Raw genomic sequence first — 72,089 nt, 5'->3', positions numbered from 1 at the left:
TATATATATATATATATATATACGTTGAAATAAAGAAAGAAACGTCTTCCGTTCCTCTAACGCGGTCATAAGAAGTGTAATGGCAAAACGCATTTAGATCACTTGAGTTTGTTATGTTGGGACCAGTCTAATGAAAAAAATAAATTATGGTTAAAATCTTTCAGCTAGCTAATTTTTTTAAAAAAATAGTATATTCAGCCTTACCTCACTTCATTAAAAGTAAAACTATCATTTTTTTGAATTGTTAAATAAATTAAAGAAAATAAGAAAGAAAGAAAGAAAGAAGAAGAAAGAAAGAAAGAAAGAAAGAAAGAAAGAAAGAAAGAAAGAAAGAAAGAAAGAAAGAAAGAAAGAAAGAAAGAAAGAAAGAAAGAAAGAAAGAAAGAAAGCAAAATTTCGCAATTACGTATTCTTTTATTCCTTTGAGAATGAAATAGGCTTCGTTTTGAAATGAATTGTCCTTTAAAATGTTATCTACCTAAAACAAAACCAAAAAAAATTATAATTAATAAAAATGGCATTTAAACATGAAGAGAAATCAATAAAGATCTAAGGGATGTTACCGATATTTTTTATCGGATCGAACCGGGTTTTCACCCATTATAAAATATCGGTTATCGGCCAATATTATAAAAATTTTCCGATCCTATCCGATGTTAAATGTCGTCTTTAACAAAAATAAAATGTTATAAAATCATTTATTTTTATAAATAAAATCGAAATTCATTTTTATGTATATTTTTTTTAAAATAATTAATTAATAAACATTCTGCCATATTGTTTATTTTTTTTTTGCGCCATCTGTTTATAAAAGTATGCGATAGCGAAGCTGGTGATATTGACAGTTACCATCGCCTCAGGCTGACCTCTGATAAATTGAAAATTTCGATACTTTCTTAAAAAGAAATCTTCGATATATTAATGTTAAAAAATACTATTTTAGATACTTATTTCAAATTTCATAATTTATTTGTTTATTACCTATTAGGTATATAGATTAATGTTATTACTTATTATATAAAAGTTTTAGAATTGCAAATTGAATTGAATATAAACCATAACTAATCAATATAATAAATTTTAAATGACATAAGTTATGGTATAGTTAAATTATAGATGTTATACTAATCAAAAGTATATTACAAAATTAAAACCATTGATATCTTTACAGAATACAAAATTCGATATGATATCGGATTGGTAATCGGTTGATATCAATTAAATATCGGGAATATCGGATCGGATCTGCCTCCAAAAAGTGGTATCGGTACACCCCTATCTAAAACCTATCCCAATCAAAATACTATTTTTGGCATTTTGACCCCTATATATTTCTCCTGCGTTATGCTAGATTCTTTTTTTTCAGATATAGTCATGAGAATAGCCAAAATTTTGCTAATGGGACGGCACTATTAGTTGGGGTTTTCCCACAAATATTTTATTGGAAGTCCTTTAAGGTTTAAATTATATTGTAGGGCTTTCTTATAGAAAATAATTTAATAATCTTAACCATTTTTTATATTTATAAAATGCATTTTTTTTTCAAGAAATTTTATAGTAATTCTTGTTCAGTTCGTCTATGGATATAGTGTATTTATTAGAATACGCGTTATCAGACAATATGAGTACATGTAATATCGTACATAATTTCATAAAAATTTTCTCAAATTTACGAGGTTAAAAATTTTATACATGTTGGCATATTTTCCAGGCAAAAATCATTCCTCTAAAATTTAAAAAAAAATTGGGATCAAAAAAAAATGATTTAAAATATGTAAAATAGAAAAAAATAATTTAATTGAGCCTTATTTCCTAAACTTTGACGATGTGATTTTGTTGAGAATGTATTCCATTATTATAAGTAATAATATTGGTGTTGTTAAAAGTTGCTTTTGAAGGGTAATTAGTTTTACAGTAAGAATACAGTTATTAGGTACTAGTTGTATTATTTCAAAATATCTAATACTAATTATACAGTTACATTTTAAAACCACTAGTTTTACATAGTTTAAATATTACGATAACTCATCATAAAATTCGTCAGATTTTTTTTTAATTATATGCAAAATTTTTTTTACAAATTTTTATTTAAAGGATAAATAATTATGATAAAATTAAAGAAATACACGTTATTATTTAGGGTTGAAAAAAAAAATCTTATAATATATATTTGCACTGAAATAAATAAATAACATTTCTAATATATACATAATTTTCCACCTTTATTTCTCATAAAAATTATATTTGACCCTTTCGACGGTAAAAATTTATTTTAAATTTGTTTTTAAAAGTTTGTAATATTTTTTTTATCTTCTCTAAAGGACAAAAATTGATTGAGTTCATGTATCGTTCAAAACTTTATGATTAATTTTATTTTTCTTTAATTTAATTTTAATATAAATAAAATATCACATATATATTTTTTTACAGAATATATATATATTAGATGAACGAGGATTATGCTAATTTGATGCTGTACTTACATTACGCTTATCTCAATGATATTAAATTCAAAAACGCGTTCGCGTTCAAAGTTCGTTTCAAAAAAAAAGGACTAACTACGTTCACCGCTTAGTTAGGAAATAGTCCACGCATTACACTTATTGCCCTGATAAAGCACTTTGCCGATAAACAATAAATTATGTATACATGAATTGAATTCATGAGAAGCAATCATATTTAATTCGTACTTGAGCCGCCGCGGCAATCAACTCGTTGTCCGTCATCGAAAGATTGACGGGATCTTTGTGGAACATAGCTTCCACGTAATATGGACCAGTGTTAAATGAATCGAGAATTTTGGCCTTCTTAAATGATTCGTGTGCTAATGCGTTATATTTTAAAAAATACAAGATTCAGGGGGTGTCATAAAAATATTAAAAGCTGAACATGACCTTAGACAAACTGTGGCTGGGATCTAGAATCGATCGGGAAGTTCTGATGTACCCAAACCCATTTGTATATTCTTTGTTATAACCAGAACAGTGAACCCCTAGGAAAAATATTTACTGATTTTTAAACCTTGGAGTTATACATTAAATACCTATCGAGTTATTTAATAGGATTACGTATAGTAGATTAACAATGTTAGTCTATAAAGAATTTAGATGCGTATTCGAACCTGATCTCGTAATTATTGTATGTTAAAAGCTTTTGGAGTTGTATGACGCGACGTAGGGAAATATTACTAAAGAACTATACAACGAATTTAACGTTGCCTCATTTAAAATGTTTTATATTGATTTGCTGGTAATTAAAATTTTTTAACACCATTTATAACCTTTAATTTATATAAAAAAAAGAAGTTATTATTACTTGATGCTTTTGATTCAATATAATCCACAACATCGTTCGGCAGTGCATCTCTCCCGTTAACTTTGGATAGAAATTTTAAGCGGTATAAATTCTTTCGCCCTTTATCGTCCGATCTTCGTCTTATGGAATATCTTTCATTGTCTACGTTAAGGATGCCATGCTTTCAAAAAAAAAATTTTTTTAAATGGACACTTGATTTTAAACATTTATTTTAAATTTTCATATTCATTTTTAGTGAACTACTTTCGAGCCCGGGGCCTAATTTTGTAGATCTCTAATTTATTTATACTGATTATCCTAAAAAATTGAAAAAAAACGATAATAATTGGGAAACTTATGATAGAAATTAAACGTTATTTTTATATAATATTTCTCTCCCTCTCTGATTCATTATTTTAAATATATATTACTAATTTTTAAACATTTTTTATTTTACACTATAAAATTTGTTGAGATGGAGAATCGTTCCAATGATTCAGAAGAGTATTATATTGTATAATAAGGTATATTATTACCATAGCATTATCTTTTTTATCCAAAACTATTATGCCTACAGATTCGTTCATGTAAAGTCCTCTATAAAATTCAAAATTTTGGCTTGGGTCCGGGTAAGTTATTCGGTTTCCATCTTTCTCTTCGATGAAAAAGTTAGCACTAAGCACGTTGCTTGTCATGAGAAATAACTTTAAGTCTAAATAGCTTCTGTCTCCTTCTTCCGTCAAATTTAGCTGTTGCCGTATGGCATCATCATTTACTAGCAAAAATTTTGAGTCTTGAACATTTAGATATGCCAGGGACCACTGACGACAGTTTGCTATTTTTAGAAAACAAATTTATTTCGTATAAACAGTGGCGTAGCTAGAGATTTTCCTTAGAGGGGGTCAATACATATAAAAGCCTGGGGCCGGGTTTATCTTAAAAATCATAACCATATTATCGATAATATATAATAAATATATTTTTTTAAATGCATCAATAATATGTTATTATAATTGAGTAGATTATTCTCAATGACTTTATAATAATACTACCCAGAATAATTTCAGTAGTAATATAATATCCTTTCACAAACATCATAACCAAAAAATATAAATATTAATGGTATTTATTTGATATAAAGTCACTTTTAAGTCTTTTGAACGTTTAATCTAAAAATAAAATTTTGTTCTGGGAGGGATCCAAACCTGAGAACCACCCCCGTAGCTACGCCACTGCATATAAATATTATCTACACCATTAAAATTCATGATTAATATATCTGAAGGCTAATTGAACATAATTCTTTAATGCTGAGAGCTGAATAAGAGATCACGTATTTTTTTTAGTATTGGTATCCTTCGTATAATTAATAGAATCTTTAACCTCAAATGCTCCATTAACAAGAATATATAGGAAAAACAAATCCTAGCTCGCATCTGGCAATAGGGAGATCCAATAAAAAGTTAAGGAAGAAATAACAATCACGTGAATAAGTTTACCAGAACAGATGTCTCCACTCTTAGAAAAAAAATTAAGAGTACCCCCCTAGCCTTAAAGGGTCGAAGATATGCCCTAATATTAGTAATAAGTTTGATATGTCGTATAAAATAATAATATTGCAATTTGCGGAAAATAATGTTTTAAAAAAAAATTTTATCATAAATTATATTATTTTAAAATGGGAAATAATATTTAAGGGAAATCTTAATTTAAAAAAAAATTTAAACGCAGTCGGGTTGGGTAATTTGTGCATAAAGAATTTAAATCATCCTTTTGGATTAGTTTTGATCTTTTGAGTGCAAACAATGCTGAAATTGAATCTTAATATAACATAAATAATTAAGTTTGATTCATTTATCGAATCTCATACTTCTGCATTATGTACCTGACAATTGGGCCGATATATTAATTTTGTGTCATATTGCTAGGAGGCAAAAGTAAAATAAATTTTAAAAAAAACAAACAAGAAACGTGACATTTTTAAGATTATATTCTTCTATAAACTAATATTTAAGAAAGAAAGAAAGAAAGAAAGAAAGAAAGAAAGAAAGAAAGAAAGAAAGAAAGAAAGAAAGAAAGAAAGAAAGAAAGAAAGAAAGAAAGAAAGAAAGAAAGAAAGAAAGAAAGAAAGAAAGAAAGAAAGAAAGAAAGAAAGAAAGAAAGAAAGAAAGAAAGAAAGAAAGAAAGAAAGAAAGAAAGAAAGAAAGAAAGAAAGAAAGAAAGAAAGAAATTAAGAAAGAAAGAAAGAAAGAAAGAAAGAAAGAAAGAAAGAAAGAAAGAAAGAAAGAAAGAAAGAAAGAAAGAATATTTAATTAAATTTTAGATTGGAAACAGGGTGATAAATTTTTTTAATTTTAAATTTTTTTTTACCCCCTTTCCTTCTTGAAATTTTTGAAACGATTGCGGTAAAATTTTTTTTATAGAATTAGATTATCCCTTATTTCCCTTCTCCTGAGTTTGGAACGTAGAAACTGCTTCATATTCTCCTCCGGTAAGAGTGTCCCCGCATCTGTTTATTTAATACGAAACTTAGCAATTGCCCAACTAAATAAAGAATTTTAAAAATATTACCCTCTCAAATTGTCACTATTTTATTAATAATAAATATATTTTTCATTTATATGCATAAATGTTAATTTTAAAATCCTTATCATTCGATTTTTTTTCTTAAATGCGGAAGATGTGATTATTATACTAGAAATTTTTGTAAATATAGAGAAAGAAATAAAAAATTTATTAAAAATTTGTAATATTTTTTTTTAAAAAAATTAAAATTAACAATTATAAATACCCATCTCCATGGTTAGAAACAGAGAGAAGATAATGATCTGAAGGTTGTTCATTTGAATATTTTTTAAAAATAGTATTTAAAATTATTATCTTTCAAAAATAATTTATTTTAATTTATATATAAATTTTTAGAAAATATTTTCATAATCCTTAAAGTTATTGAAATTATTTAAAAAAAAAAAAATTTATTAGGTTATAACACCTGAAAAAATATTAAGCTATTTTTATATAAGACATTTATTTTTACGATATTTTAAAATCCATGGTTTATTAAAATTATTTTTTTTTTGAAAAAAAATTTGGATATTAACCATCTGACTGAAACAATATTAAAAGTTATTTTTATATAGGAAATTATTTTTAACAGCTTTTTATCAACCTTGCCCTCATATAAAAGGTTTAAAAATATTAAATTTTTTCCGGTCATAGCTGATATAATATGTTATATCAAAATGTAATATAGCATACAATTATTTATTTTTTTAAAAAATATAGAAATAAGAGTTAAAGGAAGGGGGAATGAGAAGGGAAGAGAGAAGGCATAGGACGTGGAAGGTTATTCAATGGAAGAGATAAAACTTAGATAGTTAGAGTGAATAATGGCGGTAGCAAGTCTTTGAGGTAAAGAAGAGGGATTCCTAAGACTCTTCGGTTTTTTCACAAATCCGTTTAAATATCAGGTCTTATTTTGTTGATTTAATTCAATTCTTTGATAATGGTTTTATTGACCCTTTACTAAAATTATTACCCGAACTTTGTAATTATATCCTCGTACGCGAAGTTCCTATTTGGATCATACGCCTATTAATTTTTGGTGCACGTCTTGTTTCTTTTACCAAACTTGACGAGGGTATTAGACCCATAGCCATAGGGTCATTTTTTGGTCGATTAATTACCACCTTCTATTTCCCTCACAGTTAGGTTTTTTGTAGTTTGAGGTGATTGTGAAATGGCCTCACACGTAGCGCGTATTTTGATAAACAATGAGGTGGATAAGGTTTTCTGCAGACTTCAGAAATGCCTTGATCAGCATTCCTAGGAGTTCATTCATACCCAATTTCTTGCAACATTTCCGGAAATATTGAAATTTCCTAAGAATTTCCCACTCAGAAGAGAGGATTCAGCGAGGACGATCCCGTAGGCGTCTTGCTCCTTACTATAGGTATTCAAGATTTGATCAAAAATTTAAAAGATCTAAATTTATGGTATCTCGACGATGGCTCTCATGACCGATCTTTACCCAATGTGATGTCGGCCATCGAGTACGTCAAAATGGAAGCGTCATAAATTGGTGTTTCCTTAAATAGAAAAAAAAATGTAAGATAGCTTCCATCGACAATAAGGATATTATCCCTCCCCGAGACCTTAAAATCCTTCCGCACGATGAACTCCATCTTTTAGGTTCTCCTGTCGGCTTTTCAACTTCCTTTTGTCAAAGTTTTTTTTTGACAATTTGATTTAATCTCTTTAATTCGCTAAAGAATCTTCCTCATCTTCCTGAGCATCAGTTATTTTTTCCTCACCAAAAAAAATGTTTTTTCTTAGTTGAATTCTTGCACATCTTTAAATCTTCCTCGGCTTTCCAATATATCTCCCTCCTTAAATCCTTGGCATTTAAATTCAAACATTTCATCGAATCCCTTTAAGGTCTTAAGGCTTTCTGATTTATTTTGACTTGGATTTTCACTTCCCCCTCCCTCCAGATTTATTGGCTGCTTGTTTTCTTTCTCCACGGATTTAACTACTCTATTTCCTCGCTTATCCGAGATGAACGATCCACTTTTAGCTTCGACCAAACAATCTTGGCTTACTCTAGTTCTCCAAGAGTCCGATCACCCCGTTTCCAGCCATTTGAAAAGCTTCCTAGTTCCCATGCTTCAATGTGCATTTGAAAAATTTTGTTTTATGCTCCGATCAAACTAACCTTCAACTTAATAAGAAACGCGCAAAAAAAAATCCTAACGACCAATGGCTAGACGCGATCCGAAGTAGTAATAAAAGGAAATGTTACTCATGAACGATGAGTTTCAAATTGCCAATGGCCATAGGCTAGGTTGCCTCATCCCGTTTGTTGATATTTGCGTTGCCTGAAATAAGCAAAGTTCCATTTCCTAGGGCATTGTTTTCCTTGCCTTTAAGGGGAGCGGCCATTTTTTGCCACATGACAATCTTAATAGATTGATCGACAGATCTTTAATTCCTGGCCGGCATGACAAAGTTTGGGTAAATTAAAGTTTTGAGTAACGGTAACGCAAAACGTTACTCGTTACTTTAAATTTTTTTCATTAAAAAATTATTATGTTATTTTTTTTAAAAAAAATTTTATTAATAATTTAAGCCGGAATTTTATTTCAAATCGAATCATTTTTTATTTTAATTTTTATTTTATAAAATTTTTTGTTTTTGAAATTAGGCAGAAAGAAAGTAAGAAAGTAAGAAAGAAAGAAAGAAAAAAGAAAGAAAGAAAGAAAGAAAGAAAGAAAGAAAGAAAGAAAGAAAGAAAGAAAGAAAGAAAGAAAGAAAGAAAGAAAGAAAGAAAGAAAGAAAGAAAGAAAGAAAGAAAGAAAGAAAGAAAGAAAGAAAGAAAGAAAGAAAGAAAGAAAGAAAGAAAGAAAGAAAGAAAGAAAGAAAGAAAGAAAGAAAGAAAGAAAGAAAGAAAGAAAGAAAGAAAGAAAGAAAGAAAGAAAGAAAGAAAGAAAGAAAGAAAGAAAGAAAGAAAGAAAGAAAGAAAGAAAGAAAGAAAGAAAGAAAGAAAGAAAGAAAGAAAGAAAGAAAGAAAGAAAGAAAGAAAGAAAGAAAGAAAGAAAGATCTTGTTATTCTAATTATAATTGAACCCGAAATATAGTCGGTCTAGAATTAAAGTGCTCCATTTGACATATTTAAGATTTTATTTCTATTAATTTTAGTTTTTCCGCTAAATACATTTAAATAAAAAAAAATTGCATTTAAAAATATTAAAATCTTATCAATTTTGGGTCATTTTATTTGCAAATTTTGCAATATATATATGCATTATCTTTGAAATTATCCGATTTTTACAATCACTACCGTTGTTCACATTATTTAAATTTTATATTTAAAAAAATATTATTATAAAATATGCATGAAAAAAAAATTACCAGTTAAATATTAGAATTTTTTTTTATTTCAGCTTAAATTATTTTTTTTGAAGATTGAGTCTAAATTATATAATTTTCTGATTTTATAGTTGTGGTAACCCTGTTCATTTTGCTTTTATTTAATAAAATTTTCATGAAATAAAATTGAAAAATATTTCGTAAAAATGTTTATTTTGCTCCCTCCATTTGCATTTTAGATTTTATCTAAAAAAAAAAATTCGCAAATATTTTGAGTTAAAATTATTTTTTTTAAGACCAATCATTTTGGAAATAGTGTTATCAATTATAAAATATATTATAAATCAATGGTACAAATTTGAAGGCACTGATGTGTTAGTATGGTGATCTTATTTTTTCCAGTTGTTTTTCCTTTCATTCGATCCAGCGTCTACATGACAGTATATTAACTGGTTGCAAACTCCCCTCAAAAATGTATATCTACCCCCCCCCCCTATATACCAAAATGTTATCCATAGATAATTTAAAAATGTAATGGAAAATTTTCTAGATTATTATAGCCTACCCCCCAAAATGCCTACCCCATACCCCCTACCCCTTACCCCTTTATAGATATTAGGATGCAAACTGTTCCTACCCCCCCCGATCATGTAGACGCTAATTCGATCAGAGATAACGGAGGCTTCGTCCATGTATCCATTCTTGAGCACAATGATTCAAAATGTATCCCAAGCATGGAATGTTCATTTATGGGGTCCGGTTTATTGAAAATATTAAAATGAGATAATTATTTTTTTTTTTACTATACTTGGAGCCATCCTCCGACGTAGGTAATTATCTTCATTGGTATCCTCAATCCTAGCTGAAATCTGGGGTTTCAACATTTTAAAAATAGGGCTAGGGCGCGAAAGCCGAATGATATTAAAATGGTGGCTATGATAGGTAGATGTTTCATATTTAGCGAGTTTATTCGACTCAGTGTCTAGGAGAGTATTTACTTTTATATTGAAAGGATCAAGAGAATCAATACCCGAGGAATTCCAGGTTAGGAATTCTCCCTTTTTCCAAGGGATCATGGTAGAACCATCTGGCAGTTTGCATTGGAACTGTATAGTCCAGTGGGTTCTAGAGTCGATGAGACTTTTGGATTTTTAGGCCCTGGCTAAAGTATAATTACACTTTGAATGTCTAATGAGTTGCGAAGAGTGATAGGGTATAAGTATTTCGCAATTGAGTCTAAGACCAATGGCATGGCGTAGCTCATGATCAAGATTTGTCGATGAAAAAGCTTCGATAAATTCTTAACCGCTACCTTCAGATTTGGAGAAGAGTAGAGAATGGTCCCTGGGAAGGTAAGGGGGTATGAATGCACCATGGAATGTATGAGGCAACCTTATATCAATGCCACCAGATTTGTTTAGTAAGGTAGCCTGTAAATACCCCCAATTTGGATGACATATTAAAAATCTAGCATGGATAGGAGTTTATACAAAATCCTCAGAATTATGGGAAAGCTTGGTTGGCTAAGAGAGGCGTTAGTGTACGCATGAGAGATATCTCCCCTGAAATATCGGCAAAGATGAGACTCGTCTTTACCTATTGGAGTTTCCAAATTTGTCAAAGAGGTTTATTGTGTATGATTAAATATAAGATCTTGGTTAAGGTCCATGAATCCCAAGGGGAATATATTTACACTATTCTGGTATAATACTAAGTTCCAATCGTATCAATTTTTTTACTTTTATTATTTTATAAGTTTTTTTTTATATCTAACCCTTAAAATCATTTACCCATTTAAAATGCAATTCGAGACTCCAATTATTATATTATTATTCTCTAATATTATAATTTATTTTATAAAAAATATATATGAATAATACTTATTTCTACAGGTGTAATATTAATATTGATGAGCTTGAAAATATTTTCATGCTTATCACCTAATAATTTTTTAATTTTAATGATGATGAATCAGGTAAAAATTTTTTTGCAAATTTAACAATTATATATCAGCATCAGGGCAATTCACCGAAAATTTTATCAAGTGTCACTTTTTTGCTAAACTTTTATGACGAAACCAATTCCTCAATTTTTTTTCCACGAGACATACAAATCAAAGAAAATAATATCCAACATTTCAAATTTATGTCCGTGATTATTTTAAGAGCGAATACATTTAGACAAATCTTTATTGAGAATAAATTATTGCGAAACTTTTATTGGCTATTTTTTTACCGCGAATGTTTTTGCGCTAAAAATATCTCAAGCCCATTACCACAAAGTGATGAGTATATTGCCAAATATCTAATATAATATTCCTTCATATTGTCTTTAATTTTCATAAATAAACATTGAATAAGAATATTTTTAAATTTTTTATAACTAATGATTGACATTTTTTATAATTAATAATAAAAAAAATGATAATAAATATAAAAATGTAGTATACCGACCTTTAGTAAGCCACGAGCATGTACATCAAAATCTAAAAAGTCTCAGTTCCACAGAAACTGTTTATACACTAAATATTATCCAAATGTTCCCAAACAAAAAAAAGACTCATGTAAACTTCAAAATGCTAAACATAGCTTTATATAACAATATTCTATCCCAAAAGGAACCTATAAAATACTTGTGTAAATATAAAAATGCTGATAAAATATGTCATAAAAATTATTTTATCGCAAAAGGGACCTATAAACCTTTATGTAATTGCAGGGGCGTCGCTAGCCTTTACAATCTCAGGGGGCTCAACTAAAATTTTTATGGGGGCCTTCGCCCCCATACCACCTAATATGCGGACCTTCGGCTCGCATACCCGGCCTTCGGCCGGGTTTTATATTAGTACATTATACTTTTTTAAAATTTGCTAACTCTAAACAATTATTCTGAAATTCATATTTTGTCATTTATTATATTTTGCATACAAAATAAACTAGCATATAAATAATTAAACATATCTAAAAATAATAATTTTTTAATACAAAATCTATTTATTACAGTAGACACTGTTTTATAGAATAAACTAATAAGAAAAGAAGAAATTTATAAGTCTTACCAAATCAACAATTCTCGAAGAGAATATGAACGACCAAAAATCATAAAACAATATGGGGGTTAGAGCTACCTCTTACATGATGTAAGCTAGATAAGTAATCGAGAAAATTATAGTGACATATTAAATTTATAAAAGATTATCATCCATTTTTAATGATATAAAAACGACTACACAGTTGACCATTATTGCTTATCTAAAATATGCAATCATATGCTCTCAGTAGCTGTAATAATAATCTTAAATTACATAGCCACACAAATAATAGATGCTGGTTAATTTACAGTCATAGCCATGACACCCATGATGGTAACCCATATCAGAATTTATTATGTTAGATAAATTGATGAAACAAAAACACTATAAATCTTTAAAAGAAATTATGCAAATATATTGAAACCTTGAGTTATTTACACTGCAAGGATGCCATATTAGAAATGAAACATTTTGTAACTATAAAATAAGAACTAGAGTGATAACATTATAGAAATTAAAATTTTATATATTATTGTCGCACCATCTCTACTTGGTATACTATATCTTAAAATAATAGTAGTTTATAAATATCAAAAATATATTCGTATTAAAAATTTAACTCAAAACTGTTTTTCGAAAAAGAAAAAATTAGCTTTCCTAAATTCACGTAAAAAGAATGGAAATGATATAATTATTACAATTATTGCAGAATGATTAATAAAATGTTTAATTTTTAAAATTATTTATAAATAAATAAATGGCATTAAATAGTTGAATGCAAATTGTTACTTATATTTATTATATATAACTGTCAAATACGTCTACAAAAGTGGCATTTTACCTAATATTTTATAAATAATTATATATAATAGAGGATTATAAAATATATGTCTACTTACTTTTTATAAATAAATATCTTATACTTATTTGGATTTGGACCTTGAAAATAATTTTAGAAAGAGACATGATAATTAAATTTAAAAATCAATAATATAGTTGATTAGTGATGTTAAACTCGGCTAATTACAAAATTAAATTTGTTAATTTTCAATTAATAAATGATTATATTTATTTAATTAGGGTTATATAAAAATTTAAATAATAAAAGTCAATTAAGCTTCTACTGTTAATGCCAAATTAATATTTAGTGAGTGATATTGATATTCTATTTTTAACACAGAATTTGATCGCAAGTTGGCATAGTATAAAATATAATTTATATTATTAATCTAATCTAATAATTAAAATAGTATATTTAATAAAAATTTAGATAGCCTTATTGTTTTTAAATAATAAAATTAAATCTATATATTACTTAATAGAATTATAAAAGAAATCGTTCAGGGAGCAATTAAAAAAATTTTTTTTTAGTTCAAGGGGGTATTAAGGAATCATTAAAAAAAAAAATTTCTTCAGAGGGCTATTCAAATTTTTCAGGGGGCTCGAGTCCTTGCGCGCCCTTAGCGACGCCACTGTGTAAATGTAAAAAAATATTCTTTTTAAAAAGTCACCCCAATTCCTTTGGTAAATAATTTTCCAACGCTTTTATAAATATTGTCTATCGTAATTGGAGAATATCATTTGGCATACCCATTTATGGACGTGGTTGCTATTTGAAATTATAGATGGGATTGATGATTTCGAGCATGCCCATTTACTGACATGGTTTCATTTCAAAGGATAATTGCGCTTGTTTATCAAATCAATTCTCTTGTGTATGTCCATACAATTTATCTCTTGTAGAACTTGCTGACAACTTTATTGGGAAAGCGTTTGTCTCATCCCTCACCAATGGTTTGGATGGAATTATTTCAATTGTAAACAACTTTCCTCTCGAATTAGATAATACAAAATTTTTATCAATTATTTGAGGATTTATTTAACAACTTAGAAGTAGGTGCGGTATCAATCTCCTACAAGATGATGACGTAAGACATCGAAAGCACTTCCTTATTCTATTATTTTATCTTCGCGCTTTTTCAAACTTAAGGATAATTTTTGTGAAGACCTTACATCTTTTGAATTATTTTCATGTTAAATTGACCGTATTCTATTAATGGCAATTTTATATTTTTTTTTAAAATTAAGAATAATGGCAAGAATAATGATAATAATAGCCATAAACCGATTATATAATAATAAGAGGTCTTCAGTAATCACTGAAATTAGTACAAACAATATTAACATACAAGAGTTTCTCTTATAGGACGCAAGATAAGGATATACCATCAACATTTAAGATTAAAAAAAATTATTTAAGCAAACTAATCATATTATTTAAATATAAATTACTGGAGCGTCAGATACATTATTATTATTATATTATATCATTATATTATATTTCAACATTTATCACTATTCTGCAGGCAACGGAACTAATAAATAATTAATTACTCCATTTAAATTACTATTCTAGTTGAATCCATTACCATCCATTCTAATAAAATTTGCAGACATCATGTATGGGATCTATATATTAGTTAAAACACGATAAGCCTCGATTCCTAATGGGTGATAAAATTGCACCTGGTGGTATAGTGAATAAATGGATTTATTTATTTTTAGGCTGTGCTTATTTTGACCCTATCAGCCCACAGACGTTTAAGTAATAGTCTTAGGACTATTACGCGTACAAGTACGTGCGGCTTGCCCACAAACGTGTTAAGGACTCCTCATTTTTATCCCCTTTTTTAATTTGTCCAGTTAGATGGATTGTGAGAAAAACTTAATGTAGTTCTGTTGTATCCACAACTAGAGGGCAAAAACGTTCTTTATCACGTATCATGTATTACATTTTCAATATAAATTTTGAAATTTATATGTGACCATTTTAGATAATAATAAAACTATTTAAGAGCACATGACAATATATTTATGGTTTCAAAATATCAATATGTTTTATTTTCTATACTGGTGCTGGTTTTCTTCCTTTATTACATAGGGCTTAACCAAGTATCCATATTATCATCATATAGTATTAACAATCTGTCAAGTAACCTAGTTTATAAATATTATGATATTATCAACTACAAAACTATATGGATCAATTGCAAAAAATCACTCAATTTAAAAAAGGAAATGAATCAAGAGATTTTTAATTATAGCTATAGAACTTTACTTCCTTGTGTAAATGAATGTTTAGAAAGCTATTTACATAATATAAGAATTCAAACTTATCCAGTCAATTCTTGGAATCAAATACCTCTTTCTAATACAGAAATTTATGTTTATTCTGCATTTTGGGATCCCTATTTTATAATAATTGATAATCAAAATCAAGCAAAAAAATTTAAAGGTGTCAAGATAGTTACACTCACTAGGACTGAGCCAGCTTCCGCTATATGGGAAAGTCAGCATTTAATGCTTTATAAATTTTTATATTTGGCTTTAATAAAAATTCAAGAATTTTGTATTAAATGTTTTGCTATATTTTCTCGTCACTTTGCCTCCTATATTCCCAATATATATTGTCATGTGGTATTTAATACTGAATTTTTTGGAATCCAACAAGCATTTGTAAAGGCTATCAAAAAAGAATTACCAGAGCATCACTCAAAAATATATGCCTCTACTATTTATTACTGTCCATTGAAAGATGGCATATCAAATTTATTTTCTAAAAATTCAAATCTCATTTCCAAAATCCTACAAAATCAATCCTCAAATACTTTAAAGTACAAATCTTATGATAATGGTTGGTTACTTAGCTCTTTCCCTCTTGGTGTCACTTTAATTGAAGGTTAACATTTGTTTTAAAAACATTGAATCATAAGGATTATAATAAATAACTTAAATCTAAGTAATATAACTAGTGTTGTTAGAAGTCCATTTTTGGATAATTTTTAAAATTTTAATCAAATTAGTATTATGAAAACCTCTAGATTTGGCAAATAATGATTCAAAACTTTCTGCCAACTAGTTACAATATCACCAGGCTTACATCAGGGCTTGACTTAAATAAGAATCCTTGTGAACTAGGAAGCCCCTATTAAACATGCACATATCATATAAAGAATAATATAACTCTTCAATATGATTTAGAAAATGGTTCTGTAATTTATCTTTTCAACGTGATTCAGAATATGTAAAAATTAATTCAAAAAAATTATTTTTTTAAAATAGTATTGAAAAACCAACATTTTGTTTTTGAGGAAACTAAGAGATCCCCTATTTAAAAAGCCTCAAATTTTAAAAAATAAAATATAGAATCATGAATAACTTTCCAGGAGGATTAAGAAGATTTTATATTAATTACAAAAAAAATAGTTGAACTATTAAAAAATATAAAAAATCCTATTTTTTTTTAAATGACTAAACTAAGAATACCCTATAATAAAGGCTCAGAATTCAAAAAGTAAATATATAATCATGTGTATATTTTTTAAAAATAATATATATAAAATAAATATATTATATAATATAATATAAAATATACCTTATTGTCAACATTGCGAAAATCAAATTTGTCTGATGTTTGTTTTTACGATAAAATAGATTCGGACATATTATTAAATGAAATTTAATTCAATAATTATTATTTTTAATATAATAAAAATCTAAATGAATCTTAAAATGAATAAAGATACTTTTATTAACGTGTATCCAGATACTTTAAGAACTCTGAAAAATTTGCATGAACTTTTAAATGTTGAGTAAGGAGATAATTTTTAATTAAATGCTATCTGAGGAGACTTGTAAATTTACATAAACGGGATTTTATTTTCATGCCCCTGGCTACAGCTGTGGTAAGCATGGTTTCTGAGCACCACTTTAAACTAACTCCATATAATTGGGGAGGGGGGGGGTGGTTAGGCTTAAAGATTTAGCCTTACCAACGTTTTTCTATGTAACATTTTAGTATTTTAAGTAGACTGAATATGTCCATAGAATATAATGTTTCGGCCAACAATTATAGTGGTTGAAAGAATTTAGAGAATAAAATAAATAGTATAAATAAATTAACTACTAATACTTTATTAATTAATATAAATACTAATTACATAAATAAATAAGAAATTAAACTAAAAAATTAAAATAATATAAAAAAATTAAAAATTAAGTTCGTAAAATCATAATTTAATCATCATTTTTCGCATCATAATTTCTCCATTATATATCCTTTTTCTTTAATCAACATTTGCATAGTCTCAATTTGTACCGAGATTTAATTCTTTTTCTTGAGTAGATTTGAATATCTTTCGGCTTCGTAATTTTGTTTTAAAGTAATTTGCCTGTCTGGCGTTTTTCTTAATCTAGTAAATTTGAATATTTCCACAATTACAACACCTTTCCACTTAGATTAGTCCCACCATTCTGCGAGTGATCTCCTTTCTTCCGATTTTGACTTTACTGATCTTGTTTCTCCGCCGAATCTATTCGTCTTAATCTTTAATGTCTTCTAGTTTCTAACGACAGCGGTCTATTGTCTAATATTCTTCACTTCTAAGGACTGTTTGTATTTGATTACACTCTGAAATTCTTGATTCCTTCTGTTTCTTGTCAACCCCTTGTAAACGATTATCTCTTGATCTCTATAGGCCATTGACGAACTCGATACTTCTGTTATCATGATTCCCGATGCACTCTTCTAGCTCTTTAAATTATATTTCGTTTTAATCCCAAATTATCCTAGTCCTTGCTTGTTTCTAACGGTTTCTAGTAACTAATGACGGTAAACGACTGACGATAATTGTTTGCGAGTAACGATTGTTTCCACGACTTCTTGTTTCTAAGATCATCGATTTTTTATCCTATACTAAAGTTTTGATAAGCAATTGGCGATAATTTGTCAACGATTAACGATAGCATCCTGGTCTTGACCACTTGTTCTACCTAGTCGCTTGTTAAGATATCCACGTTGCCTTAAGATCTCTTATACGATAATGATTTCTTGTAGGGCTGTGCCGATATTAAATATCGGATCGGTCCCGATATTCGGCGTTTTCAAAAATATCGGATCGGCCCGATACCTGTAAAAAACCCGATCCGATCCTTTTACTAAAAATGCAATTCTTATAAAACTTTTGAGTAATGAAACTTTGAATTATTATTTTTTAATAAAAAAAATTTTTTTTAAATATTTAAAAAAAAAATAAATTTTTTCCAGTTTCTATTTTACATTAATAATATTTTATAAATAATTTTTTTTTTAAACAATGCAAATGTTATTTATTTTTTTAAATAGATTTTACAAGTTTTTTTCTAAAAATAGAAAGGAACACCCAAAGTTTTATTTATTTTTAATTTTTTAAAAAAATAACACCAATTTTATTATTTATACTTTAAATAAAAATTATTTTAAATATGGTTGGTTTCTGAATTATGGAAATATTTTGATAAAGATGAAGGTAATTTTGCAAAATGCGTCATCTGCGGAATTCTAATTTCACGGGGAGGAATACTGAAAAATTCGTTCAATACAACTAACATTAGGAAACATCTGAAGCGTTGCCATCAAAAGGAATTCGAAGAGCTAACACAAAAAGAACGAGAAATATTAGAAAAAACAAATCAAATTTTTTAAAAAAAGAGCCCTGAAAGTCAGCCAACAATATCAGCCATTCTTAATAAAACTAATATTTGGAAACATTCTGATCCTAAATCAATAATAATTTCTAAATTTATAGGAGAAATGATAGCGTGTGACTACCAGCCCATTTCTATCTTGGAGGATATAGGCTTTAAAAGGCTTTTACATCATTTATGTCCAAATTACAAAATTCCCAATAGAAAGTATTTTTCGCAAGGAGTTATTCCGGATATATATGAAAAACTCTCCGAAAAAATTCGTAAAGAAATTTTGGTTGACGATTCTTTTTTATCCTTTACGGTAGATATATGGACTAGAAATTCAGGTGGCGATTCTCACATCTCATTAACATGCCACTATATAAACCAAAATTTTCAAAAAATTAATAGAGTTCTAAATGTTAAAACATTTAATGAGTCGCACACAGCAATAAATATTGCTCAAATTTTAGATGAAATTATTAATTATTGGGGTATAAAGAAAAATAAAATACACCTAATCATTAGAGATAATGCACCCAATATAACTTTGGCCATGATAAATGGGAAATTTCAAAGCGTTTCGTGTTTTGCACATAGTTTGCAATTGGTTGCACAGGCAGCAATTTTATCACAGAGATCTATTATTGACATGCTTGCCCGGGTTAGAAAAATAGTAGGACACTTTAAACATTCTTCTATTGCACAAAATTGTCTAAAAGAAATCCAAATTCGATTAAGTCTAGCCCAGCACAAATTAATCCAGGATGTGCCCACCCGTTGGGATTCTACCTATTATATGCTCGAAAGATTGATAGAACAAAAAAGGGCGGTACAGCTGTTCATTATCGATAATCCTAATTTGGGAAATCTCTCATTATATGAGTGGGAATTAGCAGAAAGGGTAATTGATGTTCTTGAACCAATTCAGAGAGTAACGAAAGAAATAAGTACGGAATCATGTTCAATTAGCAATGTTATACCCTTTGTTGAAATTCTGAAAAGTGAATTAACAATTAATGGGGACACAGATAGAGGTGTGCAGACTATGAAGAATACCACTAATAATCAATTAAAAACTCGGTTTTTTGATATTTATGATGATGACAATTATGTTGTCGCAACATTACTTGATCCTCGATATAAGGATTTATTTTTTCCAAAAAACATATCATACATAGAAAAGCTCAGGACTGCATGTGAGTCTTTTTTTAAAGGTGATGATAATGTTCAACTTCCAATTTCTAATAAAGATTCGCCAGGTTTTATATTTTTTAAAATAAATTTAGATTTTATTGTTAACTTAGGTAATGACAATGAGAAAAATGTTCCACATAACATTAAAAAATGCAAATTTAATTTAAGGGATGCTTATAAATTGAAAATCATAGAAAAACTAGTAATAAATGAAATCGATAGTAATGTAAATGATGACCTGCCATACCTAATAGAAATCAAGGAATATTTAAAAGAATCTTTATATATAGAAAGTATAACAACATATTTTTCATATTAATTTAAATATTGCTTGGTTGGGCTATGATTGACCCATTTGTTTGGGTGATTTTTCAAAATCAACAAAAGATTGGGTTTGTATGAAACCCACTATTTTATAAATGCTAATTTTATATTTGTGTTATTTATTTAGAAAACTCGAATAACATTGATGATATTGATATTATATCCCCAGTGAATCCACTTGAATATTGGAGAGTTAATGCTGTAAAATATCCAACTTTATCAACACTTGCACGTAAATTTTTGGCTCCTCCAGCAACAAGTGTCCCATCTGAGTCTGCCTTCAGTACGGCAGGGGATATTGATAGTCCTCATCGTAGAAGCCTATTGCCTGAAAATCTAGAGGCTCTTATATTTATTAAAAAAAATCTAATATATTATAATTTTATATATTAAATATTACAATTTTATAAACCAACATAAAATGGATATATTATTATATATTTTTTTTAAAATTATTGTTGAAATAAAAAAATTAAATTATGCATAATTCTTTTATGCATAAATAATATTGATTTATTAATTACATTTGGTTCAAAGAGGGGTGGTGAAAAATTAATATAAATATCGGATAGGTATCGGATCGGTTTTGAACCAATATCGGAAAATATCGGATCGGATGGGTGAAAAATATGTGGATCGGCACAGCCCTAATTTCTTGTATCTTTTGATCCAAAATAAAAATCCGATCTCTAATTGAGCTCGATTGCGACATATATTTTCTAATGACGAAAAGCCGTTTCTCTTTATGAAGATTTTGGTTAATCAACAACCTGATATTTTGCTAAATATTATCAACTTAAATAACAGTTAAACGTATATCTTTAATAAAAATTGAATTTCGTTTAGCTACATCGATCACTTGTACGTATAACGATCTCTTGTGACGAATTCTTTTTAGCTAAATGACTAATTCTATTCTTTTCCGAAATACGACCATTAATATTGATACCATTGTTTTATTGCTCTTCTTCTTTGTCTTAGTGTCGATACTCTTTTCATACATCCCCTTTCCCCCTTTATTTAGAATTTCTTTTCAGGGTTAATTAGACTGAATTGTTGAATTTGCCCTGTCGCCTCCACTCTCCAACATCATTGTAAAATAATGGAATTTTTAGAACTAAAATTTTACTAAATCTTTATTAAATACTTAAATATAAGGTAAAAACATAATCAAAATAAAAGAAAAATAAAATTAATATAAATTAAAGATTAAAGATTAAAAAAATTATAATTTAATCATCATTTTTCGCATCATAATTTCTCCATTATATATCCTTTTTCTTTAATCAACATTTTAGTCTCAATTTGTACCGAGATTTAATTCTTTTTCTTGAGTAGATATGAATATCTTTCGGCTTCGTAATTTTGTTTAAAAGTAATTTGCCTGTCTGGCGTTTTTCTTAATCTTGTAAATTTGAATATTTCCACAATTACAACATTCTATATATTGATTATTGTTTTAAATGGCTATTATCTAAATTATCATATTAAATATAGGCTTAAGCCATGGTTTTGCAGCCAACCAACTTTACCCTTTCGAGTTTGAGAATATTGTGGTAGGAAACGTTGATCTGAAATTCGTACGAATAACGGTTCCCAATTCCGAATACCTAATCGAAAATAAAACCGGAAGCCAATTCAATGAGAATATATTCTCGTCAAACTCGTCTGCTTTTCCCGATAATCATTTTAAGTGAGTTAAAAAAACAAAAATTTATAATTAAACAGAAGCGAACAATCTTAAAATGTTTTATATAAGAATAAAGGGGGGGGGGCTTACTTTTGGGAATACTTGGGAATGGATCAGAACCCAGAAAAATAATTTACTGATATCCCCTACCAACAGAAATCTGCAGATACATTTAGGTAACCCCCCCCCCTACAAATGCCTATCAAGCAAAAATTATTAATCACGGGCCCTGGGAGGGTATTGTTAAATCTAGCCTTTAACCGTTTATTTCATTTTATTTGTTATTTTTTTTAACGAAGGAATGGATTATCATAATAGGGGAGACCGGGGTTAAACGGCAGGTATTTTGCTTTTAAAATTTTGTTTTAGAAGATAAATCCAATTGTATCATTGGATAGCCACATCATAGACTAAATAAATAAAAAAAAAGCTTAGGCTTTCTACCTATTTAAGCTGTGGACACTATTTAGGGTTAATTAAAAGTTGTGCTTTTACTATTTACCAACGACCCTGGGTAAGATGACAATACCCTCGGGGGTAAGATGGTAAACCTAACATTTAACTATTAATCTTCACAATATAGGCACGCATACATTGCATCATTCTTAGCGCAACTTGAATGTTCCCATTCGGGACATTTGATGCGCCTTATCTAGTCTTAGCGTTTACTATGGTTTTAACTTTTTGCCACACATTACCCAATTTTTTCCTGCGCAATTCAATGCACATTTATTTGCCATTTACCCATGGAACCCTCGCATGGGGGGGGGGGGGGGGGTTAATGAGTTTGCTAAAATGGCTGTAGAAACCTTTCTAGTTTCGAAGTAATATTAGGGATAAGTTTCTCGCTAAAATTTGGGAATCTATCTCCTAGAAATTTTTTAGCATTGAAATTAATACTAATAGATGCTGAGGAAGTAAACGCTTGTATTTAAATTGAGTTTTTGTAAAAAAATCATAATCAAATTAGCAATATCTTTAGCGATATTTAAAAATAAAAACTCAATTTAAAATACAAGTGTTTATTTCCCTAGTATCTATTAATATTTTAAAAAAATTTCTAAGTGATATAAGTGAGAATATGGCATATAAATTTAATATTGTGAAGATATTATTTTTCCTCCAAGCAAAAAAAAATGGGCTAAAGAATCGTTTTTGATCATTATTTTTTTTAATAGGGAGCTCTCTTTAATATAAATAAACATATGGTTGATAGAGTTTGAGCAAATTTGAAACAATTAGCGGTAAAAATGACAAAGTTATAGCTGTTTGCCTTTTTAACCCAACTACCGGATAACTCCAGTCTCCCCTAATTAGTGCGGAATGATATTTTTATAAAATTTCTGGCAAATCTCTCCCTTCGCTAAAAAAAATGATTTAATCTATTTTATATATAGGATTTTAAATTATCTTCATAAAGCTACTCTCCGCTGCATTTGATGTCGTTATCCGCTACGAAATCCGGCGGCGAACTTCCGTCACTTAATTCACCTCTACGTATCAACGTGTGCGTGCCACCATTATTCGACTATTTCGACGACGCTAAGTTTATCATAAATTTTTTGCAAATGATGGAATGGAACAAGCTGAACGGGGTTCAGCAAACGTTTTTATACAGGATTCCTTCGTACGCTAACAACAGTTACTACTCTGGTATTGCTATTCAAAATTTACCATATGATAAAAATTTGCATATGAGTTTTATAACCTAAATTTTCAAATCATATGCATTTTTTTTATACAAATAAAAATGTTATAATTCAAGAAATTAACCCGGCCCATGCTCTCTTTAGCCATTACCAAGATCGAGCCCAGATCAATCTTCGTTCTTGGATCCTACCTACCCACTTACGATCTCCAGAGGCTGTCCATTACAATGCGCAAGTCGCGAACGTTAATGATTGTCTCTTCCGCAATGGCAATGACTTAACGGATGCCATCCTTTTCCAAGATTTCGACGAGCTACTCTTTTATGGCGGAGATTTACCGCCAAAAAATAGTTCCTTCTTTTTCCGATTTAAAAGAGATACCGCTTTGATTGAAGGGTCCGATTGGCCCCGGTCTCATTTAGCGGTCGAAACCGACGAACTTTATTACCATTATAATGATGATAAAGAGACGACAAATGAAGGTATATCAAATATAGCCGAATCACTGACTTCTTCTGACCATGATAATCGTTTAAAATTGACGCGCGCCCATTTTAGGTCAAAAGCTTCGATAAATTCCGAAGAACGGGTAAGCAAGATGAATAGACAGGATCGACTATATCCGCACCTGGCTATTCGGGCTGGTTTTGTTTCATTCGCTCAAGGCTTGACTCATTTATTGAGGCACAATGGGAATCGAGAACTCTGTGGCATCATATTTCGCAGTTTGTATATGGGGAAAGCGGTCAATAAATCGAATATTCGAGAAGAAGGAGCTTCAAAACAGCAATGCGATTGCGGATCCAAGAAAGGCCTTTACACTGACAATAATAAAAATCTATCGAGTTTGTCAGCATTTGGACCACTTGGAGATCTTAGTAACATCGATGAAGATGTTTTCAAACCTAGGGACCCAAATGATAATAAGCTCCTAAACTCTTGTTCAGGAAACCCTTTCAATTTCGAAATCCCGTTAATCTCCCACAAACTCGCCCTTTCCGATTTTTACCCGTCGTCTATTCGTTCTAAATTCCTTATTTTCCCGCTGGCCTCTATAGAAACGGTTGGTATCCACGCCCCTCACCAAACTAGAATCTCTAATGGCAGGACGATATCCAATCACGACATATTAACACCGGACCCTTATTCGTTTCACCTCAGACATTTTTCCGTCCCATCGGTTTCCGCCGATTTATCGGCTCCAACCCACCCTTACATGATCTACGATTTCGATATAAACAACGCCATCAAAGAGGGTACGCTTTGCGGTTGTCGATGTCCTTCCTCTAATCAGACCACCGAAGCAGGTAGTTCTAATCGAGATGATGGCGAATCCGAGAATTATCTTAAGAGTAACATGTCGCTCATCATCGGTATCAGGCAATGCGCATTGGCAAGGGAATATATTCTTAAACGTAATATGCTAGCCACCTTGAACGACGCGTTTTATCGATTGAAGACTTCCGAAAACTCTTCTCGCAAAATTTTACAGGATTTATGCTAATAAGGAGAAGGAAAAAGAAGCGATAAAACGGAAACGCTATTTCAAATCATTAACCACCCAATCCTTATTTATATACTAAATTTTTGGAAGGGGGGGGGTGACTAATTTCTGCTCAACTTATCAATTAATCTTTGTGCTGAGTTTAGATAATGCTCATAGACATTCCTAGCTAACTGTTTTTATTATTATTTTAAACATTAAAAAAAAACATTATGGATGACCCTGTGTTTTTATGCCCCGTATCTTATTAAAACTTCTAGTCATTATTTATCTAATTCCTTATATATTAAAATTTCATTATCCTCCTCAGGTAGTATTTTATATTTGTATTATCATTTTTATACATCATCTCTCTAATTAAAGGTTCCAATAAGTCAGTATTGACCAGAACGCCATGTTTCCCTTGGCTAAAATTAATTACAAGTCCATCGACCCATTTTTTATAAAATTTGTATTTGACCCGACTGCCCAATGTTTTCATATTATTTGATTGATTGATTTATGTCTATTTATATTATTTTTTTTACCGAAATTTATAAAATATGCAATATTATCAAATAAATACTTTATTAATAAATTTAAACCCGTTTTGTTCCATTCAACCGAATAATATTTCAAATTCACCTACATGCTCATATTAATTTAAAAGTATATTTTTAACCGCACATGCGCGCGCATAATGTGTCAATTTCTTTATTCCACCTATAGTGAGATCCGCTTGTTGCATGCCTTTAATCTCGTAAATAAAATTTCAATTTTTAGGCAATATTCTGATGTGTGCAACTTGAGTTGCCAAACGTTCTTTTTAGTTATGTTAATAAATTAATGACTGATTAAAAAATATAAATTTAGTTTTCCAGGCTTTATAAAAATACATTTAAAAAAAATTAGTATTGATTTTAGGGGTGATATCACTTTTTGGAGACCGATCCGATCCGATATTCCCGATATTAAATTTGTATCGGCCGATTTCCGAACCGAAATTATATCTAATTTTGTATTCTGAAAAGATACCAATGGTTTTAATTTTTAATATACTTTTTATTAGTATAACATGTATAATTTAACTGTACCATAACTTATGTCATTTAGTTATAGTTTATATTCACTTCAATTGCAATTCTAAAAGTATATAAAATATTTTTATTGTTAAATCACTTTTATATAATAAGTAATAACATTAATCTATATACATAATAAGTAATTTATTATGAAATTTGAAATAAATATTTAAAATAATATTTAACATTAATATATTGAAAAGATTTCCTTTTAAAAATATCAAAATTTCAAATTTATCAGAGGTCAGTCTGCGGCTGTGGAACAGTCAATATCACTAGCTTCACTAAAACAGATTCTGAAAAGATTATCGCATACTTTTAAAACAGAATGCGCAAAAATAATAACAACATGGCAATATGTTTATTAATTAATTATTATTAAAAAAATAAACATAAAAATGGATTACGATTTTATTTATAAAAATAAATGATTTTAGATATAACTTTTTTAAAAATTTTATTTTTTATTGAAAACGCCATTTTATATCGGATTGGATCGGAAAATTTTAAAAAATTTGCCTATAACCGATATTAAAATGAGTGAAATATCGGCCCGAACCAATAAAAAATATCGGTACATCCCTAATTGATTTGGTAACAAAGCATGTTATTGGCCCTCTCCTGGTCCTGTGTCATATTTTTCATTTAACACGAAGGATCTGGTAACCCTGTGGGGAATTCTAAAATTGTTTTATATTTTAAAATATTTAGTTCTAAAATCTCAATTATTGTAAAAGCAATGACGAGTATGACTACCATTACGCGATATTATATTAATTCGTCCCATTACTTCGCCCAACGCCATTATACCTCTAGGGTTATTTTAAAAATGTTCATAAACGAATAACTCTAATACCTCTAAGCAAACACTAAAGAGGAAAATCTATACCCTCTCATAATAATTTTAATAACGATGTCCGCTTGCCTAATCGAATTACCCTTCCTTTATGACTTGTGCTACTATCTAACACTCAATAATATTGAAAATATATATAAATTTATTTGATACCATGAACTAGGAGTTAGCATAATTAGTCTTCGCAAGATAAATTTGTAGAAAATTCAAACCGCATTAACGTAAGCACTACATGAACCCAAACAAACCTATACAGTTTCCTCATTGATTTTGAATAGTATTAAAGTGCGTCTATTGAGACATTTCACTTTTACTCGGTGAGTTAAGAAATAATTTACATTTTTTTAAAAAAAATAAAAAGCATCAATTACTTTGTTCTATCCTTAATGTACTTTAAAAAAAAACCCCAAACCTAAATATTTAAATCATATTTTCCAAACCATGTCTAAAATGACTCAGGTTGCTTAAAGGTTTTAAATTTCTGAATCCAGTATTTGATGCCATATGTTAGTTCTTCCAAATCATTAATAAACAATTGAAGAGATGAATCACTCATTTTGAAACGCTATCTGTGAATGGTATTAGTTAAAAGAGGAGAGATAAATAAGCTGTGCTACAAGGTTTGCATAGTTTATATTTGCAGTTATGCTGCTTTGAAAATTATTTTTCTTCACATAAACAGTTCGGGTAGAATAGATTTTATTAAATTCAAAATAAAAACATTAATAAGGAATAATCTGCCGAAAACGGCTGTTTTATACGTTATAATACCAGAAATAAAAAATAATTCTTTAAACTACAAATAACATGACTCATCCTGAGTCTTACGATTCTAAGTCGAACCACTGCGCCAATGTTAACAAACTAAATTATTGCGCGTGATAAAAAAAAAATATAATGAATTTACAAACAAAAATAAATAAAAAAATTATATATAAAATAAAACGCCACTCAGGATTTTAGCTTGCTTTTCAGGGATTTTGTTTCTAATTACTCACATTAACCTTCTCATATAAGGTTAGGGTACCTGAAGTCTAATTTTGATGACAAAAAATTTTTGGCTCAGGTTGGTTGGAATAATATAAATTATACTATTAAATGAAACTTGATGATTAATAAGGAGATAAGTTCTCGAATCTATAGAAATATCATATCAGCATGAAATGATGGCCATAAATGCTAAATTACATTCACAAATTTTATGTGTATCCTTTCAAGACTTGCACACCAAATTTGATGAAGAGAATATGATAAGGTTAAGTGTGTTGGCAATCTGCTATGTGTACTAATGAACTCTTTCACTCGTATAATAAACTCAAATTATAAAATATTTTTTTAAAATTTTGCATGGAAAAAAACTATATCAAACTCCAATCTATTATTGACCCAATATTAATAAGTGTTTAAATATTCATTTAATCTAAGTTCCTGAAATTTTAAAGGAGCTCTATTTCCTAGATTTCTCATGTAGGGACCCCAGAGTGAACCATAACGCGTTAAACCATCATATATATCTGAACCGAACCAATATAATTATTTTTTGAAGGAGTAAAAAGAACCTTTATAAAAAAATGTTAAAACAGTTCAGTTTTTATATTTTAGATATCGAAATAATATTAATATCCAGAATTATATAAACTTGCTCTTATAGTACTGGCAGTTCCCGCAACACAAGTTTCTATAGAAAGAGCCTTTTTGGAGCTAAAATTTGTGTTATCTTCACAACTAACAAATAGGAATCCATGTTACGTTCAAATAATATTTAAAAATTAGTTATTTTGAATCTTATACATTTTTTATATATAATTCATAGATACTTATAATAAATTAGACAATGGTGTTGCTTAAATTAAAAAAAAATTCTAACCCTGAAACGTTATAAATAGCAATTCGGGTCTCTGGTTTGGGTTATATTTTCAAACTATTTAATAGGGTTTTAGAAATTATTAACCAACAAAAAATAGAGGTAATAAAGTATGTTAAAATGAAGTTATGAATAGTTTGCACTTTTCAGTATTTATACTTATCATATGAAAACTAAAAGATAGGAAAAGGGGAATAACTTTAAAAAATTTAAGTAGTGCACTTTAGACACTTTGCAATGAGCAGTACATTTGAAAAAGTATGAATACATACTAATTTGTATGTTAACTCCCCCCCCCTCACAAGAGGTAGTATTGAATAGTTAAAATTTTAGGTATTTTTAAAATGGCTCTATAAAGATTTTAGACAAAATAAATGTGAGCCTAAAGATTTGGCATATAGAAATCCACACCTTTCTTCTATGAACAGAATCCCTAGACCTTACATTATATTATTTTGGGCTAAATTATTGGACCATTTTTAGTTTTTAACATCACAAATGAGATTGCTAGATCTTATAAATTGTGCTGTATAGTGAATAGAACCACGTGGGAAAAGGATAGTGGTACTGAATAAAATGAGAAAACATGATTAGGGTAGACAGATAAATGAGGATTGTACAAAAATTTGAAAATATATATTAAGATTAAATATAACAACTAAAAATTGTTTATTATAAAAATGTACTACCAAATAAAGTCTAAGTAAAAAATTAATAAATCTAGGGTTCCCACTTAACATGGCTTACCAAGCAGCTTTATGATATAAAAATAAATTTTATAATTAATTTTACAAATATACACATATAATAAAATTGTGATCAGTATTATTATAAATAAAAATTTATTATATAAAAATTTTCTGAATGAAGATAAATCTTATCACACACAGCTAAAATCTTGTTAATCATATTTACCTCTTCCTCTGCTATAGCTTCTGGACCTATAAGAGATATTACTATTAATTTAATTAGTTGTAAATTGTACCTTCCACGGCTATTCGATCTCGAGTATCTCCGACTATATAAAATAAATTCAAACATTAATGTTATAACCAATTATTTTTATATTAATGTATGTGTATGATAACCTTTTTTTTATATTATAACATATTGGCAGATCTAATCTTAGAGGTGAAATTTGATTAATAATGTGAGAAGGGTGTAGAAAAAGAAGTGGCTGGTTGTAGGGTGATATTATCGGGTTTCAAGAAGACTATGATGAGAAGATTAATTGCCGTTACATTTATATAAAAGTACAAAAAAGAAGTTGTGGGGGTGATGTATTAATGCAGTATGTAGAAATGATGATACTGTAGTAGTAGATATCTATATAACAAAATTGAATTATATTTTATTGTTTTTGATAAAAACTTTTATACTAAGTATCTTAATTAAAACTTTTAAAAATATAAATATACTTTCTCCTTCTATCACGATCATCATCATAACGTGAATTGTTATTATTTCTTCGACCTCCAGAATCTTTGCTTTTACTTTTTCCATGTGACAATTCCACACGAACCCTGACACCACATATCTTACTTAAAATACAAATTCAATATTTTTTAAAAAATATAAAATTTACGTTCCATCAAGAGCTCTAACTGCATCATCTGCATCCCTAGGGTCTTCAAATTCGACAAAAGCAAAGCCAGGTGGATTTCTTGCAACCCATACATTTTTTAATCTGCCATACTTACTAAAGGCAGCTTCTAATTCATGAGACGGTACACCATTGCCCAAATCTCCGACATAAACTTTACAATCTAAAGGACAGTTTTTCATATATGACATACCTAATAATAATAATTTGATAAGTAATAATTAATTATAAATGTTACTATTCAGGACAACAACAAAAATAAGGGTGGCGAAAAATTATTATTATTTACAGATCAGATTATTTATCAAATTATTAAATTTAGATTTAAATATATTTTATTCATCCAATTAAAATGTTATTTTAATTTTAGCTATATGAATTGAAATTGTAAAAACCTATAACAATAATTTAAATTATAAATTTATTTATTTTCTAAAAATAAAAATATATAATAATACTATTAAAAAAAAAGAACGGAGATGGTGTGATGCAGGGAAACAAAAATGAAAAAGAACGTAAGCGTTGTCTATGATAGCTCTTTGGCTAGAAGGCTACCATAGAAACTGATATAATTAGCTTTGTGAATCGCTATGGATAATCGTTGACGAAGAAAAAAACCCTCTCGGGGTTCATCTGAGAGTTTGCTGATTTGTGATCCTAATTTTTTGAAAAATGCTAAGGCGAGTTTGCCGAAGGTGCCAAGAGTGGTTGATATGATTATTATTTCAAACATCTAATTCGACTATATATCATAATTAAACCTTCACAATATTTTTTTTATTAACCTGATAACCTTAAATATGAAAGATAATCTCTTCTTGTAATATGTAGGGTCGCAAATGTCCTTAAAAAAATTTATTATCTATTTGGAGTTTTTTTTGCGCCATGGTATTGGACGATTAACTTTAGTGTATGAAAATTGAATTTTTCCAGTATCTGTTTCTTTTTTGATATATTGATTCAAACCGTAAAAAATAGAGGAATTAAAATATGGAAAATTTGTGAATATATTATGAATATACATAGAGAATTAAATTCTGAGTTGATATAATTATATTCAAAATTAATTTTAAGATGTTAGCCTTTCCTTTTTAAATGTCTTTCGCGACAAAAAATTTATTTTGTGAACCGGAAACATAAAAAAATACATCTAAACGGTTTTGGATAGAAAATTAAATTTTGAGTTCAATGATATATATATATTCTACGTTTAAGATGTTAGCCTTTCCCCTCTTAAATGCTTTCTCAAATTAAAAATACCTTAAAAAATTTATATTTCTCATATACTTCTTTTATCAAGTAATTACAATATATGTATACTTACTTAATTTATAAAATCATAAGCAAATATTAATTTAATTAAAAAAATTAATTTTTAAATTAATATAATAAAATTAATTTTAAAAAACCGCAAATTATTTCAAAGAATTATTAAAAAAATTGAAAAGATCTTAAAATTTCCATATTTTTATAATATTATAATGTAAATGTTATTATAATATTTTTTCTCTAAAAAAAGCAATAAATCAATCAAATATCTCATTAATCATTTTCTTTGTTATTTTTATTTTCAATATTATTTTTTAGCCTTTCATATTACTAAGCCTTTCTACTTATAGACCTTGCGTTAAATTTATAATTATATTTATATCAATTGTTACCAATACTTGCTTTAAAATATCACCTAATTTTTAATGAATCAAATTGGTACATTTAATTTGTATTTATATTGCCAATACTTGCTTTAAAATATCACCTAATTTTTAATCAATCAAATTGGTACATTTAATTTATAATTATATTTATATCAAGCAATAACAATTAAATATCAAACAATTAGAGAATATAAGTAACAGAAAAATATCATTTGCTGCCAATACTTAGTGACAGAAAATATCCTTCCTTTACTGCTTTAATATATCACAATTTTATAATGATCAAATTGGTACATTTAAATTTATAATTATAAGTTTATATCAAGCAGGAACAGATAAATAATGCTTTATTGCTAATACTTATAACAGGAAAATTTTCTAATGCTTTAAAATATCACAAAATTTTTAATTAATCAAATTGGTACATTTAGATTTATAATTATTAATTTATATCTAGCAATAACAGATAAATATCAAACAATAAAAGAGTATCTAGTAACAGGAAAATATCCTTTAATCCTTCAAAATGATCCAGGTAAAAAAGTAATTTTAGATGTACGGCAAACATTTTTATTGTTAAAGAAGATATTCTTTATAGAAAAATAAAGAATAAAGAAGGTAAATGTGATCACAAAATAATAATTTCTATTTATTTATTAGCTTTAGTAATAATGGATGAAGCAGAGAAACAAAGGGTAATATCTATTATTCACCAAGGATCAGATATATCCCTAGAATCTAAAGCTATTGGTGCCCACCTAGGCATTAATAAAACTCAACTTAAACTCTCAAAAGGTATTTATTATGGTGTTAATTTGTTAATTTTGTGTTTATAGATATTGGTTGCCAAAATTATTTCAAGACACTATTGATTTTATAAAATCATGTGATAGATGTCAGAAGGCCAATACAAGATTTTCTAAAATATCTTCTACTTTATATCCAATATATGTACCACCTCTTCCATGGGATCTAATAGGAATTGATCTTTGCAGCCTGCCCACTTCAGAAGATGGCTACACTTGTATTGCAGTTGCCTCTGATTATTTTGCAAAATGGGTTGAGGCAGAATCTATGAAATCAAAGACAGCTAAAGAGACTTGTAAATTTATTTATGGTCTGATGCCGATAAATATATATCGGTTAAAAAATGTGCATTTATAATAATTTATAAACTTTTGATTTTATACAATATAACAAATCAATGATCAAAGCCGAGAGTTTGTCTGTGAAATGGCCACGAGACTACATAAAATGACAGGGACGGTGCAACGCATTTGCAGCGCATATCATCCTCAAGCTATTGGGTTGACAGAAAGGAATAATAATACTATACTTAATGTTAAAGGTTTTGAGTGATGATCAAACACTATGGCCTAGTGTTCTTCCGGGCTGTTTGCAATGCGAACCAGTGTCCACAAATCTACAGGATTCACCCCATTTTATATGATGTATGGTCGGAACGCAAAGCTGGCATCAGAAATTTGAAAATTGAGCCAGATATTGTTAAGGAAATCAATAATAATATTGAGAATGACTTTGAAGAGAGTGAAATATTAAAAAGAATTAAGAATATGGAAAAGGGCAAAAGAAAATATACTTGTTACAAAAAAGGGATTATCAAAAAAGGCAAAAGGATAAAACCCTTATGAAGTCGGGCAACATCCTGATCTGGAACTCACGACGTGCGGATAGAAAGGGTAGAAAAATGTCCGAATCACTGCTTGGGCAAAGAGATCACAGGCAGCGAGGATCACCATGCAATTATAAGGTGATCTATAATCTCTTATATGATGCTGTTGGAAAATAATGATATTTTTACTGATTTTATGGGGAAGGACATAATAAAACATTTGGTTGATACAAAAAAAATATCAACCTGGAACTTGGGCGTATGAATTAGATATCGTAGCAGCTGCTACGTATTTCCAGACGCCAATTATTATTTATTGTAAAAATGGGAATGAAATATATTACATATTCTGCATTATCAAAAATGGACTGTATAAAAAATTTAAATTTTAATATATATTTGATAAATGCATCTTCAGATCATTTTAATCGTATTATAGTGTAATATACACTCAATTTTTTGTGATAATTATGTTTCCTTTTTTGGGATATATTTTCTTTTTATAATATTTTTCTTGTTTTTTTGAAATAAAATTATGTATATCCTTTTTATTTAAATAGTATTAAGAAATCAGCCAGTTTTAATATTATTGCAATAAAATATATATATACAAACAAAAATAGTTGTTTCAGTTTAAAATAATAATTTAAACATTAAGATTTGATTTTAAACTTAATTTTATATCTGTATAAAAATTTTGTATTCCATAAATATAAGTGTTAAATTTTAATCAGCTAAAAATATAATTATATATACATCTAATAAATAAAATGACGATTTTAAGAGGCCAAGAGGAAATGATTAATCAGAGTGATAGATAGTGATTGACATGCTTTGACATAATAGAAAACCTTATTTGTTTGTGATTTGACTTTTGTCTATTAAAATTATAAGGCTTGAGATTCCAATAATACGATGTATGAAGTAAATTTGTATACATTTTATTTATTTAAAATTATCTGCAATAATTATATATACATCTAATAAATAAAATGACGATTTTAAGAAGCCAAGAGAAAATGATTAATCAGAGTGAGTGATTGAGATCCTTTGACGTAATAGAAACCCTTATTTGTTTGTGATTAGCTTACTTTTGTCTATTAAAATTTTAAGGCTTGAGATTTCAATAATATGATGTATGAAGAAAACTTGTATATATTAAACAACTAAAATTTATATAGGATATTAAGAATTGTAAAATAAATAAATTCCCTTAAAAAATTATATAAAAGAATAGAAAATCATTTATATAATCATTTAAATCTATTTTAAATAAATTTTTACAAATCGAAAATGGCCGCCAATATTTTTGAAGCGATGAAAAATATATAATGAATAGATATTTTACAATTTTAATGGCCGCCGATATATTTGAAGCGATGAATAAATATATAATAATATTTATTTTAAAATTTTAATGGCCCTCAATATATTTGAAACGATGAATAAATATTTTAAAATTTTAATGGCCCCCAATATATTTGAAACGATGAAAAATATATAATGAATAGATATTTTACAATTTTAATGGCCGCCGATATATTTGAAGCGATGAAAACATCTCTTAAAAATCAATACGGTATTGATTCTACAATACCAAAATATCACTACGGTATTGAAACTACAATGGGTATTGATTTCACAATCCTACACCGGCCTGAGTTATTTTTTAAAAAAGTTTCAGGTCCGGCCAGAATTTTTTTATTTCTTTTAACATGGGAAGCAATTTTCTATTTATTTAGAATTTAAACGTTTCATATAGAAAAAAAATAAAAGTTAACGCTTGCGTTTACGTTTTTTATTATTTGCGTTTTGAGACGCTACCTTTAAATCGTTCACTTCGTGCGCGTTAATTCCGATTAATACATTTTTTTTTAAAATATATATTCTTCCGCGTTTTACCATTAAATTTTATTATGGTAATAAATAAAAAACAAATAACATTCTTTAAACAAACATATTAACTCTCTACACTTTACTTTCATTTTTGAATTTTCATTCTCTCATTCTTAAAAATCATCAGGACAAATTTATATATATATATATATATAAGATTCTCGTTTCAAATCGTAAGTAAATTTCTTCATTTCATTTTCATTTATTTTTTTTTACCATATATTTATGTTTAAAAAATCATATGATTATAATATAAAATAATTCGAACAAAATATTTAATTCTAAATTTTTTTTTAGCATCTCATTTCTAATTATTTACGATAATAAAATGGCCATTTAAAATAATTGTTTTTTTAAATTATATTCTTCACATATTAAAATAAATAATTAAGGATCTAAACTCCCTTCCCCCCCCCCCGTATTTTTTTTTTGAGTATTTTGATAAAAATACTTCCAAAATTTGCTAATAAATCCCCTTCTCATTCCTGATTCTGGCAAATTCCTCGAGTCCATCGGTCAATCGTTTTATTAAATAAAATTAGGATCGCAATCATGAATCTTCTAGAATTTTCCGATATACCTTTCGTAACAGTTTAACGTTTTGAATCTTACGATACTAATACAATTGAGAGTTTTTGCTTATTGAGAAAAAGTTGGAACCTAATAAAAATAAAAAATATACTAACATCTGATTATTCATCTTTATTGACAAACATAAATCAAAATAAAAGAAAAAGAAAACAAATAACTTAATAATTTTAATAAAACATTATTTTTGTTTACGATTTGCATAATGCATTTTTTTTGTAACGCAAAAATGCAACTACTAATAAAAAGGCCGCCTCAATTTAGGCCAGGGATACTTTTCGTGTTTTTTTTTATATATTAAGATAAGGCAAAAATCAAATTCTCAAATTGTGGCCCCACTTACTTTTATTAAATTTACATTAAATAATTGAAATTTATGATGAATTTTTTATTTTTGATGATTAGCGTTAAATTAGCGTTAAATTAGGTCATCCTGGTCTATTTCTTTGCTTTAAAAAGATAGGAGATAAATTCTCAATTTTATCATTGTGAGTTTTAAACGTAGCAATAAAAAAGTGGAGGCAGGACATGGCCTTAACAGAACATTTGAGAGCTTAATGATAGATTCACAAGCCAAAAAATTGAATCACGTTGCAAAAAAAAATAGAATATTTTGAGCACTTGCAATATTGAAATATTTATCGTCTGCTTATTATAATTTCGAGCTCTTGCATATTAAAAATATGTATCGTCTGCTTATTACAATTTCGAGCGCTTGCATATTAAAATATTTATCGTGCTTATTACAATTTCGAGCGCTTGCATATTAAAATATCTATCGTCTGCTTATTACAATTTCGAGCGCTTGCATATTAAAATATTTATCGTCTGCTTATTATAATTTCGAGCTCTTGCATATTGAAAATATGTTTCGTCTGCTTATTATAATTTCGAGCTCTTGCATACGTCTGCTCATTATAATTTTGAGCGCTTGCATATTAAAATATTTATCGTCTGCTCATTATAATTTCGAGCTCTTGCATATTAAAAATATGTATCGTCTGCTTATTACAATTTCGAGCGCTTGCATATTAAAATATCTATCGTCTGCTTATTACAATTTCGAGCGCTTGCATATTAAAATATTTATCGTCTGCTTATTATAATTTCGAGCTCTTGCATATTATAAATATGTATCGTCTGCTTATTATAATTTCGAGCTCTTGCATACATCTGCTCATTATAATTTTGAGCGCTTGCATATTAAAATATTTATCTGCTCATTATAATTTCGAGCTCTTGCATATTAAAAATATGTATCGTCTGCTTATTACAATTTCGAGCGCTTGCATATTAAAATATCTATCGTCTGCTTATTACAATTTCGAAAGCTTGCATATTAAAATATTTATCGTCTGCTTATTTAAATTTCGAGCTCTTGCATATTAAAAATATGTATCGTCTGCTTATTATAATTTCGAGCTCTTACATACGTCTGCTCATTATAATTTTGAGCGCTTGCATATTAAAATATTTATCGTCTGCTCATTATAATTTCGAGCTCTTGCATATTAAAAATATGTATCGTCTGCTTATTATAATTTTGAGCGCTTGCATATTAAAATATCTATCGTCTGCTTATTACAATTTCGAGCGCTTGCATATTAAAATATTTATCGTCTGCTTATTATAATTTCGAGCTCGTGCATATTAAAAATATTTATCGTCTGCTTATTCTAATTTAAATTAATTCAAATCAAAGTACCAACAAATTGAGCAGTAGAGTATTGGGGTTTTTTAAAGAAACAACATTCGCAATTTATTTTAGTTAAAAAAAAATTTGTTTACTTGCACGCTATTATTCTAAAATAAATTCGTTAATTGGAAAAAAAATTGAAAAAAATGAAACTTTTCAGCTGGTAAGGTTTTCTTACTTTAAAGCAATAGGTATATATTTATATAATATATATATTTAATAGTGGTCTTGTATAATTTCTAAGCGTTATAATTCTTTGTAATGACTACCAAGCGCTCAAATGGTATGGCTTTGGTTTATGGTATGACCTACCCTTTAAAGAAATTTCTATAAAATTTAATATCCTTTGACTGACACTTACATGCAGCCAATGCCAAGATAATAATAAAAAAATCAATATTTTAAATAGTTTATATTTTATTTCAAAAAAAAAATTCGATAGAAAGAAGATAAATTCAAGAATTGGAAGCACAGAAAAACAAATAAATATTTAATTCAATATGCCCATTTTAAAATCTTGCTTATTTTGCCTTTCTCCAAGGACTGGAAGTATGTTGTTTGCAATTCTCAGCATGGTAACACTTATATAATATATCACGTATCCAATGACATTAATGATAACCCTAGAACTGATGATTCCTTCTTTAAATGTATTAAAAAGTAAATTGATGTCCATCAACTAAAGACATTTAAACTAAATATTTTATAAAGTTTATAGAGAGCTGCCCATGACCTCTTTATATATATATATATATCTGAAAAAAAATATCTAAAATAACACGATAATTCTACCCCTCCCACCACCACCCTTATTTTTAGGAGAACAGCTGTGTGTCCACTCCACTCCTCTGCTAGCTAGCTCCAGTTACATTTTTAAATAATAATAAATTAATGAATAATATCAGCGATAATGATGTTTTAAAAAATCGTTATCATTCAAAGGTCGAATCTATGATATAAAATATCAATTTCTATATTGTGTTTATTGAAAAAATTTGCAACTGAATTTTACTTTTGAATAATAAAAATAAAATAAATATAAATTGTGACTACATTATTATTTTAAAAACTAACTTTATAAGATCACTAGTAGTGTTGTTAAACGGATCATTTTGTGCCGATTTTTTAAAAACAGCTGACCCGATATTTTAGCCAGAAGAATTATGCCCAATCCTCGAGGTTTTGTTATTATATGTCTAGACCTTCTATTCCTTCTATGAGCAAAATCTCCAGGCTCGCGTAATATTTTTTCTGGATGGACCATTGAGTTAGCCGTTTCTAAGAATCGGCTCAAGACGAACCCTCTAACAACACTAATTAACTGCGCATGGTGCAGGCTAGATTTGAAACTCCGCTTAGCAAATATATATATATATATATCTAAGACCAAGAGTCAACTAAAAAAAATTTTTTTTTAAATAAAATTTTGATATAATAAATAGATTATTTCCATGATTACAGCCTGTATCGGAATATACGATTTGGCGATCATTTACGCGAAAACCCGATCCTTTATTTTTAAGCGTCCCAAATTTGATTGGGCAATCATAATTTTCTCCATGTTCGGGATTACCGCATCATTATTATTGATAAGTGGCGTTAGACAGGTTATAATATATTTATTTATTTATTATCTCTATTCGACTTTAATGAAATACCCCCCCCCCCCCCGAGTTACAAAAAAATGTATCTTTAGAACTAGTGTTGTTAAATGGCTCAATTTGAGTCTATTTATTTTTTTTTGAAGATCGGATAACTGGATATTTTAGCTTAAAAAACTATATTGCCCAAAGCTTTTAGATTCTTTATTTCATTCATCCAATATTACCAGTGTTGTTAAAAGATACTTTTTAAATGGATATAGATACAGATACATCGTCTTAAATAATATCTAGATACAGATATTTTAATCAAAAATCTATCTAGATACAGATACCACATTTTTATATCTAGATACTTGTATCTAGATCCTTTAACAACTCTGAATATTACTAACAATTTTTCTATGCCAAAATAATTATAAAATACTTCTTTAATTTATAAAAAAAATTTAAAAAAATAATAAAATAATTAATATTAATTTGAGGTTGTCGATCGTAAATATAGGAACATGTACATGTATTAATAAATCAAATTACTCATCACAAATAAATTGAATATGTAAATAAAAACTGCTATACATAAAAATAGTTAAATAATGTTCTAAACAAATGATATTAAAAAATATTAAATTTAGAGACCTGCAGACCCTGCCCAGCCTAGGCCGGGCCGTATTTTAATTTTTTTAAATTTACCAGGGCCGGGTCTCAAAATTTTTTTAAAAAAATACCTCTACAAGTCTCTGATGAAATTCACAAATATTTATTTTTGAAATCGTTCTACAGTAAAAAAAAAAAACATTTACCTGTTCTTATAGTGAGCACAAATTTTTGACTAGTGTTGTTAAACGGCTTATTTTGAGTCGATTTTTAAAAACCGCCAACTCAAATATTTTATCAGGAAAAATATCATGCGAGCCTTAAGATTTTGTTCATAGGCGTCATAACGGTTCGAACATCTATTGACAAAATCTCGAGTAAATATTGAGTTATCCGTTTTTAAAAATATCGGCTCAAATCGAACAGTTTAACAACACAGCCAATTAAAAAAAACCGTAAATTGAACTCTTTTTTTTTAAAAAAATATGAAACGCGAGGAACACTTTTACAAATTGTAAATTATAAATAGAAAATAAACATGTAAAAAAAATATATATCAGCCAATAAACATGTAAACAAGAACAAGTTAACAAAGATGGTAGAGGGGGGGGGGATTTCAGATCAAAAAAGCAGAGGTTCCAATATTCGAACACTAGGCAAAAATGGGTGAACGCAAGTTTTTTTAAAAAAAAATTAATTCCTCTAAAAAAATAAAACGATACAAATTTTTTTTTAAAGATATAAATTTTTACACTTTGTTTAGGGGCTTGTTATCATTGAAACGATTCCCTGTTAAATTTCCAAAAATGAATTCTTCTTCTAGCGATTCCTAGATACGTTCCTGTTCCCTAGAATCCTAGTTTCCTGTTCCAAAAATGTCTGAAAAAATTCATATTTATCCGGTATAAAAAAAATATGCAGAAATGAATTTTAAAAATAATAATAATTTATAACGCCATATTTAATGAAAGAAAAATCGGAACTACTTTTGGCCATGGATGGTGAATAACGTAATCGTAATAATTATAATCTTGATTTCAATATTAATGGTAGCTTCGCTTAGTAAATTTGCTCTTAAAGTAATTTATTATTATTTACGATATATATGTAAATCTTTAATAAATCATCGGTATTCAACTTGAAAAAAGAAAATTGGCAGTGTTGTTAAAATGGCTACTTTCACGAGTAGGGCCTCTAACTAGTGAAAATTCGGCCCTGCCCGTTTTTATTTAAATATATAAACTAATTTTTTATAATTATCCAAAATAAAAGATATGTAACTTATGTGGCGTCTAGTTTTCTCTAAAATAAATTCAAATATTTTTAATTGATAAATTTAGATGTATTTAAAAAAAAATTTCCAAGGCCCCACTCGACCCGGCCGTATTTATTTAAAAAAAATATTAGGCCCGACCCAGCCCGAACCCGTTTTGCGGATCTATTAGGCCCGACCCGGCCCGAACCCGTTTTGCGGATCTATTAGGCCCGACCCGGCCCGAACCCGTTTTGCGGATCTATAGCTCTAAATAAAATTACGCTTCAAGAAATAACAAATTAGTGCTTCCTTTTCTTTTAAACTGCTTTTATATGAAAAGAAATGTATATATAATATATTATGCGAGAAACATTTATTTAATTTCAATATTTATAAAAAATAAGATAAATTTTTGATTATAAATATTTTAAAATAGTATAGTATAAAAAAAAATTAAATTTAAAAAAAAAGCAACATATAATAGTGGGAGGGGGGGGGGTGTGGCAAGAAAATCTTTTACTGAGATTCGAGGAAACTAAGGTTGCTGTCTCAGAACACGACGATAATAGTTATCTTTATAATATTACAGCCTAGGGGAACCTAAGGACCCATTATCAGTAATAAAAATTGAGATAAAGTGAAAATTTAAAAAGATATACCTCTCTAAATTTTGACCTTTTCACCTGTAATGATCGTATCGGTGCCTGGGATTATATGAAAATTGGGAGACGCAAGTAAAATCCCACCCCCCCCCCCCCCCCCCCAAAAAAAAAAAAACAACTTTTTTTTTAAAAAAAAATATTTAGAATACAAACTTTCATCAGAAAAATGTATTAAACTAATTAGATGCAATTATTATTATTTTTTTTTTTACATTTGAACAAAATTTAATTATAACTCTTTCCTTTCAAAAAAAAATATTTTAAAAAAAAATTGCGTATAAAATATATAACCTATTTTATTCCTTTAGAATATTATATAGGTCGTGCGGGGTTTCGGAATCAGCGGGGATTCGAATTCTCTTGACTTTGAATCATAATGGAAACCTCTGCAGGTCTATATCAGAGTTGTTAAAAGATACTTTTAAATGGATCTAGATACAGATACATCGTCTAAAATAATATCTAGATACAGATATTTTAACCAAAAATCTATCTAGATACAGATACCACATTTTTGTATCTAGATACAGGATCTAGATACTTCTATTTAGATCCTTTAACAACTCTGATATATATATATATATCTCATTTTAAATTGATATATCCCTTTTTTGTTGTTGTTAAATAAATAAACATATACTATATTACAATAAACATAGACATACTATATCAAAATATATATATAAACACATGATAATCTTAAATTCTAAATGTTAAAGTCAGCCGGCCCGGATTTTTTTAAAATATATTATATTTATTTTTGATTTTTTTATAGCTTAATAATGGCCATTTCAAAAAGTTGGTTTTAAAATTTAAGGCCCAGCCGGGGTATTTTTTTATTCGGGCCGGGTTTAGGGCCGGACCTGCAGGTCTCTGTTTAAAGTATTGATAAATAAGTAGTCAATAATGTTAATAACTTTTTAATGTTTTTGAAAAATTTAAGAAATTTTTGTCTCTCTTCATTATATATCATATAAATTTTTTTTTTTTAAAAAAAAAACTAACTGATGGAGTATATTGGAGTCTGATAAACCCATGTCACATCCTTCATGAAAATGTTTTCATGTACCTTAAACCAAAATAAATGAAATTAGGAATATATTTGCCAGATCGGGGTGACCTGGCTCAAAATTCTGGCTCATCCGGATAAAAGGATAATCGGACCGGGTAGGATAACTTCTTAGAAATATTCTCATATTACGCAGTGTGGGATAATAACTGCTCTAGTATAAACACTAAGAAAAATCTAATGAAACTGCGAAAGATTTCGGATCATAATAGATACTTTTTTTTACGTAATACCCAATTTTTATGACGCTTAGTCACAAACTTCCACCTAAATATTAAAGGGTAAAAATTCCCATTCTTTTCCCTCATTCCTAATTCACCCTTTACTTATTTAATTATAATTTCTTTCAATTTAGATTTATGGTTTGCTCTGCGTCATATCTCATTACCAAGAGCTAGGGTTAGGGGGTTGAAAAGGATAAAGGAACGATATTTTGGAAAATGATGCAATCAACATCTGTAACAAATATGCAAAATATTATAATTCGTTTTTATAATACTACAAAAAAAAATTATAATGGTGTTTTTTATTATTTGTTTTATATGTTCTTTTTAAAGAAGGATATCAAAGTATTATAATATATCTACTTATATTTTTTCAATTCGAAATTTGTATTCCATTTACTATTTAAAAGCTCAGGATCACAATTTGGTGTTTTATTAGAATAAAATAGTTTTTTATATTAAACTCAATCTGATATTAGAAAAATGTTTAAAAATCATGTGAAGAGACTAGGTTTTTATAGTGGTAGCTAATCACGACGAAGCTTTAGCGATGCTAAGAATATGGATCAATATTATACCCGATTTATTTGGGCAAATTGCCTCATCGCAAACCCTCAACACCGACTATAAATTCTTAATTATTTACACTTAATTTTGTATCTTTAAGCATTGAGATGAAGATCAATGTCATATTTTTTTCCGTGATTGCCAAGGCCTAAATCAAATAACTTCATGGGCCTCAATTTTTTGACTAGAAATTTTTCTAGGCCTAAACCCGGACCGGTACATATTTAATATGAAAATAAAATTCCAAATGGCTTCGAATGGATTAGGGAGATCCGGTTGTTCCAAATTCACTCAATGTTTTCCAAGTTGCATCTTTGCATTCTATTTACTTTGATAATTTCTCTAAGGCTTTTTAATAGTATTCGAAACATCTTGCATTTTTTTGGGCAACTATTGTTTAAAAATGCCAAACAAACAGGCTAAGGATCCTCCCTTTACGATAAAGGGTCTAAGGATCCTATAGATGTTAGATTCAGCTTTTATTATAGCTCTCCAACCTCTCACTTTTCAAAATAACTATTTACAATTTATAATCGGGAACGGGATTATGGATATACTATACAAACTTCAAATTTTAAATGTATCATTTCTTCCTTTAAAAAAATATGACCATATTTATTCGGTTCCCGTTCTAAATCGCTAAAACAAAAATCGCTAAAAATTGGAAACATGGCTTATATCTCCTAGAAAATTTTTAAAGTAAATTTGAAATTAATATTAATAGATACTAGGGGATCAAATACTTGTATTTAAACTGAAAATTAAAAAAAAATCGCTAAAATGGAAGAAATATCATCCAAATTCCCAATATGATTCGCAAAACTGGGATTTTGGATGATATTTCTTCCATTTTAGCGATTTCTGTTTTAGCGATTTAGAACCTATCCCTATTTATTCTATTGGTTTACCATTATAGGTTATTCTGGAAAGATATTCTCTATTTTGGATGATTATTTTTTTTTCAGGGCCGATATTTCTTGATAGTTTGACTAAAATAAATAAATAATTTTAAAAAAAATACAAGAATTTTTTAATCGACGAATGGGTCGAAGCCCATTCATTGATATATATATATATATATAGTATATAGAGTAGTACATAGAACCTAATCGATAATGATAACAATTATTATAATTATTCAGTGAAAATGATGGGCCACATATATATATATATATATCTACCAATATAACCAAAACTAGTGAATAAAATTAGCTTACATTCTGTAAAAATAAAAAAATATTTTGATATACCACCACTATTTTTTTTAAAAAATGCCCTGTTCATTAATATATCGATTTTATCCATTACATTTATTCTACTTTTCATCTCCTTCGTGTAATCTAATCTTCACTACCGCCTTTTGCTACCTCAGATACTTAAAAAAAATATTCTAAATTCGTTCCTTTTTAAGGGATAAAATACAGAAAGTAAAATATATTATAACATATAATCTAGTAAATAACCCAAAAAAATTTTGATGATTTCAGGGATTACTAAAAATGACAAAAAAAAAGATACAAAAAATATCGATACTTTTTTGATTGAACTTTTGTGAGATTTTTCTTGTTCTTGATGTGGACTTTCCCCCCTTTTAAGTAGAAATATTTTTCCCCATTTCTTTATTGACACTTCTTCCTTGTTTGATTGACAACCTTATTCTTTATTGATCGGACTTTTTTTCCTTGTTGAAACTTTACCGTACATTTTTCCTTATAAATTTTCTAATGTCGTTTTTAACGTGAGCGAATTTTATAGCGTAGGTAATATCGCGTAACCAATTACGCAAAAATTTTTTTTTCCAACTAAACATTTACATGGGAGACAATATAGCGAAACTCATTATCGCTTATGTTTCCGCGACCTTAACCTTCAAATACTTTAGGAGCGCATACATATTAGCGAAACGTTTTATCGCGAACCCTTTTAAGCGAATTTTCCACCGCGAATGTGTAGGCACGAAAACATTTTCCCGATCGCTTCACTGCGAAACAATAAATATATTCGCGAACGCGTTTATTTATAAGAAAATGACATATTCGATATTAATCTTACTCACCAAAAATACCTAAAATTATAAACTTCGAAAAGTTTTAAAGGATCTTTTTTATTAACTTATTTTGTCCATTATCTAAGCATGTGACCTTCACCTGATGTGACAAAAAAAGAGAGAAAAATTAGCCAATTTCTTTCTGGTCTCTTCTCACTCATAGTTATATTACGGAAGGTCAGTTTTGGTCAGATTTTCCTCCACCTCAATAAATTTACCATCCCCCCCATTCTACCTTCTCCGACTAAAACAATTTTGCTAAATAAATTCTGAATTGTTGACAAGAAAAGGGGATATATCATATTTTTTTAAAAAAAAAAATTCTATTTCTATAGAAAATTGTTGTTCCTTTATCGGAACCCTGGGATAAAACCTGAAATGTGAATATTTTATAACGTCTAAAATTATAAATTTTTATTTCCGTAGAAAATTGTTGTTCCTTCTATCGGAACCCAAGGTGTAAATCCTGAAAAATGCCAATTTTTATAAAATATTCTAATTTTATATATTTATATAGAAAGAAAAGTTTTCACGGAGATTTCATAACCACATTGCCCTCCCTGCCCCGCTTTACCCCATTTATTATTTTTTAAAATAATGCTCTCATCGAATATTACTTTTTTTATTATATACTCTTAATTCATTCGAAGATTTTGACCCTTCCACTGTCTTTTTTTCGCCCATATTTCAATAAATAAATTTAAACTTGCAAAGTTATAATTAATTCTAAAAAATCAAAATTTCCAAAATACTCTTTTTTGGATTAAATAAACACGTAATTGTTTAAGGAAGAAAGAGAGTAATAATTAGGAAGAAATTATGGAAATAAATCATTTTATCTTCAGTTTGGAATTGTCTTATATTTTTTTTTTCTTCTTCTTTTTTTGACGATGAATTTCCCTTATTTCATATTAATATCACTTTTATAATTGAAACTCCGTGGTTGTCGGAGATTATGACTACCGCTAAGTTTATTTATTTATACAACCCTTTATCTTTATCTCAACAAGCATCTTTACATTTATTCTCATCGTTAGATGAGGTTCAAAATATAATAATTTAATGCTGATTTGATAATCATTTATTCTCCAAATGGTAGTTTTATATAAATGTTTATATAAATAATAATAATATTGTAAAAAAAAAAAAATTTAAAATTTAAATAATTACTTGAGTATCCCATGTTCCAATATAGGACCATGAATGATTAAATTATAACACAAAAAAAAATAATGAAAAAACCAAAAATTCTATATTATAGTCTAACTTCTCTTCTCTTCTTCTCTTCTCTTCTCTTCTTCTCTTCTCTTCTCTTCTCTTCTCTTCTCTTCTTTCTCTTCTCTTCTCTTCTCTTCTTCTTCTTCTCTTCTCTTCTTCTTCTCTCTCTTCTCTTCTCTTCTTCTTCTTCTCTTCTCTTCTCTTCTCTTCTCTTTCTTCTTCTCTCTCTTCTCTTCTCTCTCTTCTCTTCTCTTCTCTTCTCTTCTCTTCTCTCTCTCTCTTCTCTTCTTCTTCTCTTCTCCTCTCTTCTCCTCTCTTCTGTCTAAGAAAGAAAGAAAATTTGTTTTTAACAAATCAGGAATTTCAAAAGAAAAGCATAAAGGATAGGATAAGCGATAAATTTTGGTAAACCAAATCTAAGGTTCGATCATTTCGGTGTTGTTAAACGAATCGATTTGAGTCGATTTTTAAAAGCCGCTAACTCAATATTTTGACCTAGAATAATATTACGCGAGCCCGAAGATTTCGCTCATAGATGGCACAAAGGTCTGGACATCGATTAGCGAAATCTCGAGCCGTAGGGTAACATTTTTCCGGTTAAAATATAGAGTTCGCCGGTTTTAAAAATCGACTCAAATCCATCCGTTTAACAAACAACTAATTTATATTATAATTAAGGTTTAAAAAGGGAAAACTGAAGACTATCGTTATTATTACATAAATATATACCAATTATTCGTTAAATTTAAAATTTATTTTTACATAAAAGTTTCGCCGAGATCACACCTGGTGGGGGACCTAAAAATTTGATTCACGATGGATCAGTTTTTTACGTATACAAAAGTATTTCCGTGTTCGAAAAAAAAATAAAATTCAACGCGATTCACATTTTGGGCATTTCGAATGGTCACCCCAGATTTAAATTTATTTTAAAAAATAAAATAAAAATATTGTTTTTTTAAAAAAAAATATACTTTTATTTGTTATCATTCTTATCAATTTTTTTTTTTTTAGTGTCGTTTAACTAACTAACTTTAGTCAACTATTAAACAGTGTAGACATATTTTTATCCAGTAAATATTCTAATCAATCTTCAAGTTGAGGCTCCAACTTAGAAGCTTAATTCAATTTTTTAAGTCTAGAAAACATGACTGAGACACAGTAGTAGTAGTGTTGTTAAAAGGTTCGTTTTGAGCCGATTTTTAAAAACGGCTAACTCAATATTTCATCCAGAATAGTATTAGGCAAGCCTGAAGATTTTGTTTGTAGAAGGAACAATCTCGAGGCTTAAGGAATATTTTTCTGACTAAAATATCGAGTCAGCTGTTTTTAAGAATCGGCTCGAAACGAGCCTTTTAACAACACTACTACTACTACTGCTGTGTCTCAGTCAAGTTTTCTAGACTTAAAAAAATTGAATTAAGCTTCTAAGTTGAAGCCTCAACTTGAAGATTGATTAGAATATTTACCGGATAAAAATATGTCTACCCTGTTTAATAGTTGACTAAAGATAGTTTAGTTTTAACAACACTAATTTTTTTTTTTTTGTTATACAAGTTTTTTATATAATTTTATTTTGTAAACAACGAATTTTTTAAAAAAAATATGGAAATATTTTAAATTAAAATCTAAATATTCATGTATTTAGCCTAACAAGCCCAAAAAAGACTATTTAAACCAAGCAAAGTCGACCAGGTGGAGATTGGCACTAATATCTTTATAAAATTAAAGCTAAACGGACATGACTCAGATCTAGTGTTAACGGCTCAATGGCTACAATATTTTACCCAGAATAAATATTATGCAAGCACCTAAATATTTTGCTCAAAGATGGCACATAGGATTGAACATCCATTGACCAAATCTCGACGCTTAGGGCATTATTTTCCTGGCTATAACGTTGAGTTAGCCGTTTTTAATGGTTTTTAAAAATCAGCTCAAATGAAACCGTTTAACAACACTTATACTCAGACAGTGAAAAAAAAAATGTCGTAGCTTTCTAACACAAATAATTCATATTAAGATATTAAATCAAAGCTTTATAATTGCTCGTTTTTTTAAAAAATTATGATATTTTATAAATATTTTCTTTTATTCAATTTTTAATTATATTTTTTTTAAAAAAAAAGAATAAGATTAACAGTAAATATATGTATCCTCTAATTTAATCATTTATCAGGCCACGTTATATTGTAAGCTTAAAAAATCAAAAAAACCTTCTTTTTTTCTTCTTCTTAAGTTATGGATTTTTTCAGAGTTGTTAAAAGATACTTTTTAAAAGGATCTAGATACAGATACATCGTCTAAAATAATATCTAGATACAGATTATTTAAATCAAAAATCTATCTAGATACAGATACCACATTTTTATATCTAGATACTTGTATCTAGATCCTTTAACAACTCTGGATTTTTTTAATAAAAAATAAATTATAATTACAGCTATAATTCCATAATTTAATTCGTGTTATCTATTACATTTATTGCACTTAAGATTCTATAAGGATATCTACAAACTATTTCAGCACAAACATACATACATTCATACATACAAATGGCGTTAAATTCGTCCCAATTCTTAAATTACTTAGAACTTTCAAATTTATCGTTATTGATATCCAGGAAAATTCCTAGCTAGGCCACTGCCTAGCAGCCTTACTAACAAAAGTGGCAGATAGCCTTATTTTATTATATTATAAAGGGCTGATAGAACAATTTTTTATGGGAGCCAGTTGCATCTTTGTTATGCCACCCAACACATATTAAATACTGATTTCAAACAGCGGGACTGGGTATTTCCGATGGAAAAGATTTTGTTTATATTAACAGTGATTTAACAAATGGGAAGTTGTATTAGAAGAAGGAGATACAACCTGTTAAATGGCTAACCTTTAACCGTTAAAATGAGATAACCGTATTTCGAATGTTTGACAATTGCATATTTGGGTAGAGAAAGATTAAATCTCTGACAAAGTGCCAATCCCCTTTATCAAGGAATTGAACATTTCCGGGATATTTGTCATAGGTTCGTAGGATTCAATTGGAATTGAGTCTTGATGAACAAACTATAGCGTGCATGTGATATGATCATTTTATTACACTCGGTTTTATTTGCTGAAACCGACCTTGGCAAAACATATATTTAAGTCTATTCATTGATATATGTATATATATAGAGTACATAGACCTTATCAATAATCATAACAAATCATTAAAATTATTCAATATAAAAAATGATGGGCCACACGTATCATATCTACCGAGATAACAAAAACTGATGAATAAAATTAACTTATTCGGTAAAATAAAAATATTTTGATACCACTAATAATTTTCATAATGTTCCCTGCTCATCAATATATCGATTTTAAATGTAATTTTCATTTCTAATGATTCCAAATCATAAATTCCCTTTGATACCTCTTTTTAGGATGGGTTTATACAAATTCCCTAAATTCATTCTTTTTTTTTCGTGTTAATCTGCGAGTAAGTTTTATGTGTTTATAAATGCAATCCAGTAAATATCCTTAAATTAAATGAATTTTTTAAGATTTATTAAAAAATTGACAAAATTAAATATACAATAAGAAAGAAAGAAAGAAAGAAAGAATAACAATTTTATTATTTTTGATTGACACTTTTCCTAGTTTGATTGGCCCCTTTTTAATTGGTTGTTCCGACCTTTTCCTTTTTTTTGGATGATAGAACCCTGAATTTTTTCCTTTAAATTATTATTTAAATAATAAAAACCATTACCATATATATGAGGGTCAATGTCCGATCTTGGATCCAGACCTGACCTATGGACTTTAACCGGATGGAGCATGGTTCTTGAAAAAATGGACTTTAACCGGATGGAGCATGGTTCTTGAAAAAATGGACTTTAACCGGATGGAGCATGGTTCTTGAAAAATTGGACTTTAACCAGATGGAGCATGGTTCTTGAAAAATTGGACTTTAACCAGATGGAGCATGGTTCTTGAAAAATTGACCCGAACCGTGATCTTAAATAAAAAAAAAACCATATTTTTAAAAATATTATTTGTTTTTTACTTAATTTAATTCTTGTTTTTGTCATTTTATTTAATGTAATGTTATCAGAGTTGTTAAGTATCTAGATATAAAAATGTGGTATCTCTATCTGTATCTAGATAGATTTTTGATTAAAATATCGGTATCTAGATATTATTTTAGACGATGTATCTGTATCTAGATCCATTTAAGTATCTTTTAACAACTCTGAATGTTATAATATAATAAAATATATTAGACGACAATGCTAATGTCTTGGTTGGCGGAACTGCAATAGAAGGGATTAGGAGAGAGGGTTAATGGAAACGGTTAGATCTATTCCACTCTTTTACCAAAAGCCCATATGTGCATCACAATCAATGCTTGTATTCTTTTCTTCGAATTCATTTTCATTTATAACTCTGATAACGTTTTAGGGTTCTCAAAAATTGATCGATAAATTTATAAGTAAGATAGACCGGGGTTGGTTTTATTCCAGTTTTTTGTTCAAACCCTCAAACAAATTCAATTACATATACATAAATAATTTGAATGAAAATGAACAAAACATATTATTTGAATCCTCAAAACATTGTGGCTATTTGAAATAGTTGATATACATCTTTCAGAAACGATACCTTTAAAGAAATTTTTTTAGCCCAACGTTGCAGTACTCTGGGTATCTTATAGTTAAAATGAGATATCCGTATTTCGAATGTTTGACAATGGCATCATTATAATTGGGTTGACAAAGATTAAACATCTCTGACAAGGGGCCCACCCTCTTTATCAAGGAACCTGGATATCTGTCATAGGTTCTTAGGATCTAATCGGAATTGAGTTTTGATGGGCTGATGTCCACTCAATAGTGTGCATGTGATATAATAATTTTATCACACTCGGGTTATCGCGGAAAACGTAACCATGTCTGCAACAATAAAAAAATATCTAATTTTAACAAATCAAAAATATTTTGATATACTCCCAAATATTTTTTAAAAAAATCCCCTCTTCATTAATATATCGATTTTATCCATTACATTTATTCTACTTTTCATCTCCCTAATGTAATCTAATCTTCTACCGCCTTTTGCTACCTCAGATTTTTAAAAATTTTTTAATTTTAGCATTGGAGTTTTATATAAAAAAATTATTCTAAAAATTCATACCTTTTTTAAGGGATAAAATACAGTAAGTAAAATTTATTATAACATATAAATTTGAAATCCAGTAAATAAACCAAAAAAATTTAAATGATTTTAAGGATTATTATACTACAAAAAAAAAATATTTTTAATTTGAATTTTTTCCTTTTCTTGTGAGATTCCCCCTTATGAGTCGAAATATTTTTCCCCATTTCTTTATTGACACTTCTTCCTTGTTTGATCGAAAGACTCTTTTTTTTTCTTTGCTTGATCGACACTTTTCCTTCTATGAATGAAAACCCCTACATTTTTTTTTTCCCTTTAAATTATATTTTAAAGAATAATTTTGTGGTTTCACTTCTTTTTTTTTTATCTAAAAATTTTCAATATTAATAAATGCTAATTTTCTAATGTCGTTTTTAACGCGAGCGAATTTTATAGCGTAGGTAATATCGCGTAACCAATTACGCAAATTTTTTTTTTTCCGCTAAACATTTACATGGGAGACAATTTAGCGAAAACTCATTATCGCCTATTTTTCCGCGACCTTAACCCCCAAATACTTACTAGCGTTTACATATTAGCGAAACGTTTTATCGCGAACCCTTTTAAAGCCAATTTTCTACCGCGAACGTGTAGGCACGAAGTCATAATCGCGATCGCATTTATTTAGAGGAAAACGCGACATATTCGATATTAATCTTACTTCACTAAAAATTCCTTAAATTGTAAACTTCGAAATGTTTCAAAGGATCTTTCGTTACTTATCGTCTATTAAGTTGAGCACGCACTCTTCATCTAATGTGACATAAAAAGATAAATTAGCTAATTTCTTTATGGTCTCTTCTCACTCATAATTATATTACAGAAGGAATTTTGGTTCAGATTTTCCACCCCAATAGATCCCTGACCCACCTTACCCCCGTTCCCTCCTTCCCCAACTAAAACGCATTTGGTAAATAATTATTTTTCAAAATTTCCTCACAATTTATTTTCTCATATTTTTCTAAGTTCATTTTTTTCTTCTTAAATTGTCGATAAATTAGAAGGGAATCTCATTTTTTTTTTAAAAAAAAAAATCTTATTTTTGTGGAAAATTTTTGTTCCTTTATCGGAACCCAGGGATAAAACCTGAAATGTGAATTTTGTATAACGTCTAATATTTTATATTTATAAAAGAAAAGGTTTTCATGGAGATTTCATAACCAAATTTCCCCCCCTCCCCCCCCCCCCCCCCCCCATTTTTATTTTTTTAAAAATATTACTTTTCTGATTATAAACTCTAATTCAGTTGAAGATTTTGACACTTCCACTGTCCTTTTTTTTTCCCATATTTCAATAAATAAATTTAAACTTGCAAAGTTATAATGAATTCCTAAAAAGAAAATTCAAAATATACTCTTTTGAATTAAATAAATATGTAATTGTTTAGGATGAAAGAGAAGTATAATTAGGAAGAAATAATGGAAATAAACCATTTGATCTTCAGTTTGGAATTGACTTAAATTTTTTTTTCCTTCTATTTTGACGATGATTTCCCTTATTTCAATTAATATCACTTACAATTGAAACTCCGTAGGTGGTCAGAGATTATGACTTTTTACCGCTAAGATTATTTATTTATACAATCTTTATCTCTACAACATCTTTACATTTATTCTCATCGTTAGATGGTTCAAAGTAAATAATTTAATGCTGATTTGATATTTATTCACCAAATGGTAGTTATACAAATGTTTACATAAATAATAACTTGATATAAATAATTAACAATATTGTAAAAAAAAAAATTTAAATTTAAATAATAATATAAAAAAACCAAAAATTCTATATTAGTCTAACTTCTCTTCTCCTCTCCTCTCCTCTCCTCTCCTCTCCTCTCTCCTCTCCTCTCCTCTCCTCTCCTCTCCTCTCTTCTTCTCTCTACTCTCTAAGAACCATTTATATGAAAATGAATACCAGTTAAACTTAAATAACATAATATTTTTTTTTTTTTAAAAACAAACGCTAAAACGCTTCTACTCAATTTTGTATAAAGCAACACATTTGCTCATTTTTTTTTCATATTAAAAATGGGGATTAAAAATGAATCAGGAGTTTCAAAGAAAAGAGCATAAGGGATAGGATAAGCAATAAATTTTATAAACCAAATCTATGGTTCAATCATTATAGTTGGTGTTGTTAAACGGATCAATTTAAGCTGATCCACGGCAAACTCAATATTTTACCTAGAATAATATTAGGCTAGCCTGAAGATTTTACTCATATCTGGCACAAAGGTCTAGACATCAATTAGCGAAATCTCGAGAGTCAGAGCAACATTCTTCTGGCTAAAATATTGAGTTAGCCCGCTTAACAAACACTCATTTATATTAAAATTGAGGGTTAAAATAGGGAAAATCGAAGACTATTGTTATTATTACATAATTTATTGGTTAAATTTAAATTTTATTTTTATATGAAAGTTTGGGCTGAATTGGCCTGGGGGAACTAAAAATTCGATTCATGATGATGGATCAGTTTGGAACGTTAAAATTATTTGCGTAATTTCAAAGTTATTCCGTGTTCCAGGAAATAAAATTGAACACAATTCACATTTTGCCATTTTAAATGTTACCCCACATTTTTTAAAATTTATTTTGAAAAAATAAAATAATTTTCGACTTGCGAGAAAAAAAATAAAATTGTTTTTTAAAATACCTTATTTATTAGAATTCTTATCAATTATCTAACTTTGGCCATCTCTACTGTGTCTTAAGTTTTTTAGACTTAAAAAATTGGATTAAGCTTCTAAGATGAGCCTCAACTTTGAAGATTGATTAGAATATTATCTGGATAAAAATGTGTCTACGCTGTTTAATAGTTGACTCTAAAGATAGGTGGTTTAACAACACTAATATATTTTTTTGTTAACAAGTTTAAATAATTTTATTTTGCGAACAAACGAATTTTATTTTTAAAAAATAAAACTATGGAAATATATTTTAAATTAAAATCTGCACAACACTGTACATAAATATTCAGGTATTTAGCGTGACAAACCAGAAACGACTATTTAAACCAAGCAAAGTTGACCAGGTGGAGATTGGTCCTAATATCTTTATAGTTATTTCTTTCTATCTTTCTTTCTTTCTTTCTTTCTTTCTTTCTTTCTTTCTTTCTTTCTTTCTTTCTTTCTTTCTTTCTTTCTTTCTTTCTTTCTTTCTTTCTTTCTTTCTTTCTTTCTTTCTTTCTTTCTTTCTTCATTCATTTGAGCCGATTTTAAAAAAGGGCTAACTCATATATTTTATCCAGAATAAATATTATGCCAAGCACTAAAGATTTTGCTCATAAATGGCACATAGGATTGAACATCTGTTGACTAAATCTCGACGATTAGGGCATTATTTTCCTGGCTATAATGTTGAGTTAGCCGGTTTTAGCCGGTTTTAGCCGGTTTTAAAAACCGGCTCAAATGAAACCGTTTAACAACACTTACTAAGACAGTGAACAAAAAAAAAGTCGTAGCTTTCTAACACATAATAATTCGTATTAAGATATAAATCAAGCTTTATAATTGCTCATTTTTTAAAAAAATTATGATATTTTATTCAATTTTAATTATATATTTTTTTTAAAAAAAAGAAGATTAACACTAAATATAATATCCTCTAATTTAATCATTTGTCAGTCGCCCCATCAGCCACGTTACATTGTAAGCTTAAAAAATCAAAAAACCTTCTTTTTTCTTCTTCTTCTTAAGTTTTGGATTTTTTTCAGAGTTGTTAAAAGATACTTTTTAAATGGATCTAGATACAGATACATCTAAAATAATATCTAGATACAGATATTTAAATTAAAAATCTATCTAGAGACAGATACCTCATTTTTATATCTAGATACAGGATCTAGATACTTGTTTCTAGATCCTTTAACAACTCTGGTTTTTTTTAATAAAAAATAAATTATAATTATAACTATAACTATAATTCTATAATTTAAATTAATTCATGTTATCTATTATATTTATTACACTTAAGATTCTATAAGGATACCTACAAACTATTTCAGCACAAACCTACACACATACATACATACAAATGGCGGTAAATTCGTCCCAATTTTTAAATTACTTAGAACTTTTAAATATATCGTTATTGATATCCAATGAACCCACAGACAGTCTAAATGAAACCAAGCATCAGGAATTTATTTTGCTGAACAGGGTGAGGTTTGTGGTGCAAAAAATATGCTTACCCATAATATTAGCCATGGGCATTCCAGGGAACTTATGTACTCTCCTAATATTATCGCGTAAACACATGAAATCCTCCACAAACTTTTATTTGGCTTCCCTGGCATTTTCAGATATGTTTTATCTCTCGTTTCATTTCCTTCTCAGCTTTCAACATTACGATACTATTAGGGGCAATTATTGGTATATGCAGTATTTGATAGGGGGCTACTCCCTCGCGGATATCTTCAGTAATGCCTCGGTTTGGATAGTCGTCTCATTTACCATAGAACGATTCGTAGTAGTGAGTAACCCTATCGAGGGTAAAATTTTCTGCACGCTTGAGAAAGCTAAATGTGTGGTTCTCGCAGTTTTTCTGATATCAATTGGCGGGACTTTTCCCACATTTTTTGAAAGAAGAGTCGATAGCGTCTACGCGAAAGATGATTCCATAGAATCATCTTTCCTTAATACGACATCTTTATTTAGTCAAAATAATCTCGTTTATGTGAAGATCCCTGCAAATACTTCGAAACTTTTACATACCGTACAGGAAACTATGCTCAAAGGAGCGACCAATCCAACCCCAATACGTGTCAAAAAATATTTTCTAAGCGACACTCCTCTTTACTTGAACGAAACTTATCAGAGGGGGTATTTCTGGTTTACGAGCGTATTTTTCTGTTTTTTCCCGCTGACACTTATTCTCATATTTAATTCATTATTAATTATATGGATACGCAAATTTGCCGGTATCCAAAGAAAGTTGACCAAGACTTGGAACGGCAATAGTAGTATTTCTCGTAGTAAAAGGAATATAGCTGAGACACGAATAACTTACATGCTCATTGTAGTAGTCATAATCTTCACGTTTTGTCATTTACCCTCGGCTATACTCTTGGTAGCTTTCCAACTTAAACCCGAGACACAAGAATCGGTTATCTGGAGACTGTGCAATAATTTTGCCAATTTACTTATGGCAGTTCATGCTTGTCTCAATTTCGTTTTATATTGCTTGCTAAACAAAAAATTCAGGAAAACGTTCACCGGAATTTTTTTACCTTGCTTTAAGCTATATCAACGAGATGCTTGGACGAACTTTTTTTCAACAGGTACGCGTATAATCAAGACACTCTTCTCCAGCAAGCTAACGAATTTTAAAAGAAAGGGTAGCATTTACGATTTAAGTTCAAGAAAGGGCAACTCTACAGCTTACACCGAATGCCAAGATTCTAATGAAAAATCGGTAAAACTGAAGGATTTTAAGAGTAATGAATATATCGATACACACACCCCTTGTCAGAGATATTAAGTATATTGGCAATAAAAGTGTGAGTTTCAATTCAAAATGAATTTTTTGTGGTACAAGGAAGGTAAGATCATAAACGAATGTATAATCGCAAATAATGAAAACCATGAGTGATGCTAATAAATACATTTAAAATGATTATCAATAGAAAATACAGAAAAAATTTTTTATTGGACCTCTGATATATGTTCATAATAGACACATGAACATATATAATTTTTCAAATATACTATTATCTTATAATATTTATAATATCTTCGATTGATCGTCAATTCTATTGCCATTCATAAATCGAACTACTAGATAATTTTCATTGTAAGCCTCTTTTCCAAGGAACTGACATAACCTTCATTTTAAAATAATAAATCCTTTTCACATATACTCATGCTGTTTTTATATTATTATTATTTATTACTTGATTTGGATTCGAATTAATAACTGAATTATTATTCTTATTTTTCTACCATCATTTTAAAGATATAAATTTTTTTCCTTAAAAAAATTATGTATAAAAACGGAAAATTCACTACACACTGTAGTAATATTATATATATATATATTCTACTTTATATTTAAATAGGTCTATTATTTATAATATTGTATTTTCTGTTTGTAATATTATTTTGTGGATATAAATTTTAATATTTAAAGTATCGATAATTGTAACTGTTAATTTTTTTTTATTTTCTTATTAAAATATAATACTCAAATGTTTTAACTTTTTTCCGAAAGAGATATATATATGTATATTGATAAATTGTGATAATAAAACATCGTTATTTTATTACTTAAATAAATTTCTTCAATTCTTGTCTAACTCGATCCCTTAAAATCCTTTCATGGTGGAGGATAGAGGAACCAAAGTGCCAGCCGGTGAAGAAGTGTTCCATACAATAATTCCTACCTGCGCTCGCATGGAATGTTAATTGAAGAAGGCGCATGGCATGACACAAAATTGGAAGAGGTGCCTCTTATCAAAAGAAAAATTAAGTGATAAACCGATATGCTCGTTTTGTATATGGTATGGAAAACATTTGTAACTACACATTATTTTAAACATTCAAAAATTCGGGCTTTTAATTATTTTTTTTTTGTGTGTCAAGCATTTATATATTAATAATAAGTTATAATCATAAATGATTTATTTTAATAAACAATTGTTAGTGTAATATTATTATAAGTTTGTATGTAATATATATAAGGATATTATATGATTTTCGTTACATTTATTATATAAAGTTAAACATACATTTTTTTTTTATATTTAATTTAATTTGCATTTAGTAATAATTATATATATATATTCTACTTTATATTTTAATGGTCTTTAATTTATAATATTATATGATATGTTTGTACATTGTTTTGTAGTTATATAGATCTAATATATAAAAAGTATCGATAATTGTAAAAATTTGATTTATTTTCTTGCTGAAATAAAATTCAAATGTTTTATTTATACCTGAACACTTTTACTGAAATATATAATATATATATACTTATGAATTGGGATAAACCATCACTATTTTATTAATTAAATAAATATCTTTAATTCCTGTCTAACTTGATCCTGATAATCCCTACATAAGGGGAACCGGCTGAGATTGTAAAACATGCAAAATGGGGAGTGTGGTATCAAAGCTCCCAATAAAAACGCCTGCTGCTAAAAAAAATTTGCCCTCGAGGCCGCATCATTGCTAGTTAGCCCCTGGTAAGCATTTTGGGAATGTGTCCCATCCTGGTGGTTTGGGAAGTCTTATCTAAAGTATAAAGTCTTTATATGTCCTCGTAAAAATAAAAGACAATCATTAATTCATCATTATTTATATCATTTTTAAGTTATTTCCAATGAGCAACACTTTCTTTCTTTCTTTCTTTCTTTCTTTCTTTCTTATATTCAAAAAAATAAATAAAATAATTTATTTAAATAAATCCGGGAAAACTTATGAATCATTTTTTTTTCAGAACCATTTAACGCGCTTTATTTAAAAAAATACGCTTTTGGTTAAAAATTTTAAAAAGGTATTTTTTTAGTTTGAAAATTATTTGAGACAAAAGCTGCCCCGGGATGAAAACTATTCTCAGTTCTCCCCTAGCATTATATTCGCTCATTTTTTTTAAAAATAATTGCTGTAAAATAAAAACTAAGGCGTCATCCTAGCTCGGCTTTCGGCCGGGGCGTGTGTAGTCCTGTAATCACAAATAGGGTGGAATCAGAAATGACCATGAACAAGAAAGGGTGAGTAACAAAATGGAGCGGTATCGCAAACCACGAGATCCATAATATAAATGAGCGTAGACTCTCGGTAGCTAATTTTATTTAGCAGGAACAATGTAACTTAGAAAAATATATATATAAATATTTACTAACTCCTATTTTTTAAAAAAATAAAAAATATCGTACAATGTATCGTTCTATCGTGAATCGATACAAACCCCGCGAAACCATGTATCTATTTTAGTGAATTTTACAAGATAATCAGGATCAATAGAATAGAGTAATGTTAGGGGAAACCAATTGGCAAACTTCGACAAAGAAAATTTAGGATCTTTGAAAGATTTTATATTAAATCTTATCTATAAATAATAGAAGTAGAATGATATCTAATGCCTATTTCGTCAGATCAGATCGTAGTTGAATGAGCAGTGTCATCAGTTACACGCATAAGTGAGGATTAATCAGATGTAGTTCGTTTTATCATTCGTCATATCGCAACCTTTTGATTGTGAGGACAAACTCGAGATAGCTACATATATAGCTTGTTTATACGAAAAGACAGGTTGAGGTAAGTGGGTGCAACTTTTGTCATTTAAAAAAAGCAAATTCAGGGGGAAATTGCCGATGCTTGAAAGAAAATGGCGTCATTTGTATTTGAACCTCATCTATGAATGAAAACCATAATGCCGATATAGGAAGAAAGGGAAAATAAAATGGAAAGGGAGGAAAAAAATGGATAAGAGAAGAGAAGAGAAGAGAAGATAAAATGCGGGAAAAAAAATAAATGGGAAATAAATTAAAAAAAGGAATAGTGAAAAGAGTTCTCTTCTTCAAATTAAGAATTTATCCCCAAATACTAAGGAGGAATTCTGACAATAGCTACTATCTACATAATTGGAATAGTCTGGAAGTCTTTCAAAGAAAAATGAGGATAAAACATTAATGCTTTAAATCCAAAGAAGATTGACACCTGTCTCGCATTTCCTCTTTGACACTAAAGTTAAATTTATATTTGCCACCGAGATAATATTTGTCTTGAATCTGTAGAGGTGTATGATTACCAAAAAAAAATATTAAAATGTAGTTAATAATTAGAAAACCAAATCATCTGACTTGGGCCTGTTTGAAAACTTGGCATATTAGGGTATCATAGATATGGTTTCCTTGTATCGGTTGTGCAAATTTTATTAAAAGATTACTTAACCACTGTCATATTGTCGGTCTAGAATTGGAGTGCTTCACCTAGACATTTTCAAATATTTTTGAGTTTAGAAGTGGTTAACAACTTAATTTATTCCCAATATATATATATATATATAAATAAAAACTAGATTAAAACAATTATTAAATTTTTGCCAAAAAGTTATAGAGCTCAGTCAAAATTTGATCAATAAAGCATTTTCCTATATTTCATTTTCAACTTTAATGTTGATTTTCTCATCATAAACATTTGAGCAAGTGGAGCACTCCAATTCTAGGCCGACGATAATATAGTATTTTGGGAAGGAAAAAAAATAAGTTTGATCGAGATTCTTTCTTTCTTTCTTTCTTTCTTTCTTTCTTTCTTTCTTTCTTTCTTTCTTTCTTTCATCATTTTCCCTTCTCATTTATCCGAAAGTCCCGAATTCTTACCCACCCTCCTCCTGTCCCATTTTTAAATATAAATAGGCTTATTATTCCAAAATTTCATAAAATTAAATTAATAAAGTAAGCGTTTATTAATCGAAATACACTCGTATAATCAATAATATTATTTATTAAAATTGATAAATATTTTTTTCAAGATTATGAAGAAATTTAATTCCAAAGAGTTGGTTAAACCTAACAATCGTTAGCAAGGCCCTTTGTTATTGCCAGTAATATTTTATCAATTAGTGAATGAAATTTTTTAAAATATAAGTTTGTAATGTGGTATGAATCTACTCCCCAATTTTATAATTTCTTCGGCACATCAATGAGTCCTTGGTGATGGACCTAATCTCGGGGAGGATCATTATCATGATCCAAGGGGTGACGGCTATGTTAACGTACTCCAAAATATTTATAATGGGTAGTAGCTTGAAATAAATTTCTTTGGACGCATCTGGCATGCGAGGAAACGCGGCCATCTGTTTTTCGTCGAAAAGTGGGTACAGGGCAATCATAACTAGATTCGGGAAGATACAGATGAACTTGAAGAGCGTAGACCACACTTGCAAACGTAGCAGCGTTATCTCCTTCTCGGGCGTTGTCATGAGCCCGTAAGAGCCTTTGACAGCCGGTCTTTTTAATTTACACGTGTCAAATGGATTATGTAATAGCTCAGACTTGTCCCTTCTAAGGAGACGCGTTATACCTTTTATCACAATTACGTCATAAATCTTGATCGCCCACATACGAAAGCGGGGGTGACCAGTTTGGGCGACGCGTTTATTTTTCTTATTTCCCTGGGCCAAGTTTTTGCCCATGTCTATCGCGTCGAATGGATTGGTTTCCCTGGCGGACCCGTTCTTGCCTTTTGTAGCCTTGAGTCTGAAGGAAAGTGACATGGATTTATAATTACCTCGCCGCTTCATCTGTTTGAGTACACTGTCCATGATTGATAGGTGCCGTAGGTTATTGATCGTTAATATCAATATGACGATGTAAGTTGAAAGAGCCAACAAGTTTTCTAATATGTATGACCTGAAGGTATGGACTCCTCGGCGGGTCTCCCTGAAGTAAAGTGTTTGAGTGACGGGTTTCGTAACGATGACAGATGTGATTGTCGTTTCTACGAATTTTATTAGATATTATATATGTATTAAATAATATTATCAACACGTAAACATTTAAAAATAAGTTTTTACTAAAAAATTGTTCCCTTCTGGGCGCCACCAATCAGAAGAAATTAGTTAACGTTAAACTTATCGAAATCGGCTAACGACCTCACGCCAAATAATCATAATCTCACTTATATTGTATTAAAGTATAAATGACATAGTTGTGATTCTTAAAAATTGATTGATATATATATATGGATAGAAGAATAATACGTGGAGTTAATGAAAGTGGTGTGAGAACATTACAACTAAAGATGAATCACTGACATAAATGTCCTGGGCAAAAAAGACTAAAACCTAAGTATACACAGGGCAATTCTTGTAAGACAAAAGCCGAAAATGATAAGAAATATAATTGTGAGCATTAAATTTTTATATGTAAAATAATTGATTCTTGTTTTCAAATGAGATTTCATTAAGAAGTCCTTTAGTTTCCGTGAGATGCTATATTATGTCCTAAATTTTCTTTACAAATGGGAAGGATATCAGCATGAGAATTTGATATGAATTAGGGTTGATAGAAACTAACAGTAATTTATCAAAAATTGGATCTGAAACCCTTTCAAAAATAGTCCTTTTATTTCATTGGTAGCTCTTCAGATGAGTGGTATGATCTTTGGGTATGGTTTTAAAAAATGTTGGTATGAAGGGAGAACAATAAAGGAAGGTGAAATTTCGCATTTCTTGGAGATAAAAGATGAAGTCTAGAATAATTAGAACTGTTTGGGAAAATGATAGCTGAGATATTATACTACTTACTATCGATTCATAAAGACTTTATCATATTCAAATCGATAGATGAGATAAAATTCTAAAGAAAGAAAGTTAAATCCGGGATGTCATATGTCTAGAAAACTGTCTATCAATCACAAAGTTATATTTTTTTAAATATAAAAATTGATTTTTAAAAAATTTCTTTTTAGACAAAAATTTTTATAAAAGTTTCAAAACTTTCACAAATTTTAATGAAATGATATGTTAATTTTTTTTAAAAATTTATAAAATTTCCTAGAATTATGTTTTGGACATGGTTTTTATTTTTATATTTAAAATAGCTTATATATTAATTATTTTATTAAAGTTTCGAAAGTTTGTGAATTTGATTTTTTGTTATTTTGGACACAGCCTTAAACAAAATTTTTTAAATATAAATTTAAAAATTATTTCTTCTAAATTACATTTTTTATATATATTTATTTTGGCGTTCTTTTAAATATTATTAATTATATTTTTCGATGTTAAAAGCATCCCAATAGTAATGAAAGTATATTTGTAACTATTTGTGAAAAAATAACCAATATTTATTTTCCACTTCTGGAAATATATAGAAGTATATATAACTTTGACTTTAAACATGTATCGGAACGGAAGATATTCCATGAATACGGGTGACAATTCTCATAGCTGTCATGGACAAGGTGGCAATTGTCATGCCCTTTTTTTGCCAATTATTTAGTAGAAAATATGTAGTGTTTTAAATAAGTGACAATACACTATAAAGCTAGGGTCTAATTACTGCGTCTGTTTTGTTTTTGTAATCATTCATAAACTCTATATTTTAAAACTATGCCATGTCAAAACTCGAGTCTTTCCTATCACAGAATAACAATTTTACGAACCAACCTACTAATCCATAAAAATAATATCCTTAAAAACCCGAGTATATATCATTTGTAAGGCCAGGTCATTTTTAAAAAAAAGACAAGTAACTCTAAAAAAAATTAAATTTTTAAAAAATTATTTTATAAAACTAGATAATAATAATAATAAAATAATTTTCCAATGTTTTTCCAATTATTATTTATTAAAAATGATTATCCTATTGTAACGGGATTATGTATCGAGTCGTTACACTTTGCTAATAATTAAAAAAAAAAAATCTACCCCTTCTAGCTTAGAATAGTGTTGTTAAAACGGCACTCAATATTTTAGCCAGAAATCCATAGCCTAGATGCTTCGAGATTATGCTGATAGATGTTCAAACCTTTGTTCCTTCTACAAACAAAATCTTCAGGTTCCCGTAATATTATTCTAGATGAAATATTGAATTTTAACAAACACTAGCTTAGAAGGCTTCGAAATAAATAATGTTTATACAAACAACATTATAACTTATAAATGTAATTTACCTTTTAAATCAGCCGTAGTTGTGTACGATGGATAGTTATTTGGAAAATAATTTAGATAATGATTGGGTCTAGCAGCAGTTCGGTTCCCTAGGAAAACACTTCTCTTTTTGAGGATATTATCTCTGTCATCACCCTTCTGTTTTTTCTCCCATTTTATGATGTCTGGTTCAGTTATTATTTGGTCTTTCATTTCGCCCTCATCCGTTAAGGTCTGCCCACTTTCGGCCTCGTAAAAGGTGCCTTCTTGACCGAACTCTTTGAGGGTATCGTTCGATAAACCGACATTACTAGGCCACACGTTAAGGTAAGTTACCTTGTACCAAGCCACGCGAGGTATGGATATCAGCAAAGCTGCCGATAAGCAGAGCAAGGAAATGAATTTGACGAATTCTATGTTCCTCAGGAGAGTAAAATGGTTACGTCTAACTACCACTATGTAACGTTCGATACTGAACATCAAAAGGAGAAATGATATGACTTTGGACCAAGTATTACGAAAGACGGGATTGAAAAAGGACATGTAAGTTACCCAATATAAGTTATAGGAAAAGCTCCATTTCACGTGTTTGCTTAGATTGTAAAGCCAAGGCCATATGAAGGAAAACAGGCCAACCGCAAGATCGGCTATGTTTAAAAATCTTACGTATCCCATTCCAGTGGGATAATTTTTTTCGAGGTAGCCGGATAACGAGAGGAGGTATATGTTGCTACTCACGCCAATCATAGAAACGATTGGAGCTATGACTATGTAACAGATGTCTTCCGGTAAGTTGTCCAACATTTTATTTATATCATTTATTCTTTTTCCCCAAGTTCCCCTAAAAAAATATGTTACGATTTCGTAGAAGAAAAAAAAAAGTATTGATATCAAAAGAAATAATATTTTCAAATTATCGATTAGGAAAAAAAAAAAAATTTTTATTACATCTTTTTTAATGAGTTTTAATTATTTATTTTTTTAAAAAATATTTCCCCTTTAATAAATTATATTTTTTTTAGGTATTCTTATACATAAACTATAAGGGGGGGGGGGGAAGAGGGAGAAGGTTTAGCACAAAATATAATTATTTTTAATTAAAAGTCATAAAAAGGCAATAAATTACTTCCTTTACGTTATTAAATAATTAGGAGAAAAAGTATTTATTTTTTTTTAAATAACAACATATTTTTTTGATATTGATTTAATAACAAGGGATTTTTTATTGATTGGCTTATTATTATACGAATTTTTATTGTTTGTGGGCACGACTTCTTTTTTAGATATTTAGCAAATTCTTACATGTTTATATTTAGAATGGAATGGCGTGTCCCACTCTTATAATTCCAAGATTTTTATTGTTCCCATATGGGAATTTTAATATGGTTTTGTTTTAAAACGCGATACGCGGGTATTAAACGCACATAAACGTCGTAACAGTTTATAACAGAACAACGCTTGGTTTAAATAGATGGGGAAATAATTTAAGAGGACTATCCATGTTTTTTTTGGGAAGGCCGCAGTTTAATACCTGTTCGTGCAAGTGGCAAAACCACTTCCTTAAACGTTCAAGGGAAACTAGAAGGAATTAGTGTTGTTAAATTAACTTACTTTGAACATCTCTATTGTTGCTTGGTCAAGCTAGTTTTTTAGCCTAAATAATTGAATTAAGATTCTAAGTTATGTCTCAACTTGAAGATTGATTAGAATATTTTTGAATAAAAACATGGCTTCGCTGAATTATAGTTGGCTAAAGTTATGTAGTTTAACAACACAACACTAGAGAGGATAAAAGCACAAATTTGTTTTAACATTGCTAATAAAAGAAAGAAAGAAAGAAAGAAAGAAAGAAAGAAAGAAAGAAAGAAAGAAAGAAAGAAAGAAAGAAAGAAAGAAAGAAAGAAAGAAAGAAAGAAAGAAAGAAAGAAAGAAAGAAAGAAAGAAAGAAAGAAAGAAAGAAAGAAAGAAAGAAAGAAAGAAAGAAAGAAGGAAGAAAGAAAGAAAGAAAGAAAGAAAGAAAGAAAGAAAGAAAGAAAGAAAGAAAGAAAGAAAGAAAGAAAGAAAGAAAGAAAGAAAGAAAGAAAGAAAGAAAGAAGGAAAGAAAGAAAGAAAGAAAGAAAGAAAGAAAGAAAGAAAGAAAGAAAGAAAGAAAGAAAGAAAGAAAGAAAGAAAGAAAGAAAGAAAGAAAGAAAGAAAGAAAGAAAGAAAGAAAGAAAGAAAGAAAGAAAGAAAGAAAGAAAGAAAGAAAGAAAGAAAGAAAGAAAGAAAGAAAGAAAGAAAGAAAGAAAGAAAGAAAGAAAGAAAGAAAGAAAGAAAGAAAGAAAGAAAGAAAGAAAGAAAGAAAGAAAGAAAGAAAGAAAGAAAGAAAGAAAGAAAGAAAGAAAGAAAGAAAGAAAGAAGGAAAGAAAGAAAGAAAGAAAGAAAGAAAGAAAGAAAGAAAGAAAGAAAGAAAGAAAGAAAGAAAGAAAGAAAGAAAGAAAGAAAGAAAGAAAGAAAGAAAGAAAGAAAGAAAGAAAGAAAGAAAGAAAGAAAGAAAGAAAGAAAGAAAGAAAGAAAGAAAGAAAGAAAGAAAGAAAGAAAGAAAGAAAGAAAGAAAGAAAGAAAGAAAGAAAGAAAGAAAGAAAGAAAGAAAGAAAGAAAGAAAGAAAGAAAGAAAGAAAGAAAGAAAGAAAGAAAGAAAGAAAGAAAGAAAGAAAGAAAGAAAGAAAGAAAGAAAGAAAGAAAGAAAGAAAGAAAGAAAGAAAGAAAGAAAGAAAGAAAGAAAGAAAGAAAGAAAGAAAGAAAGAAAGAAAGAAAGAAAGAAAGAAAGAAAGAAAGAAAGAAAGAAAGAAAGAAAGAAAGAAAGAAAGAAAGATAGAAAGAAAGAAAGAAGTTTTAAAAAAAACTGACTCCAATTGTGATTTCAATTTACGTATAAGCGCATTTATTTATACTATGTTTTGTATACAAAAGAAAATTTAAGAAGAGAAATAAATTATTATCAGCTCTCACCCGGTAAGAAAATAATTAATAATAATTTAGTAATATTTTAAATTTCAAAACTAGATATAATCATTATTTCAATATACTTATAATTTTAAATAAGAAAAGGTAATTTTTACATTTTTTCTTTAAAAAAATTTTGAATGAAATTTTAGCTGCCAGCCTATATTATTTTCTTTCCACATCCCCCTTATTCAAATAAAAATCAAAGTAAAAAAAAAAAGAGGAAAATTAAAATCAAAACTACCCCTATCCAATCCGACCCCGCTTGAATTTCGAGGATCGAATTAATCCCCTCCCCCAGTGGCATACCAGAGAGAAACTAGGGTGCCCAGTGGTATAAGAGATAGAGGCTAGGGTGATTTTATAACGCGAACTAGAGTTTTAAAAAATAGAAAACTGACAATTTTTTTCATAATTTTTTGGTATTGAAGGAAGGAAGGAAAGAAGAAAGGAAAGGAAGGAAGGAAGGAAGGAAGGAAGGAAGGAAGGAAGGAAGGAAGGAAGGAAGGAAGGAAGGAAGGAAGGAAGGAAGAGAAAGAAAGAAAGAAAAAATATTGGTATTATTTTTAATTATAAAAGAATATTTTTGATATTAATTAAAATATATATATTTATTCATCTCCCCTCATTTGGTGATGATTGATTTTAATGAAAAGGAAATTTAATAAAACCTCGTTTAAAATGATTTTTATGATTTTATATTGTAGTATATATATTTGTCTCTTTTTTTTAGATAAGTGACTATTTAAAAACAATTAAAATTTAAAAGAATAAAACACAAATGTTATTATAAATAGCTATTTAGTAATGGTTAGAGTGGTTCCGTTTATAAAAATATATGATAGGTTCATTAATTTTTAATTTAATATTTAGGAGTTCACTTTACGTTTTTACCTTACTAAATGTTAACAAAAAATAATAATTTTAATTTTTCTAATTTGTTTAAGCTATAATAATTGTATTATCACACAAAATAGTTTTTTTTTATTTTACCAATAATTCGTGAAAATCTATAACCTTATTTTGTAATTTTGTAAATTTATAATCTTTTTTTTTTAACTTTTATAATAAGCTTTTCTATTAATTGAATTTTGGATTAAAACTATGGTATATTGTAATTGAATATAAGCCTCATTTGCAGTGCTGATTATATATTGTTTAATGAATGTATAGTGGTCATGTTATATGAATATACATTGAATAGATTAATTTGAATCTGTGAAATAAACGATTTGGTTGATGAAATATTAATTCGAACCTTTAATGTTAGAAAGAAACTAAATTACAAGAATAGTTGTGTTAGCCAGGGATTTAGCTATTAGAAAGGGGGAGGGTCTACTAGGAATTTTTTCTTAGTGCCTTACTTAATAATTTCTTGACTTCATTTCGCAATTAATTTCGCCAACCACAAAATTTAAATATATCCGAATTATAAAAAGCAAGATTAAAAAAAACTACGATGTCGTCCATTTAGAAGAGTAAAATCAGCCAAGCTTATCGAATAATTACTGTAAATTTAATATTTTAGTTTTGGCATCACGGTATCTTGAAATTATAGAAAGATCCTAATATCGCGATTCATGAGTGCTCTAGAAATGGACTGCCCGATTATTTTTTTTTTGCTAATTCATCAAGCAGTTTTCCCCAAATCAAGAAACAGATACCAAAGTTAAAACAAATAAACGAAATAAAAAAGTGTATGATGGGAAAAGCCATAGGTTGAGTTTTTAAATAAATTATTTCGAATCGCGTTTTTAAAAAAATCAATTGCCTCCAAAATATATTATGGCTTCATTTTCCTCTATATATTCTAAAAAATTTTCGCAAAAATTATGATTTTAACGATGATATTGATACGTGTTTGAAATTGTTTACGTTGTTATCTTTGTAAATTTTTTTGTAAGATGTTTATTTTCATTATTATATAAAATTTGAATAAGAAAAATAGGATATAATATTATTTTTTTTTTGACATGAAAATAAAAGAAAGGAATCGATTTGCAAGAATCAACTATTTTAAAAATGGCTAACTCCATATTTTAGCCAGAAAAAAATATGGCTTAAGTCTTGAAATTTCGCCTAATAGATGTCACAAAATAGATGTGCAAGTCTTTGGGCCATCTATGAGTGAAATATTCAGGGTTGCGTAATATTTTTTCTGAATAAATATATTGAGTTAGCCGGTTTTTAAAAATCGGCTTAAATCGAGCGGGTTAACAACACTATTCCTGACATTCGATTACTATACTAACATTACGTTTCAAGAATGGTGTGGTCAATTAAATAGTCTAACGTGTTCGAACCCGTGTTACACGATTGGTAAGAATTATTTGAAGACATTAATAAACACGCCAACCAAGTTTAACATCGTCTCACAAGACAAATCCGTTATTAACAATAATGGGATGTGATTAAATTACAAAAATACTGGTAAATTTATGTGCACGATAGTTCCGGGAAAACAAAGAGGTTTTAAAAAATATAAATTATTTTTAATCAAATATTTTTTCGTCCCAAACCTAATATGATTGTAGAGGAGATACAACTTTTATCTATACTATAATCAAAAAAAAATGAGGAAAAATTAATAGACTATATACAGAATCTTCGAAAATTAGCAATGACTTGTAAATTTGGAAAATATTTGAATCCTGCTTTAAAAGATAAATTCGTATTTGGACTTAAAAAAATCCAAAAATTTTACAAAGATTATTATCCGAGGATGATATATACATAAATAAAGCTATTCAGATTCAGATAGCTACTGCAATAGAAACAGCTATAAATAATACAAAATTAATACAAAATGATGAAACTAAAATCGATGAGTTAGAAAATGAACATGATAATATAAATATAATTAAAAAAGTTAATAATGATAATGATAAACAATAAAAATCATGATTATAATAGGAGTTACAAAAAAAACATATCCCTGCCACTCCTTCGGCGGAAGCCTTAGAAGAGAAAATTAACATTTCAAGATCGCCACTTGTTATAAATGCAACAAATTGGGCACATTGCTCGAGTCTGTGGAAAAGAAATCGTGAATTTTATTAGAAGAAAGAAAGAAAGAAAGAACTTTGGGAGGATCTCAAAATAAACAACAGTGATATCAGGATGGAATTAGATACGAAATAGATTGGAAAAATAAACTTAATCGTCCTGGATTAACAAATTGCATGCTAAAACTTAAAAGCTATACAGGAACCAAGAACGTCATACTTAAGTCAGACTTAAGTAAAAGTACAATATAAAGGACGAACATTAGAACTACCTCTCATAATTACAAAAGGATATACAAAGATTTTAATTGGAAGAAATTGGATAACTAAATTTCCAAAGATGACTGAAATACTTAAAAAGGCCATGCAAATGAATACCATTAATATTCAGAACAAATTTCCTCAATTATTTACCAAAAAATTGGGTTGTTTGAAAGATTTTAAGGTACAAATATATACACATATAGAAAAACGAGAAACCAATACGCATTAAAAGAAAAAGTTGAAGTAGATTATAGATTGCTAAAAATAGGAGTAATAGGAAAAATTAATAAACCCATAGTAATTGTTCAATTTGCGGGGATTTTAAAATAACTATAAATCAAAATATTAATATTGAATCATACCCAATATACGAAGAATCCAAGATTTATTAGCCAGTTTGGGAAAAGGAGAGGAATTTTCAATATCAAATTAAATTGGGGGAAGAGTGTCAAAAATATCTTGTAATCAATACTCATAGAGGATTGATTATATATATACAAGACTACTTTTTGGTATATCGTCCTTCTTTAGCAATATTTCAACGGGTAATCAAGAATTTATTAAAAGGTTTTGAAGGATTAGCTTGTGTTAAATATGGATTTATATTTATAATAATTTTATTTATACTAGATGTTGTTTAGCATAAACTGCAATTTATTTCATTCATTCGTTGTATTATATAAAATGATTATCTATTAACATATTATAAAACATTTAACACAATTATATTCTATTATTTCATTCACATGACAAGAATTTGATTGATTGTAAAAGTATATATATATACGTGTAATTTATAGTTGTGTAGTGATATTTTTTTAGATAAATTAAATTAATAAATATTCCATTTGACGATTCCCTGCTCACCTTAACAG

At 28.5% G+C, this 72,089-nt stretch overlaps 3 protein-coding genes across 9 annotated transcripts; 2 read left to right on the top strand and 1 right to left on the bottom strand.

The window, feature by feature from the left end:
- The first annotated feature begins 15,271 nt into the window (after window positions 1-15,271).
- On the top strand, window positions 15,272-25,681 carry LOC135924540 (uncharacterized). The gene is made up of 4 exons (XM_065459602.1): window positions 15,272-15,932; window positions 21,719-21,914; window positions 23,332-23,564; window positions 23,677-25,681. The coding sequence occupies exons 1-4, from the start codon at window positions 15,272-15,274 to the stop codon at window positions 25,062-25,064; spliced, it is 2,478 nt and encodes an 825-aa protein (XP_065315674.1). The 3' UTR covers window positions 25,065-25,681.
- A 3,816-nt stretch (window positions 25,682-29,497) lies between these two features.
- On the bottom strand, window positions 29,498-30,783 carry LOC135923464 (serine/arginine-rich splicing factor 3-like). Of its 2 annotated transcripts, XM_065458221.1 has the most exons (6): window positions 30,687-30,783; window positions 30,431-30,641; window positions 30,264-30,386; window positions 29,831-29,863; window positions 29,761-29,786; window positions 29,498-29,599 (listed from the first exon to the last, which is right to left on the bottom strand). In XM_065458221.1, the coding sequence occupies exons 2-6, from the start codon at window positions 30,637-30,639 to the stop codon at window positions 29,589-29,591; spliced, it is 402 nt and encodes a 133-aa protein (XP_065314293.1). In that variant the 5' UTR covers window positions 30,640-30,641; window positions 30,687-30,783; the 3' UTR covers window positions 29,498-29,588. The 2 variants fall into 2 exon arrangements, with proteins under 2 accessions (XP_065314293.1, XP_065314292.1); XM_065458220.1 differs by having other exon boundaries at window positions 29,498-29,786.
- A 4,905-nt stretch (window positions 30,784-35,688) lies between these two features.
- On the top strand, window positions 35,689-57,905 carry LOC135923149 (thyrotropin-releasing hormone receptor-like). 6 transcript variants are annotated; one of them, XR_010571143.1, is made up of 5 exons: window positions 35,689-35,805; window positions 38,359-38,491; window positions 39,359-39,523; window positions 41,086-41,559; window positions 41,598-42,116. XR_010571143.1 is itself a non-coding variant. In XM_065457741.1 (5 exons), the coding sequence occupies exon 5, from the start codon at window positions 56,393-56,395 to the stop codon at window positions 57,836-57,838; it is 1,446 nt and encodes a 481-aa protein (XP_065313813.1). In that variant the 5' UTR covers window positions 35,689-35,805; window positions 38,359-38,465; window positions 39,359-39,523; window positions 43,456-43,558; window positions 56,333-56,392; the 3' UTR covers window positions 57,839-57,905. The 6 variants fall into 6 exon arrangements, 3 of the variants coding, with proteins under 3 accessions (XP_065313813.1, XP_065313812.1, XP_065313814.1); XM_065457741.1 differs by lacking the exons at window positions 41,086-41,559; window positions 41,598-42,116 and adding exons at window positions 43,456-43,558; window positions 56,333-57,905 and having other exon boundaries at window positions 38,359-38,465; XM_065457740.1 differs by lacking the exons at window positions 41,086-41,559; window positions 41,598-42,116 and adding exons at window positions 43,456-43,558; window positions 56,333-57,905.
- Window positions 57,906-72,089: the final 14,184 nt, after the last annotated feature.

The sequence above is a fragment of the Gordionus sp. m RMFG-2023 genome, chromosome 2, assembly GCF_954871325.1.
Source record: "Gordionus sp. m RMFG-2023 chromosome 2, tfGorSpeb1-WG-v2, whole genome shotgun sequence".
NCBI lineage: Eukaryota > Metazoa > Nematomorpha > Gordioida > Chordodea > Parachordodidae > Gordionus > Gordionus sp. m RMFG-2023.
Note: the sequence above shows the minus strand (reverse complement) of the source record. Positions and strands in the feature narration are given on the sequence as shown.

Excerpts from the sequence above, each read along its gene's own strand:
- LOC135924540 (XM_065459602.1), top strand. The coding sequence starts at position 15,272 with ATGAATCAAGAGATTTTTAATTATAGCTATAGAACTTTACTTCCTTGT. Across the intron at positions 15,933-21,718 it reads TGGTGTCACTTTAATTGAAG|GCTTAAGCCATGGTTTTGCA; the intron begins GTTAACATTTGT and ends TATTAAATATAG. Across the intron at positions 23,565-23,676 it reads TAACAACAGTTACTACTCTG|AAATTAACCCGGCCCATGCT; the intron begins GTATTGCTATTC and ends TTATAATTCAAG.
- LOC135923464 (XM_065458220.1), bottom strand. The coding sequence starts at position 30,639 with ATGTCATATATGAAAAACTGTCCTTTAGATTGTAAAGTTTATGTCGGA. Across the intron at positions 30,387-30,430 it reads GTTAGAGCTCTTGATGGAAC|TAAGATATGTGGTGTCAGGG; the intron begins GTAAATTTTATA and ends TTGTATTTTAAG. Across the intron at positions 29,864-30,263 it reads GATCGTGATAGAAGGAGAAA|TCGGAGATACTCGAGATCGA; the intron begins GTATATTTATAT and ends TATTTTATATAG.
- LOC135923149 (XM_065457741.1), top strand. The coding sequence starts at position 56,393 with ATGGCGGTAAATTCGTCCCAATTTTTAAATTACTTAGAACTTTTAAAT.